A 72,089-nucleotide genomic window follows, 5' to 3' on the forward strand; every position below is an offset into this window, starting at 1 on the left:
GGAAAAGGGGCAATATTGAAACAGATATAAGTCACTGTAGATTACTGATCCCTACATTTTTTCCTAAGCAGCTAGACAACACTGGACTTGGAATTAGGACGATCTGAGTTCAAATCCTACCTCAGATACTTACTGGTTTATTGTTTTTCTAGGTGATCCTGGAAAAGTCATTTAACCTCAGACTCAGTTTCCTCATCTTTAAAACCATGTGTTCCTCTCAGTAAGGTCCCTTCCAGCCCTGACTCTATGATCCATCTTCAGCCTATTCTTTGGCTTCATCATGAGCCCTATTTAGTATCTCCCCCCTTTAATACTTTCCCAGGCCATTACTCCTACTCCGGTGACATTTTCTTCCCTTCCCAAGATAATTAATATCCTGCATATATAACATTGCATAATTTACCATGTAATTAAACAAGTCATTTCTATATTATTCTCTATTCTCAAATCCCTTGCTCAGTTATATTACCCCTGCTCACACCTGGAATTTGCCCCAATTTGAACACCATCTGCCTCCTCACAAAGAGCTACAGGAAGGCAGGCAACCACCCTGATTGGCTCCAATACAAATTTATGTCCTCTGATCGTTTTTCTTTTTTTAAACCCTTCCCATCCCTCTTAGAATCAATGGTTTTGTTAGTTCTAAGGCAGAAGAGTGGTAAGGGCTAGGCAATGGGGGTTAAGTGACTTGCCCAGGGTCATATAGCTAGGAAGTGTCTGAGGCTAGATTTGAACCCAGGACCTCCCATCTCTGGGCCTGGCTTTCAATCCACTGAGCCACCCAACTGCCCCCCCTGTTGCCTTCTGGGATCTTTATTGCCTTCTGGGATCAACTCCTGACTGTCTCTAGACTTTCTCCATTGGGCCACAGCAGCCTTCTCACTCTGTAAATTCACTAGCCTTGTAGGCCTTTCCTCTGATGCCCCAAAATTCCATTTTAAGGAACAAGCCCAGTCAGGCCATGACTTCTCCTATGCAGGCTCCACTTTTGTTTCTCCATCCTTTCTCCATTATGCCATAGTAGCCTTCTGCCTGACCCTGGAAGTTTGCTTTGCCCCTGGTCTTCTCACTTTGATATTTTATTTCTTCTCTATGCATGATGTCAAGGCCAACCATATTTTCATTTCTTCCCAGACTCCACTCCTAACTCTCTAGACTTTTTTAAAATCATATTTCTATGTAAGTACCCTCTCCTCCTCCCAGTCACCCCACCTTTACGGCTTTCTTCTACTTTCTTCTAAGGCTCAAAAAAATTGTAATATGCACAATGGCCACACTCTGATAAAACCATCTCAGCAGAGAGGCTAAAGCAAGTTGAGGGAAACCAGCAGGTCTCAAACCCATCAGTGAATTGGGGGGATGTCTACCCCAAGCATGTGAAGACTTCCCCCAGCAGAAATGGGAGGGGGATGAGAACAATTTTTTCAATAGCCATGAAGGTCAGCCACTGTATCCTGGGTCCAGTTATCCTAACTTTTGTCTTGCCCTTAGACTTTGATGACTTTAGAAGAGAGATTGATACCGAGGATTTGGTGCAATTGTGCCCTCACTATAATCCAGTTCACACACAAGTCAAGATATTATCCAGTGATGTCATTGGTCCTCTTCCAAAGGAGGGCCAAACAATATGTGGTCTTCTTCCATTAGAACGTAAGTTTTTGGAAGACAGGTATTTTTCTGCTTGCATGTGTATTCATAGCACTTAGTACCTGGCACATACTAAGTCCTTAATAAATGTTTGTTTACTTGACTTCCCTAATCTTAAGTGGGTTTCATAGCATCAAGGAAATCCTTTTACTCCTCCCTATTCTCTCACACACAGTAGCTTTTCCAAGCCTTCTCTTCTGTCCTCAAAACTCTGTGATTTCCCATGGGTCGTGCATGAGGATGGGTCTGTCCTCTGGCCCTTTCTTATAGGCCATATGTGCCCTGACCCTTTTCTAAAGGGCATGCACAAATAGTGGCCTATGGTTGTTCCTTGGTCTCTATGATAGAGTCAAAAGAAGTGAGGGTTCTGTCAAAGGTAGTTGACAGCTAAACCAAGAAGAGTTACCCATTAAGTAGGCTTTAAAGGAGAGGAAAAACTCTCTCTCTCTCTCTCTCTCTCTCTCTCTCTCTCTCTCTCTCTCTCTCCCTCCTTCCCTCCCTCTTCAGTGTAATGCTTGGTTTTATCAACTCTCTCTGAGTTTCACCAAAAGGAAAGAAATATTACTGTCTTCCCCATCAGAAGCAACAATGATGACTCCATGTATATGGTGAACATATTTTGCCCAAGAGTCTGAGAGAGTACTTCAAGTCCCCGAATGCCTCTTCTGTTTTGTGTTTCTTTCTTTGAGCATAGGTGATTAAACAATGATTCAAAGAAACGTACTTTTCTACCAATGGATGTTACCTTATGAATTTAGGTTAAGGATTTCCTAGGTACTTACTGGAAACCAGGAGGTGCTTTCTGAAACTATAGCTATCCTATACCTAATATCTACTATATAGTGCTGAGTAACTTTTCTAGAGGACACCCTATTTATCCTATTTGGGGAAACCCCAAACATGATCCACACCTCAGTTTTGTTTAAAAGATTTCCCCATGATTATGTGGTGGGACCTTCATGAACTAGAGAATTCCAGAAAAAAAGCCTGAATCCCTACTCCTTGAGGCCAAGCTCCCCCAGGACTGAACCCACCTAAGTGAATGCACATAAAAGTGCGCACACCCTAATACTGACTGTCCCCCAAGGCTCTTCTCTTTTTACAATTTTTTCCTTGGTGACCCTAACAGTTTCTATAAATTCAGCTGTCATCTCTATAAATGATGGCTCCTCCACTCACACAGCTGCCATTATGGGTTCTCACCACCTCTCCTGTAGACTATTGAAATAAACTTCTAGTCTCCTTGTCTCAAGGCTTTCCCCACTCCAATCCATCTTCCACACAACTGCCAAAGAAATTGTCCTAACACAGTGATGGGCAAACTTTTTAAAGAGGAGACCAAAGGAAAGGAAATGCTCATCTGTCAGTCTGTTTCTAAGGCAATTCTTTTGAAGTTTCATTGTATTGTATCCTACTCATTGTATTCGTCAGATTAGGAATAATGTCAGGGCCCCGATAGAACATTTCAGGGGGCCACATCTGGCCTGAGAGCCATAGTTTGCCCATCACTGGCCTAAAGTAACAAGCCCAACTGTATCATTTACCTGCTCAACAAACTCCAGTGACCCTCTATTATAATCTCTAGAATCAAAAGTAAATTTCTGTTTCACATTTAAAAGTTTTCACGATCTGGTCCCAACTTCATTTTCCTGCCTTATTTAATTAAGTACATCACTTCCACTGGCATATTCTATGATCTAGTCAAAATGGCATATTATACAGCCCCTCACACAAGAAATTGCCTAACTCCACACTTTTGTCCTCACTGTATCCCATGGCTTTCATGTGCTCTTTCTTTATCTCTGCCTCTTAGAATTCCTAGTTTCCTTAAAGAGTCACCTTGAGGACCGCCTTCCATATGAGGTTTTCCTTATCCCCCACAATTGCTAGCATCTTCCCCTCACCTCCCATAATTACCTTGTACTTATTTGTAGAGTAGGACCCCCATTGCCTTGTGGAGGGGGGACACATTCCAAAACCTACTATGAATGGCTGAGACCATAAATGAATCCCTTCTTGCTAGTTAGAGGTAACTGCATCAGCGGATAGAGGGACACAACTGTACTGTGGCCACCATCGCTCCTTTCACTCTGGATGCCATAATTGCAGTAAATGAGAGTTTTCTTTAACAAAGGTGCTTCAATGATGCTACAATGAATGCCATCCTTGAAATCTCTAGAGCAGTGGTTCCCAAACTTTTTTGGCCTACCACCCCCTTTCCAGAAAAAAATGTTACTTAGCCCCCCCCCCTGGAAATTATGAAACTATTTATTGAACTCAGAATAGAATGTAATACAAAAAAAAGTGTGGCCATCACCGCCTCCCTGGATCGCCGCAGCACCCACCAGGGGGCAGTGGTGCCCACTTTGGGAATCACTGCTCTAGAGGCTCTGAAGAAAGTTTCCCATGAGAGTGTGGGGATGGGGACAAAGAGGGATGAGTCATACACTGAGCTGGTGGACTTTACCATCAATCAACAAGCATTTAAAATATCAATAGCTAACATTTCTATACCATTTTAAGGTTTGCGAAGCATTCTACAAATGTTATCTCATTTTGAGGTCAGTGCTACTACTGCTTGATGGGCACTTTGAAACTTATAACCATTTACTTTTTAGTTTCTGAAATTTTTCAATTTTTCTGTTTGTTTCCCCACCCCCTGGTTAACCATAGGTAACTAAATCAGCTAGTATCAAATTTGTGGAATACAGGGCCACAACTGTATTTACATATAAACATTTTTTAATATCCCGATCAAATGTAAACTATTAGGGCAGATAAGGTTTTACTTTTCTTTGTGACATTAGCACCTACCATGGAACCTGGCAAGATAGTCACAAGCCAAGTTGTATATTGAATAGAACTGTGGACCTGGAGTCAGGAAGGATTGAGTTCAAATCCTACCTCTGATATTTATTTGCTTTCTGACCCTGAGAAACAGTCGTGATCTTTTTCTGCTTCAATTTCCTTATTTGTAAAATGGGTTAATAGTAGCCCCTACCTCCCAGGGTTGTTGTAAGGACAAAACATTCATAAAATGCTTCCCAAAATTTAAAATGTTATATAAATGTTAGCTATTGATATTTTAAATGCTTGTTGATTGATTGGTCCCTGATCTCTACTGCAAGATGCTAAAAAGTGACTCATTCAGGAAGATGAATTTTAAAGGGAATGGATTCCTGATAAAACGGAAGGAACAAGAACTTCATCTCAGAGCCCCCTGGCCCTAAATCCACTGACAGGGATGCAAATCCAGGGTCTGCTAATCTGTACTGGCAGTTTGGATATTATCTGCTCATTTGAAAATGGAAGCAATTCTCAACTTAACCAACAGCTTTTTTTTTCCAAAAGTGAATCTGTTTGGCACTCAGAATGAATTTTTTTCATAGAAATATTGTTGCACATGGTGGTTAGGTTCCTAGACTAGCCAACCTACTGAACCCACAATGTACCATCATAATTAGGCGCGTAATGTACCAAAATGTTCCAATTAATTTTTTTTAAAAAGCATTAAATGCCTAGTGTGGACAAATATGAGATAGCATAAGATAATGGATTAAGTATTGGGTTTGAAGTAAGAAAGAGCTATGTGCAAATAATACCACAGATACATATTAGATGAGTGACCTTAGGCAAGTCATCTAACTTCCATGTTCCTTGGGTAACTCCCTAGGACTTATCTACTAAGTCTTAGATACATTTTCTATGCTTTGGAGGAAGGAGTTCTCTTATAAGGAATTAGTCAGACTGAGGAAATCACAGATCTTTCTTAGATTTTGCAAATAGTAATTGAGGAGAGAAAGAGAGAGAGAGAGAGAGAGAGAGAGAGAGAGAGAGAGAGAATTTTGATAAGCATTGGTGAGCCAAATAATTAAATGAAAATGTCTGCTCTTGGAATTCCTACTTTCCTTAAAGAGTCACCTCAAGCACCACCTTCCATATGACATTTTCCTTATCCCTCCCAGATGCTAGGGTCTTCCCTTGAGCAGTTTTGATTCCCATTTCTGAGACCAAATAAATCACTGAGCCTCCATTTGCCCATCCATAAAACAGTTAGATTAGTACCTGTTATATCTACATCACAGAATTGTTATGAAATTCAAATGAAATATGTGAAAAATTCTTTTATTAAATGTCAATTATAGCTTTATAGACCCTAAGCAACAAGAAATAACAAGTTCCCTGTGGGAAGACTCATTCAAAATTCCAACATGGAATGCTCAGAATTCATTTCTTTTCCACTAAAGAAGGAAAAGGGACTTTTGCTTCCCTCACCTCTCCAACCTGTGAAATTCCCTCAGCTCCAAGCCACCAGTGTTGGCACCCCATGACCTGGGATAGAGATTCTAATAGGATAAGGCCTGAAACAGAATTTCAAGGAGAAAGAGTTACATAATAGGTACAGAGAAAGATATGGGTTCAAGACCCCATAGTGGAATGGGAAAGAAAGAGGATATTAGGAGATAAGTTTCTCCTAGCATAAACTTAGGATAAAAGGGTGGACTGCTACATTTTGGTCCAGGCCAGCCTTTTTTTTTCCCCTTCCTCAGTACTCAGGAGTGGACCTTGGGTTTTTAGTTCTAGGTGTCACAATTGATAGAGTACTAGCCTGGAGTCAGAACAGAGTTCAAGTCTGAGCTCAGACACTTCCTAGTTATGTGACCCTGGACAAGTCATAACTTCTGTGTGCCTCAGTCCCCTCAGCTGGAAATAATAATCGAATATTAATGGGGGCAATAATAGAACTGACATCTCAAGAGTTGTTATGAGACTTGAATGAGATATTTGAAAAGCACTAGGCACAGTGCCTGGTACATAGTAAGTACTTATTAAATGTTTGTTTTCTCCTTTCCTTCCTTGCTTTCTTTCTAGCCTGCCTCTTTCTTTCCTTCTTTTAGTCCTTTCTTCCTCCTGTCCTTCTTTCCTTCCATCCATCGCTAGTTGTTTCTGACCAGGAATACTCTCCTTCCTTGTGCCATTATGGAACAGAACCCACATACATTCTACATGGTACATATAGAATCATTCTGAGGTTTTCTAGGGGCTTTTATTACTATACGTAACAAGGGAAAACAATGAATTAAAATAATTTACTCTCTCTCCTCCCCAGCCTTCTTTTTTATCACTTAGACTCAGCCCAAATCCCACCTTTGTCAGGTATTTTCTGCTCCCCCCCCCCAAGCTGGTAGAGTCTTTCCCTTTCAGACTGCTAACAAATATTCCATATATCCTACATTATCTAAATATTTACATGTCTCACCCATTAGAATATGAGCTCCTTGAAAACTGAATAAAGTAACAGAAATATTATACAATGATCAACTGTAAAGGGCTAAACTATTATCAGCAAAAGAAGTTTCTAAGATATCCAAAAGGGATCCATGATATAAAATGCTATCTACAGTCAAAGAAGTAATCGTTGGAGTCTAGTTGCAGAACAAAGCATGCAGTCTTCCACTTTACTTACTTCATGAGTTTTTTTTTAATTTTATATATGATATGTGTCTTCTGTCATGGAATGAGCAATATGGAAATATATATTGCATGAAAGCCCTGGGAAAACCTATATTGGGCTAGTTATACCCTGGGAGGTGGAGGGGAGAAAGAGAATCCGAATCATAAAATGTCAGAAAACGATGGTCAAAAAATGTTTTTACATGTAATTGAAAAATAAAAAGAATGTGAGCTCCTTGGGGAAAAGGAATGATTTTTGCCTTTCCCAAAAAAAAGTATTTCCTTTCATAAAACAAACCTTTAATAAATGTGTATTGATTGAGGGAAAGGATAGAGGAGTATGGGTAGTAAGGCCAAGGTAAAAAGACCAGTGGTGAGTCACTGTTCTAAAAAGACTAAAGTACAATTTTTCTTTGAACCAGAGAGAAGTAATCCTGGATATTTTTGTTGCATGAAGTGGAAGAACCCATCTGTGGTGAGTAATAAGAATTGGCCTCTAAGGAATAAGGAGTTGGATTGGTGAGTGCTTCTGTTGGCCAGGCTTGGGCTAAAGTGAAAAATTTATCTAGGATTTATTTTCCCCCCATTGTGCCAGGAAGACAAAGATCCTTAAATTTGGCCAACCAATTGTACCTAACACATTGCCTCTTAGGACCTACCTCTTGGTTCAAATCCCTACCATTACGGGTTGTTTGTTCTGGGAGGGATTTTCCTCCCTTGAGTAGCTCCAGAGGGAGTCAGTTAAGCTTTGCTTTCTGAGCCAAGTTTTGCAAGCCTCACCTCCTCAGCAGTCCTCTAAGCTAAATGGTCCAGTAGGTAGAACACTAGACTTGGAGTCAGGAAGACCTGAATTCAAATGTCATTCCAGGCACTAGCTCTGGGACTTGGAGCAAGTCACAATCTCTCTGTACCTTAGTTTCTTTATCTGCAAAAGGAAGGACTTGAAATCCATATTGTCTAAGGTCCCTTCTATGTATAAAGTTACGATTCTTTGACCCTTCAAGGCAGATGCTAGTAGGAACCAGGCCAAGCAGGAATTTATTTGGTAGGTGGCCACTTTGAGAAGGAAGCTGGCCATCTGGTAGCTTCCTAGTTTAACTAAATATTCTTGCTAACTCGATTCTATGCTGGTAAAGAAATGTAAGTGCTGTCACAATATAAATATAACAAAATTTTAAGTTGCAAAGTCTTTAAACAACATTATTTTAAATTTCTATACTCATAAATTTTGCTGCCCTGGGACAAAGTTCTGTTCACCCAGCCCTAGTTAAGACTCTGGTAGGGAGCCTGTCTCAGGAAATAACCTTGGGAAAAGGAACAGAAGGCAGGGGGAGGGGTAGATAGATGGACTATAAATCCAATAGGAAGTAAACTCCTGGAGATCAAGGATTCTCATTTTTGTTTTTGGGTCTCCATTGCCTTGCATAGTACCTTACATATTGTAAGCACTTAATAAATGTTCACTGATTGATTAAGGGAAGATAAATTCCTGCGACTTCTGGTTATAGCCTGTGATATAAGTAGAAAACTAACTGTTTTCAAACAGATGGACACAAATAGTTTTCTCTTCCTTTAAATTCCATAAATGACTGTAGTACAGCAGAGATTAAAGCCTGATTTTGTATGTCTAGTGATGATTCTTTCCAACCAGTAAACAGAAGAATCACCAACAACCAGAGTGAAGCTGGGTGATTTATTATTGATAATTAATGACACTGAGAACCTTTAAATATTCATATTCTTTATTCTTAGCTCTGCCTGCCTGCCTGTACAGGAGATAATGGTTTGTTGTTAATGAGATCTGGAATATTTTTAAATCAACTTAATTGACACTTTTACAGTGTTCAACATGCCAGAGACATTGGGTTTTCCACTCAGGAGTTGAGTAAGGACTACATTAAGGGAGAAGAGACTGTAGTATTCCCTGGGATGAGGAGTGGGAGTCAAGGTCACCAAAAAGAAGCAATAAACCCAAGACATTTGGAATTGAAGGAAAGCTTCTTTTCCATTCTGCCTCTCCTCAAAAGCAAACCAAGTCATGATTTTTGGTAGGCATCAAAGTACAAGAGTGTGGATGGGAAATTTATCTAATCAGAAACCAATAGCGGCTTCCAGATCATAAGATCTTGGGATTGGGAGATAAAAGAGGACTGAGAGATCATTTTGTATAATCTTCTCATTTTATAGATGAGGAAAAATTTAAAAAGCAAGTAACTTAGCCTAAGTCACACACAGACGATTTCCAGGGGGTAGAGTTAGGATTCAAACTCAGGTCTTTTGACTTGTAAATGTACACAGCTTCACTCTGATTGCTGGTGGTTCTTCTCTTTACTGGGTTGAAAGATCATTATGAGACACACAAAATCAGACTTTAATCCCTGCTACACTAAAGTCATTTATAGAATTTAAAGGTAAAAAAACAGCCACAAGAATTCACCTTCCCTCATTTTCCCTCCCCTTCTATGAAATAACCCTCTTCTTTTAGACCAGCTTCACTGGAAACATAATTTGGGGGTTGGCAAACATAGTCCAGAAGAGCTAAGCTGTCCCAGACCTACTCCCATATGCTCCCAGGCTCCTAAAGGGAGAATAAATATTTATACTTCAAATATGGAGAAAAGTGAAGAAAGGCCCCCAAAGACAAACTTTCTAATTTTTCCTAAAGCCTCCAGCTGTAGAGATGCTTCTTGATCTGGGCTATGGAGTTTGCTCCAGACTTCCCAGATTATATCCAGTGATCTCTCCTTCTTTGGACACCTTAATGTTTCTGCTACTCATTGGCTCTTTGATATTATTATCGTGGTTGGTTAAATATATAGTTGGTGTTCTAAAGACACTTGTTGGATTGGGTTTAGTTTATCTTCTTTCCTCTAAGATTCCTCTTGTCTTATATTTTCTTAAAAAAAAAGACAAATAAAATCAGCTGTTCAAGATAAAATTCTTCCCAGAGAGGCAACTAGGAAGATAGGGTAATAGATAGAGTAAGTAGATAGAAGATTGGGGCTGAAATCAGAAAGAGAATTCAAATCCTGCCTCAGACACTTAGAAGTTCTGTGATCTTTGGCAAATCACTTATCCTCTGTCGTCTCAGTTTCCTAAACTGTAAAAATGGGATCATAATCATAGCATCTAAGAGGCAGCTAGGTGGCTTAGTGGGTAGAGAGCCAGACCTGAAGATGGGAGGTCCTAGTTTCAAATCTGGCCAGACACTTCCTAATGGTGTGACCCTGGGCAAGTCATTTAAACCCCATTGCCTAGTCTTTACACTCTTTTGCCTTGGAACCAATATATAGTATTGATTTTAAGACAGAAGGTAAGGATTTAAAAAAATAATAATAATATAATATAATAGCCACCTATCTCCCAGGGTTGTTGTGAGGTTCAAATGAAATACTATTTTATGAATCATTTAGCATAGTACCTGGCACATAACGAGGAACTCTGCTAAGCATAAATAAGCATTTTAAAATGTTTGTTTCCATCCTTCCTTCTTATCTCTTTGGAAAATGTCCAAGATGGATATGTGTAGGAAGAATCTGGTTTAAGATCAAAATTCCACTGGCCAAGGAATCTGTGGGTAATTTTAATATTTACACTTATGGATGTCACATAATGGAAAGAAGGATAGATTTGGAATCAAAGAACCCCAAATTTAGACCTAAAGGGAGCTGGATTAGTGGACTCGCCCCCTACAAACTCTTAGGAGGTTAGAGGGAAAGAAGTTCCTGACTCAGTGACAGAGGTCAAGGTATGTGAAGAACAATTTCTATGAGGCACTTAGGAAGTGGCAAAAACTTGAGGAAATGGGTCAAGGCAGCAGTTTTATTTACCACTGACTTATGACCCTAAACAGCTCGTTCAAGGGAGGAGATACCACTAGCCTGGGTTACCCTCAAGTGGCACCAGAGTTTAGCCATAAGAAAATGCTCACACAGGAGGCAGAATGGGTTTCAAGTAATCTTTTCTTTTCCAGATCTTTAGTCAAAGGAGTTAGGCATTGGCTGTGGCTTGATATCAAACTAACCTACAACTAAGACACAGATAGAGCAGATAAAATTGGTTCATGGAAAGGGTTTTCAGATCCTGATATGCTAATTAGGCAACCCTAAAATGTCTAGCCCATAGTAGGTGAGCCAAAGATCTCTACAGAGCTCATTTAATGCAATTCCCTCATTTTACAAATGTAATAACAGTAATTGGGGGATCCCTGATTGCCCCCATTATACAGATGGGGAAAATGAGACTGGCAAGGCAAAATAATGTACCATACCTCACACAGGTAGTAAATAGCAGAACTGCGATTTAAACTCAGGTCCCAACTCCAAATCTAATTTTTTTTTTTTTTTGCATTTTATCACATTGCTTCTCAGAACCTGTGTTTGAATCCCTATAATTCTAAATGATTGAATCTTCTCTATTGGGCAATCCCAGGAGGTATAGCACTTAAATGTTGCTCTCTGAAGCCAACAGGATTCATTTCCTTAGTGACTCCCTAAAGCCTTCCCAACTTCTCATCATCAAACTCCTTCTGTAATTCCATTCAATAGAACTCTATTCAGAATTCGGAAAATGTTAGTGTTGGAAGAGACCTTAAAGATCATAGCTAGAACCCCTCTTATATAGGTTTCTGTTGTTGTTGCGTCATTTCAGTCCAGTCCAACTCTCTCTTTTTATATAATATTTAAACATTTAGTTACATGTAGAAACAATTTTTGTCAATTGTTTTCTGGCATACTATGATTCTGGTTTTCTCCCTCCTTCCCTTCCCCACCTCCCTGAGATGGTAAATAGTCTGATATAGGATATCAGTATTTTCATGATATAATATATATTTCCATATTTTTCATTCTATGATGGAAGACTCACATCACACATACAAAAAAAGTCTCATGAAGGGAATAAAGTAGAAGCTGGCATGCTTTGATCTGCAATCAGATTCCAACAATTCTGTCTTTGGCTATGGATGGTATTTTTATCACGAATCAAATAATGAATAAAAACATGAATGTTTTGGAAACTTGCTTTGATGATAATAGTTTAGTCCTTCACAGTTGATCGTCATACAATATTTCTGTTACTATATATATATATTATTCTCCTGGCTCTGCTCATTTCACTTTGTATCAGTTCAAATGAGTCCTTCCAGGTTTTTCTGAACTCATTCTGTTCATCATTTCTTATAGCACAATGCTATTCCATTACAACCATATGCCACAACTTATTCATCCATTCCCCAAGTGATGGGCCATCCCTCGGTTTCCAATTCTTTGCCACTATAAAAAAGAGCTGCTAAAAATATGATGATACAGATAGATCCTTTTTCCTTATCTTTGATCTCTTTGGGATACAGATAAGTAATGGTATTACTGGGTCAAAGGGCACACACATAGTTTTATGGATCTTTGAGCCTGGTTCCATATTGCTCTCCAAATTGGTTGTACGAGTTCATAGTTCCACCGATATTATATTAATGTCCCAATTTTCCCACATCCCCTCCAACATATATCATTTTTCTTTTTGATCATATTAGTCAATTTGATAGGTGTGAGGTGGTATCTCAGTGTTACTTCAATTTACATTTCTTTAATCAATAGTGACTTGAAGCATTTTTTTCATATGACTGGATAATTTTTTTAAAACCCTTACCTTCCATCTTAGAATCAATACTATGTATTGGTTTTAAGGCAGAAGAGTGGTAAGGGCTAGGCAATGGGATGACTGGATAATTTTAACTTCTTCCTCTGAGAACTGCCTGTTTGTATCCTTTGACCATTTTTCAATTGGGCAAAGCTTTGTAATGAATTTGACTCAGTTCTCTATATATTTATAAAATGAGGCTTGTCTCAGAGACACTGGCTATAATTTTTCCCAAAAATTTATTATTGCCCTTCTAATCCTGGTTGCATTGTCTTTGTACAAAAAAATTTAATTTAAAGTGATTAAAATTATCCATTTAATTTTTATAATGTCCTGTTTTGTCATAAATTCTTCCCATATCTATAAGTCTAACAGTCCACTTTTTTTATGTTCCCCTAATTTGTTTATGGTGATGTCCAACTCTTCCTAACCTCATTTGGGGTTCTCTTGGCAAGGACACTGGCATTGTTTAACATTTCCTTCTCCAGAACATTTTGTAGAAAAAGAAATTGAGGAAAATAGGGTAAAGTAAAGTGTCTTTGCTGGGGTCACACAACTAGCTAGTATCTGAGGCCTGATTTTAATTCAGGGAGATATCTTTGGACTCCAAGCCTAGCACTCTGTCCACTGCATAGTTGACAGCTATGAACTGGAGTAACAGGGAGAGACAAGTAGGGAAAAAACCAGAGGCTGGATATCAAAAATCAATATTTCAAATTGGGAAGCATGGATGATACCAAGAAAGTTTGGCCTACATCAAGAAGGAAAAGGGATTATAGCTAAAATCTATCCAGAAGTTCTATTATTTAGTTAGCTACATAGTAATAAGTAACATTTAAATAGCTTACAATACATTTTACATGTTATTTCATTTGATCCTTATAACAATTCCATGACATGAGTACTAGTAATAATGCCATTTTACAGATGAGGAAACTTCAGACTAAGAAACGTTAAGTGGCTAAGGTCACAAAAGTTAAAAGTTAAATTACTAAGAAGTTTCTGAGACAGGAATTTGAACCAAGGTTTTCAAGATTCCAAGTCCAATGTTTTATCTCCACTGCATCAGGTAGTAATATGTTTTTGGGCTGGGGGTATTGCTAAACTAGGAGATATATTTTCCACAATTACTATCTTTCTCCTAGGAATAGTCATATAAAAGATAATAGTAACTAAAGCCCCAGTCAGAAGCATTAGCCATTGAAAAGCTGAGTTAACCTTGGGCACAAACCATTTTCAAGCACTCGTTGTAGATATGAGAATAGTACTCATACATTTTTCTTTGAAACTTTGCATGCAGATGCTTTGGTTTCATTGCCTTGAGTGTGTATTGGATTCTTCCCTGTCCTCATAGTAACTTTCTATGGTCAGGTTCTTTTCTGTTTTTTGCTTGTTTTTTTCCCCTCTATTTTTAAATGTTAAATTTTATGTTAAATTGGGTTCTATTCTTGGGGTAGAGAAACATTGTCCCAAACTTCAGAGTTTTCGAGGTGCTGTTTTCAAAGCTAGTTTTTTTGGTCTATAAGTTTTCAATTCTTCCAATGTGATACGATCTAAAGAGAAGTGTGCTCACTGTCCTCCTGGCCTGTGAGAGGCTATAATCACTCTTTTCTACCCTAGCACTATAACCAGGGTTTCCACTCTTGCTAGTGCTTCTCCTTGTCCCAGGAGTGAACCCAGAACTTCATTTGGGCAATGCAACAGAGTTCTGTTCCCAGTGCCAACAAAGGGTCCCCTGTAATTTCCTTCTGACTAGTTCAGTCTCCTTACTTTCTGTCATATATGTCATAATATGAGATGAAAGCTCCAGAAACAACAATCACTGATTCAGTTATCCCCAAGACCTGCTACTGGTTTGTGAGAGTATTACCTGTGCTGAACTGCACTCCTCTCTCGCCCCTAGGAGACAGACCTTTCCTCCCAACTTTCTAAGTTGTTTTGGAATAAGAAATTGTTTCATCTCATCATTTTGTTGGTTCTGCTGCTGCAGAATTCATTTTGAAGCATTATTCTAATGGGTTTTTTTTAGAATAAAATTGGGGAGAAGTCGAGTAAGTCCCTTGCCTCTACCCTGTTATCTTGACTTCTCCCTCTATTTAATCTCTCAAAGCATCACTTTCCTGATCTGGAAAATGAGGGGTTGGAACTAAATAGCCTCTTTGTCCCCTGTGGTCCTAAAACAATAATCTGTGTAGGTTGATGGCAAATTGTGGACTATTTCATTCTCTCAGAGTTAGAATAAACCTGAGAAGTCTTCTCAGCCCTTCCATGATATGAGGAATACTTTTACCACATCAGTTCCATGGAGTCACCCAGTTTCTGCATGAACACTTCAATAGACATGGAAATCACTCTCATAAGGCTGGCCATTCTGCAACAGCTGAGCTCTCTGCTCCCTGCCTACCCCTTTGTCACTTAAATCCATTGGTCCTAGCTACATCTTCCATTTACTTATCATGCCAAATCTCCAAGTGTTTCAACCAGATAAGTAGAAAAGAGGAACTCTGCAGATGTGGCTTGTATCTTTTACCAAAAAGACCAAAAGACCCTCAAGGGCTCCAAAATTTCTGCATAGGTAATTAAGCTGGAGAGCAGATATACAAGAGGTTAATAGATAGATTTCAGGGAGTCCATGAACTTGACTGGAGAGAAAAATACAACTTTATTTGCAATAACCTCTAACTGAAATTTAGCATTTCCTTCCATTATAATTTTTTTTGGATACACATTATTCTGAATAGTGGTCCATAGGCTTTACACATTGCCAAAGAGGACTATGACAAAAAAGAAGAAAGAAAGAAAGAAAGAAAGAAAGAAAGAAAGAAAGAAAGAAAGAAAGAAAGAAAGAAAGAAAGAAAGAAAGAAAGAGAAAGAGAGAGAGAGGGAGGGAGGGAGGGAGGGAGGGAGAGAGAATAAATATGTCTGCTCTAGGGAAGGACAACTCCACCAATCTCAAATTCTGGGTGGCTAATCTGATCACTAGCTCTCCCCTCCCTTTCCCTCTCCTATGCCCCCAAGGACTTTGCTCCAAGATTGTCCCGCATGTATTTAGATTCCCCACCACCCTCACTGGCTCTGAGCACCATGTGAGGGAAGGCCCCAGGCTCGCCCCCAGAAGGTAAGTGGGTGGGAGCTGGGTGGGAGCTCATTGCCTGCTCAAACCCAGTTCCCAGAGTAGGAACTGCTGGGCTGCTCAGCCTGAGGCGCGAACCTTCCAAGATTATAATTAGCCCATTTGCCCCACCCACGGCTTTGCTTCTCCTAGGAGCTGAGGTTCGGAGACAGGTTTCTCTGTAATGACAGATTAGGCATGAGACTTGAGGCTCTGCAAAAGGGAAGGGGGTGGCATGGGGGCTGGTAGGAAGTTGAGGGAGACCATGGAAGTTCAAATTAGTCACTGAGCTGAGTTTAACTCTGAGGAATAAAAGGAGGAGGACAGTGGCCCCAGCGTGGCCCAGATAAGTGAGGGGACATAGGGGGAGGTCCGTAATGAACTATCAGAGGAGTGGCTCAGTCACCACGTTCACCTGCAATCTGCCCCAGCAGTCCTTAAGTGACACAAGCAAGCTATGTACCAAGGACAGTGGTATGGAAAGGAGACTGGGAGGAACCAGTGAAAAGAACCAGTTGATTGGTCTGAATTAGGGGATTCAGCGTCTGATACCAGTTTGCTGGGAACAGAAAGGAGAACTGAGCATTAGAAAAAATGGAAGAGAGAGAACAGTCGTAGGAAGGATTTTTATTTTATTTTATTTTATTTTTTTTTTTTTTTTTTGCTGTAGGAAGGATTCCATGAGAAGGTCGTGTTACCAAGATTTGACTCAGTTTCCTTCTGGCATATGGACCAGCTATTCTGTATAAAACCAGAAATACACTAAAATATGGGAAACAGATGAAACACAAGGGGATACACTTCCTTGCTACAGTGGAAGAATTCTATATTGCTTTAATGAGTCACTCAGGAGCTTTGTGGCACCTCCTTTCCTGGAGACCTTTAGGAAACTTTAAGTCTCCAAGGAGATCTTGGAGTAGTTCTCAAAGCAGAGTTATATTCAGTACTACTGTGCATGGAGGCAGCAGACTAGATCTGCTAGCCAGAAAACCATGTTTCTAAGGTCATTCACATTAAAGGCATAGTTATTCCAGAGGCAGCTAGTTGACGAAAGGTCCTGAGTTCAAATCTGACCTCAGATACTTCCTAACTGTGTGACCCTGGACAAGTCACAACCCCAGTTGCCTAGCCTTTCCCAATCTTTTGCCTTAGAATTGATATTTGTAAGAGTTGGAAGGGAGCAAATCAAGGATTCAATCAAGCACACATCTGGGATTTGGAGCTGAAGCTGGCTTTCTGAATCAGGATTTATTCTAAGACAAAAGATAAGGGTTTTTTTAATAACTAAAAAATAGTTATTCCTGTTTCTCTTCCCCTCCCCACCACACCAACTCATGTTTTTCCCTACTAGTGGTGTGGCAAGGGATGGCACAGAGATAGCCTGAGTACTCCACTGGTAACCTCCTAATGTCAGGAGATATGAAGGAATGCCTCCAGCACTTTTGTGAATCTTCATGGTGAGCTTAGGAGAGAGACAACAGTAGCACAGCGTGGACAGGCAGGGATGGATTTAACCTACATGTAAAAGCTGCAAATCAGTTCTCGATTTATTACTTTGTTGATTGTCTAGACAAGAAAGCAATGGAGAAACTGTTGATAATGCAGATGAAACTTAACAGTGTGTCCTGTACTTTTTTGTTTTCAGAGTACCAATTGTTAAATATTTGCCATCATACCCCTGCCATAGCTCTTAGAGTTAGAAGGAATCTTAGATATAATTGCAACTCTTTATTTTATAGATCTGGAAACTGAGTCACAGCTTAGAGAAATGGTTTTCCCAGAGAGGCATAGGTAGTTAGCCACAGAATCAGGAGCTGAGCCCAGGACTTCTTACTCCAAATTCAGGGTTCTTTTAACTTACACCTAATTACCTCCCAAAAAAATTTACTGGAAATTAGAGCTAAGTGTAAGATTAAAAATCAATATCCAAATACTCCAAGTATTATATTTTATAGAGTTTATTAATAATAACTTGAAGTAAGGGAAGCAAAACTTCAGTAAAGAAAGATATTTCCCCAGACTATACATGCAGAAGAGAAGAGCTCAGAGCCTCCAGAGAAGAGAGAGTCAGGGCAGGCTTACACACAACTACATACAAACAACATAAGCATGTAACTTGGGGATAAAAAGGAAAGGAATTCTGGGAAATACTGGAGGAATTCTGGGGAACGTAGTCCTCAGGTACAACATTCTGACTACACAGGAGGGACATTAGGGACCCTAGAGATCGCGTATTTCAACTTCTGAATCTTACAGCTAAGGAAACAGAGCCTCAGACAAAATAGGATCCTAAGTTTAGACCCAGAAGAGAATTTGAGGGCCACTTCTGGGGCCATTTAGTCAAATCACTTTCCAGGTAAGGAACCTAAAGCCCAGAAAAGTTAAATGACCAATCCAAGGTGACAAAGATAATGTATAGTGTGTGGATTAAATATCTAGAGGACCTCCCCCAGCCCAAGTCCTGGAAGACTCACCCCAGTAGATGGGCAGAGGAGTCACAGAGTCACGTGTCAGAGGCTAGGAAGCCAAGAAATATGACATACAAAGGCCATGGGACAATCAAAGGATCTGAAAGAATGTGGGGAAGGGGCTAAGAGGGAGGTTTGAAATGCCAGCATGGGAAGCTCTCCAAGGCACTATCTCTCTCTTTGGGCTTGCTCTTTCTCTGAGTCGTCCAGTTGGCGCTTATTTTATCTTGCCATCTCTGGCAAATGTGGGGGAGAGGGAGGGTTGGCTAGGGAACTGTGCTAGGCTGGAATCCAGGAAAGTATTTTACCTTAAGTTAGAAAGACTGGAAACCTTATTTCTAGCTTTCTTTCTCTTTACTAATTTATTAATTTAGTTTCAAGTATCCAAGATTAATTTTTATTTATGACAATAGCAAGTCTAGTATTCAAACTCAAAAGTTTTGGCTCCAAATTCAGGACCCACTACACTACTCAGGAATTCTTAACCTGGGATCTGAACCATGTTATTTAGATAGGTAGATGATAGCTAGATAGATAAGTAGACAGGCAGATACATAAATACATACATAGATGGTAGATACATAGAGATACATATGTAGGTAATATTAATTAAATCCACCACATATTTAATATTTAGCATAGATTTTATAGAGATACAGATAACTGTTTTTCAATATAATTGGCTTCCTTCATAATCCTGTGTATTTGATTTTATGCAATTAAGAACATTATTCTAAAAAGGGGCCCATAAATTTCACCAGATTATACAAGTCCATGTCACACAAAAAAGATTAAGAATTCTTGCTTGATTGTATCATTTGCTCATTTGCTTTGGGGTCTCTCTTTAGTTTCAGATTCCAGCACAGCATAGTAGAAAAGGTACTGAATTAAGAAGCAAAAGACCTGGGTTCTAGTCCTGGCTCTGCCATAATCCGTCTTTGGGTAAGATCTTCTCAGTGGCCTCACTTCCCTCATATGTAAAATGAGGTCATTGGTCTCTATGATCTCTAAGAGGTCTTTCAGATCTGAAATTCTAAGTTTTAAAAGATTAGGTAATGAGGATAAAAAAAAATGAACTGACGTGATCCAGAACACAGCAAGGGTGAGAAATGAATGCCCAAAAGATCCAGACTTGACTGACACTAGAGCATTAATGAGCAACAAACCCTTCCCCAACAAGAAAGCTACAAGTGAAGCTAGAGAGTCTGACACCCAGGAATTTACCAAAGACAGTACAGTTTGAGCAACAGTCACTTGAAAAGTCTGCTAAGAATAGTGGGGAGTCAGTACACTCTGAGTAATATTTCTTCTTTGAGTCCTTAGCCAAATACCATACACCTTTGTGAAATTCTTGTGGAGAAGGAGGAGGTAAACTTTGCCTTTCAGCTTTTGCCCTAGACTGCAAGATCCCTTTCTTGTCAATTTAGGTCCCTTTTTCCCCAAAAGCTAATATAATGAGATTGCCCCTACATGTAGCATGGATCTATTGTTGTATGTGTGGTTCACAGGGAGACAAGAATAGAGAGATCTCTAGCATTCCCTCCCTCCACTTTTCTTCAAGGGACTCTAATTCCTGTCAAGAGAGAAATCATGAGGTTGGGAGTCAGAGGCTGGCTCAGAGAGAAGAGGTATAAGGGCTATAATGATTTCTATCTGCTTACTTAAATGTTGTTACTTTAGAGGATGTCATTTTCAGGTTCAGGCTCAACTCCTGATTGCTATTTCTTAACCAGAAAAGGCTCGACTCCCTTCTCACCAAATACTAGTTTCACAATGAAGACACACAGAGCAAATAGCAAAGAAACCCATTTTATCCAAGTCGATAAAAAATCAGGGAAAGTATTTATAGGAGGATTTACACCAGACAATACAGGAGAAGCTCTCCCATTGGGAGCAAGATAACTCAGCTCAACCAAGAGAGTCTCAGATTTCACCCAAGGGGGAAATTCTCTGAAATTTCTAATGCAGCAAGCTGAGAATAGGAGCATGATGGAGATTGCCAGCTCCTCTTATGTTGGCCCTTTTCTAGCCTTTTTCTCCATTCAGCAATCTGAAGGGAGGTTGGCATTATCCATCTTTTCTCTCAGAACTAGGATCCAGAAAAGACTGGAAAGCTTAAAATGACTCAAAAAAATCCAAGAACCTAAAAAAACTCAATCTCTTCTCTTTCCCAACTCCACCTTGACCTTCATGTAGGTGTGGAGCATTGATTTCTACCAATGAAGAGAAATCACATGCCAATGGGCTTTGGGGCTCTGATTATATTCATTCATCATCTCTTCTTCAAAATGTATTTCATAAATTTAAAGGATGTAATGGAAAGGCATTGTGGTACAATAGATAGAGAGCTAGCACAGAAGACACAATGATCTAGGTTTAAGACTCATCTTTGTTCTTAACTGACTGTATGACCCTGGACAAGTCAATTTGACTGCTTAGAACTCTAGACAACTCTTTAAAACTGTAGACGCTAGAACAGATAGGTCATAATGGATAGAGTGCTAGATTTGGACTCAGGAGATATGACGTCAAATCTGACCTCAGATGGTAGATTTGTGACCCTGGGCAAATCACTTAACTTCTATCTGTCTTAGTTACCTCTTTAATAATATGGGATTAATCACACCTACCTTCCATCATTGTTCTGAGTTTCAAATAAGATAATATTGGTAAAGTGCTTTGTAAACCTTGAGATGCTATATAAATACTAGCTAGAAGATACCTATTTGCATTCAATGAAGGAATTTCCTCATCCAGGAGACCACCATGCCCATGAAATCACAGGTCGAGTCTAAGATGCTAGAATGGGAAGGGACTATGTAGATTGGTGATGGTGAGCCTTTTTGAGATGGAGTGCCAGGCCCTGCCCCCCCAATCCCCTGGACCATGTGTTGTGCCCACACTGCCCCCAGAGACTGTGAGTAGTGTTCCTCCCCTTCACTGAGTGTTGGGCATGTCTTGCCCCACCTTACCCTACACAGGGGTGGGAGGAAGCACTCCCATTGGGCTGCTGGGCAGAGGGATGGGTGAAGTGAGTAATGTCCTCAGCTAGTACAGAGAAGAGAAGGGGATGACCCAAGAATTCCACTCCTCTTCAGCTCTGTCACCTGTGAGGCACCCACCTTACCCCGTGTGCACTCCCATTGAGCTTCTGGGCAGAGGAGTGGGTGATGTGAAAAAATGTCATCAGGCATGGTGGAGAGGGGAAAGGGAGCAACTCTGCCACAGTCCCTCTGCCTTTCTAGTAAGGAACTCTTGGAGGGGGAGGCGGCTATGTGCCCACAGAGAGCTCTCTGAATGCCATCTTTGGCACCCATGCCATAGGTTTGCCATCACTGGTGTCAATCATCTATCCCAACTCCCTCATTTGATAGATGAGGAAATGGAACTGCAGAGAGTTGTCTGAAGTTACTGGGTTTCCTCATTTCCAGTCTAATACTTCTGTCTACCATAACATTTCACTTATCCAGCACTTTTTTTTATCACAGCACCCTGAGTTAGACAGAGAGCATTCCACAGATGGTCCCTGACCTCTAGAAACTTAGTACCCTGAATTGGCAACATTGATGTAATTGGATCTACATAGAGAATAATGTTGGGCAGCTACATGGTACAGTGTAGAGTGCTGAGACTGGAGTCAGGAAGACTCATTTTCCTGAACTGAAATTTGTCTTCAGGAACTTCAGGTATGACCTTAGGCAAGTCACTTAACCCTATTTGCCTTAGTTTCCTCATCTGTAAAATGATCTAGAGAAGGAAATGGCAAACCACTCCAGTATCTTTGCTAAGAAAATGCCAAATGGAGTCATAAAGAGTTGGATAACCAAAAAACAGCTGAAAGGAAATAATGTTAAGAGAATAAAATCATTAAACTAAGACATCCAAATTTTCCATCTCCAGGAAGCTTTTTCATATTAATTCTTCTTCTCTCTGATTCCATCTTTACTGAGAATCTCCTTTACATCCAAGTGCCATTAAATTGTACATGTCTGGGAAGTTATTGGGAATGAATAAAAAAATTATAATCTAATAATGTAACCAAATATTACTATGCCATTAGAAGTAACAAATCTGAAGAATTCAGAGAAGCATAGGAAGACATACAGATGCAGAGTGACAATGGGGTATATTGGACAGGGTCACTGAGCCAGGAAGATCTGGGTTATAATCTTTCCTTAGTACTTATTTAAAGACCAAATGTTGTGTGACCCAGAGCAAGTCATTGTGTCTCAATTTTCTCACTTGTAAAATGAGGAAGGTTACTTTGAGCCCTAAATCTATTGACCTCTAATCCTATGTAGTACTGAGATAATAATGCAATAATTACAATGTTGTAAAAACAATTATAAGGAAACAATGACCAAGCTTGGATCTGGAAAAAAAGTTAAAGAAATGTGATTCTCTCCTTCTTTGTAGAGAGGAAGGCTGTAGGTATGGAATATTACATATGCTGTTAGACATATTCTTTTCCTCTTTCTTTTTAAAGTTTTTTGTCATAAGAAATCTCTTTATGGGTAGGAGAGATATATTTGGAAATGAAGATTATGTAAAAAAAGATGTCAATAAAAATCTATTGAAATATGCATTGTGCTTGCACTTATAAATTTTCTTAAGTCTTCATAAGATATACTTTTGTTATGGTCTCTCCCCCTACACTTCAAGTAAATTCTGTGATAGCAGGTACTCAGTTTTCTATTTGATTCCTACAGTTCTTTGATTTGCAGAGAGCAGGGGACATAATTCCTGCCCTCAGACATACTTACCCAGATACCTCCACGAACACATATATTCAAGGATGAATATCTACTAGGTACTTGGTACCAAAGAGACTACCTAAACCTGTGATTTTATTGATATAGATAACTCCCATATGAGGAAACTTCCTCTGGCAATACATATCCACATTCTCTTTGCAACTAATAGAATTACAGGATTGCCTGGAACACCAAAAGGTACAATGACTCACCCTGGATCAGTTGGTGTTTAAGTGTGAGAGGCAAGACTTGAATCTAGCATCTTTTAGCTTTCTCTAATAAAGTACAATAGGACTTTAAGGTTTACAAAGCAGTTTACAAATACTACCCTTCTTTGATCTTCACAATAATCTTGGAAGGGAAGTGCTATTATTCTCCCCATTTTACATATGAGGAAACTGAGATTAAGTGACTTACCCTGGTTCCCCCAGCTAGTTAAGTATCTGAGACAGGATTTGAACTCAAGACTTGTCTGACTCCAGATCTAGTACTTTGTCCTCTGCCCCACCTTGCTACTGTCACAAGAAATGTCTTTGATAAAAAGAAACTGAGGCAAAGTGGTCCAAATATGATCAATTTGTTAGTATTGTAAGAATTTAAATTTAGGTTTTTATGTTAATATGAAAGTTCTAAAGTAACATTGTGATCACCAATTTAAAAATATTACAGCTTAAGTTTTATTTACAAAGAGGTGGAAAGAGTGAAAGTGAAAAAATGTAGATAAAGAGACGGATTCTAATAAGCCTATCAGTCCTTCTCCTGAGAAGCCAGGCTCAGCCCCAGCAGGGCTTCCCCAAGACTCTGTCTCCACAAGAATTTTCCTGGTAATCTTCAGCCAGAAGTCCAGGTGGTGTCTCAGCCACAGTTCCACCAATGCAGCCTCCTCCAAAGCCAAGGAAGGAATCGCCAGAACCAATCTCTCCAAAAGTCAAGAAAGGAAGGCCAGCTACTTGCCCAGAAAACCAATGCAGGATGCAGGAAAAAAGTCTCCTCCTCCAGTTCAGCTCACCAACACAGCAAGAATCCAAAAACAAACTCCAGAGGAGAAGAAGTTCAAAGGAGAAGTCCCTTAGACAGGAAGTTCAGGACTTTTTATAGTCCTTTTCCCATATCACTTCCTGTCCCTTTCCCCACTTTATAGTAACCAATCGCAGTCTTTCAATTTGCCTAGCGCTGCCCAGGAGAGGGGCAGTGGCCTCTGGAGTTGTCACCCACTCTAGCAAGTGACTTGTGAACTCTCATACTTAGTGACTGGTAAGGTACTAAGTAAGAGTATTTAAGTTTTTATTGATTAACTTAAAAGTTGCTGATTGGTAGACAAAGAGAATTTGGTTCACTCTCCAGTATGGCTACCAGATGTTGCTATTGTTTGTCCTTTATTTTCAAAGTAAAGTCTGACTCAAGCATGACTTAGATTTAACTGAAACAGAGTCGCACAAAGTCATCTGCCTCACTGTCTTTTCTAGTGGCATCAAAGTCCAGTGGCAAGACAAAAGTCAGGATGACTGACAATGGCCCAGGATACAATGGATAACCATGGTACCTTCAATGTCTGACCAAGCTTTAAAGGTTCCACAGTACCTGCTTCAGTTGCCTTCATGATTATTAGAACAAATTGTTCTCTCTGCCCATTCTACGAGAGGAAGCCACATGCTTGGGGTAGATATCCTCCTACGTCACTGATGAGACTGAAACCTATTGGTTACCCTTCATCTGGTTTATCCTGACTGATAAGATGGTTTTACCTATAGCTTCTTGGAGCCACAAGTAAGAACATAGTTAGCAGATACCAATCAAAAAAAATCCAAGATTCCTCAGTCATTAAGGATGTATTTGACAATCATAATAGCTCTTTTATACAGTAGAACAAGTAGCAGATTATATAGGAAAAATAGCCCATTGATGCAAATTACATCTGCAACTGTGATTGGTCTGACTGAAAAATGGAGGGTGAGCCATGCTTGGCTTGATTCATAATGAGGATTTCTATAACCCTTCCATAACCTAAGGCAACTGGAAAAAACACAGGGTTGATTAAAATCCTCTGGAACATCCTATGATAAACATAGCTCATCACCAAATTGACTCACATTCCTGGGCAAACATCCTTTAACCAGACTGACTCATCTCCCTTCTTGGTCAACCAAATTCACAGATTAGAAGTTTTTTGGTTGGACTATAGCCCATAAGAATAGGGAAGTCAGACACAAATTTACCTAGTAGAAGCTCATTTGAATCTATTTATCAAAGTCTCTACTATCAAGTATAAATTTGATTCACACATCGATTCTGATAAGCTACACTGATTAGATATCATTCTCAATCAATAATTAACCAGTTCTAGTTTAAATTTTACACTGGCCATCTACACCCCATTACTTCTCAGACACTAGATTTGAGGAAAAAAAATCAGTAAGTAGACAAAAATTTGTCTACTTTGTTCTCTCTTTTCCACATCATTTGTATATCCTGCTTTCTTAACTTTCTGACATGCTTGATTCCCTTACTTCCTACTCTTCCCTACTGTGGAAAATTTAACACTAGCCTGTACCCCTTTCTTTGACACCCCAAGACATCCTTTGGATTTTAAAGGAAAAATCTTAAGATTGAAGCTACAGCTAGCTTCTTCCCTCCCCCCACTCTCTTATTGAATAAAAATGGAGATTCAGCTTTCTTAAGATAGTGGGGAAGAGAAAAGCTAGTGGAATGGAGAGGGGTGGACATCACCACTATGCAGCCATTCTAAAGGTCTCCTGACTTCTGGGGTCCTGAAGTCCTTTGTTTCTTGATCAGAGTGAGGTCAGAGACCTCCAATCAAAGGGGCTTTGGGAAGGGATGTTGCAAAGAGCATAAATTGGAATGCCAAGAAGAAATGGGAGGCTTTTTTTCCTGGGAATCTAGAGTGAGTGGGTATGTATAGGCCTGCTCTCTGAAGGAGAAGGAAGGCAGCAGGCCACACATGGCTGGTACCTTTGTTTCCTCTGGACAACTTTTTATTATTTAATAAATAATTAAAAATTAAGATAAAGCCTCCAGAGAATGTTAATTTTAATACTACTCAGTGATCAAACTCTGCTTCAGATCTATAGGAACCATCTGAAATTTATTCATACTAAATGCTGTCAATAGTTTGCTTCTCCCAAAGGGATTTGCGTATGAATTAAGATCAAAGCTTTAGGTCTCAAATATGAATTTGTAATCATGGGATTGCAGGCATCAGCCAGTATAGATACCATGTGGCAGAAGAAAGATCATTAGAACATAGAATCAGAAGATCTGGGTTCAAATTCCTGTTTACTATTTCTCTCATGGCCCTTCCCAAAGTCAGAAATCATACCAAGTGATCAAGTGAGTTGGCACATCACCCATGTCTAATACCCATCTTAATTGTTTTTTAACTTTGAGGTAGGGTGAAATGATGGAAAAAATCCACAGGGCTAAGAGTAAGACTTGGGTTATCTTTTCAATTTTGCTACTAATTACCTGTGTAATTTAGAGCAAGTCACATTAACTCTCTGGATCTCAGTTTCATCTGCAAAATGAAGAATTTAGGTTAGATCAGAGGTTCTCAGACTTTTTGGTTTCAGAAAAACTTTATATTCTTTAAAATGTATGACCCCAAAGAGCTTTTGTTTGTATGGTTTCTATTTATATTTACTGAATAAAAATTAAAATACCTTAATTTAATAAGATACTTTGTGTTAAAAATATCTTTTAAAAAATATTTTGAGTGGGCAGGTAGGTGACAGTGTATAGAGTCCTGGGCTTGGAGTCAAGAAAACTCATCTTCCTGAATTCAAATCTGATTTCAGGCACTTAGCTGTGTGATCCTGGACAAATCATTTAATACTGTTTGCCTCAGTTTCCTCATCTATAAAATGAGCTGGAGAAGGAAATAATAAGTCACTTCAATATCTTTGCCAAGAAAATCCCAAATGAAGTCACAAAGAGCTGGGCATGATTGAAATGACTGAACAGCAATGTATTATATATATTTGAGGGAGCTAGAGTGGCACCATGGATAGAGCACTGAGCCTGGGGAAAGGAAGACAAGGGTTCAAGTCTGTCTTCAGACTTCCTGCGTGGCCCTAGGCAAGTCACTTAACCCTATTTGCCTAACCCTTGCCTTTCTATCTTAGAGTTGTTACTAAGACAGAAAGTAAAAGTTCAAAAATATATATTTTGACATCTGAAATCCTTGAAAACATCTCAGGTACCCATAGTAGTACCCAAACTATACTGAGAACTACTGTATGAAATAATGTTTAAGCACCTTCCAGTTCTAAAAGTATCTAACAAATAATAATAATGATAATGATAATACCAATTTACTTTTATATAGCTTTATAATTAAATTGATTGATTGATTGATTTAGAATGTTTTCCCCATGGTTATATGATTTGTGTTGTCCCCCTTCCCTTTTCTCTCCCCACTCCCAGAGCTGATGAGCAATTCCACTGGGTTATTCATGTATTATTGCTCAAAACCTATTTCCATACTATTCATTTTTGTAATAGAGTGATTTTTATAGCCAAAACGCCAATCATATACCCAAGTAACCATGTGATGTCATATGTTTTTCTTCTGCATTTCTACTTCCACAGTTCTTTCTCTGGATGTGGATAGCATTCTTTCTCACAAGCCCCTCTGGATTGTCCTGGATCACTGCATTGCTATTAGTAGCAAAATCTATTACATTTGATCATGCCACAATGTTTCCGTTTCTGTGCACAATTTTCTCCTGGTCCTACTCATTTCACTCTATTTTATATAGCCTGAATGTTTTCTAGGCACTATCTCCAGAATAAGCCAATGAGTTCAGTAGCCTTTGTTGAGCAGCATGATACTGTAAAAAAATTCCTGAGTTTGGGCTTGAAAGGCATGGCTTTAAATCCTGTTTCTTCTACTTACTATTTGGGTGATTGTGGACAAATCATTTCCCTTCTCTGGACAACAGTTTCCTTATCCATAAAAAAGAGAGCACTGGAAGAGATCTAAGATCCTTTCCAGCTCTAAATCCTATGATCATTGTAGAAGATGGTCTTGTAGGACAGACAGCTTAGGGAAGGTAAAACTGGTAAAAACTATCTAGCATTTCACATTTCTGAGAAACATGGTCTTCAGTCTATCAGAGGTTTCCATAGACCATCTAATCTAGTAATTGACTACTTAATCCGTTTTAGACAGATTCTTTTTCTTTTTTTTTAAACCCTTACATTCTGTCTTAAAAATTGATACTAAGAATCAGTTCTAAGGCAGAAGTGATAAGAGGTAGGCCATGGGGATTAAGAGACTTGCCACATAGCTAGGAAGCATCTGAGGCCAGATTTGAATCCAGAATCTTCTACCTCCAGGCCTAGCACTCTTTTCCACCTTACCTTCCTAACTAACTGCCCTGCCAGATTCTTTTTTCTTTTCTTTTTTTTATTTTTTGAAAATGCCTATTTATGGACACTAATAGCAGCGATAACATCTTAGACTAGAAAGAGTCTTCTTTCTACAGATAAGAAAACCAGAAAGGGGAATTATCTCACAGATAGTTAATGGCAAAAAAATGAGAAATGTCCTTTTCTTTTATCTTTGAACTGTATCCTGCTACTTCCTACAAATCCTTTCATTTGACCAAAGTAGATAGACCCTCTAATCTACACAAAGGTGTCTTAAGTATAAGCAAGGAAGAGAAGGCATAGATTCCCTAACAAAAGCAGCAGATCCCTTTTCTAAGGAATTGTCCAGCATTTAGATGCATGAACGAAAATGTGCTGCTGGTTCCCTTTCACAAAACAGCTAATATCAGGCTGCCTCTCCCTGTTCATCTCCACTTCTCAGCTTCTTGACTTCCTTCAAGTTCCAACTCCATTTTTACCTTCTGTGGGCATCTCTTCTTTATCTCCTTAAAATTAATGCCTTCTCTCTGCTGATTATTTTAACTTATCTATTCTACGTTCTATTTGTATATAATTGTGTGCATGTTTTCTTCCCCATTAGATTATGAGCTCCTTGAGAGCCGTGTCAGTCTTTTGACTTATTTTTTTTGGTATTTCCAGTGCTTGGCACAGTGCCAGCAATAGAGTAAATATTTAATAAATGCTTAAGTGACTGACTGACTGACTCAGAAATGGACCACGGGTTCCCAGCTATTGAAAAGAAATGCATGTTCCTCTCCCTTGGGAAATGTAAGCTCTTGGCTCTCTCTTTGGAACTGTGATTGGTTGCCCTCCCAAGGGGCAGATGGATGGCACAGTGGAAAGAATGCCAGGCCTGCAGTTGGGAAGCCCCAGGTTTGGATCTATGTGACCCTGGGCAATTCACTGAACTCCATTTACCCAGTCCTAGCCTGCCTTAGAGTTGTTACTAGACAAAAGGTAAGGGTTTAAAAAATGAATAAATAAATAACAATTGCCCTTCCAAACCTGACCCTTCCAGGTCATTAGGAGAAGTCACTTCTCAGACACCTGTTTACAAACCCAGAGTGCACTTCTATTTGACTCCCTACCACCTGCCAATGTTTTCATCCTCCACACCAAGAAATATGTTGATACTAAAGCTAATTATAAATGCATGATATTTATAGAGAGCCTCTCTACACAGAACTTCAAGCTCCTTGCAACTATTTAAAGAATCCTCCCAGCACTTCAGAGGGATAACAAGAGACAAGGGGGAAACTGAGGCACAGAGCAGTACAAGGACAAATGATTCAAAGAGTACAGCGTCCTGATAGAGATGGCATTCTCAAGTAGATCCTCTGAGTCAAGGTTGGATTCTACTCACTTTAGACAAGAAGAGAAATGTTTTCACTAAGGCAGATTAGTTCAATATACACTAGGATGCAAAACCAAAAAAGTTTAAGGTCTTGGGTTCAAACTTATCTAACTAGTTATATTTATTCTGTCTCATGCCCATAGGCATTACTGCTAACCTTACCATGTCAGAGAATGAGAGAATGGCAGAACTGAGGCGGCTTATCAAATTCACCGGTCTTACTTTACAGTTGAGTAAACTAAATGACTTTTCCAAGGTCACACAATCAAAGGCAGAAGTTTCACTAGAAGCCAAATGTTCCACCTCCTAGACTGGGGCCATTTCCAAAATCTCATTGTAGTTATGTGAGTCATTTGTCACCATGAGAACCAGGAGTGAGAGTTCTGTGCAAACCCACTCCCATGACTGGAATCAGCCAAAAGCAGATCCCCTTCGGCTATTGCCTCATTTCTTTCATTTTACATAGGAAAGGTAAAATATTATTGTGCATAACTGATTGAACATTATTATGGCTGATTAGTTGAACAGTGTTATAGATGATTGAGAAAGAGGCAGCATGTTGTACTAGGAAGAACAATGGACCTATATAGCCAGAGTTAATGAATTTGAAACTCAGTTTTGGCTTTAGATGCATGACCATAGACAAGTCAATTTATTTCTCAGAGCCTCAATTTCCTCATCTGTGAAATGGGGACAGTAACACTTAAAAGATCTACCTGTGAGAAAAGCACTTGGTAAGGCTTAAAGTGCTATAAAATTTGTCAAGAAGGGGAAAGCATCCCACAAGAGAAGAATCAAGGTAGAAAAAAATCCAAGAAGAAGACAGGATGGTGTAGTGAAAAGTGTGCTGCACCTGAAGCTTAAAGCATGGGAACTCCAATCCTGACTCTTCTACCTATCATCTATTTGAACTTGGTTAAATTAATTAACCATCCTATACCTCAGTTTTATCAGATATAAAATGAGGAGGTTGGGGTAGATGACCCCTAATGTTTTTTTCCAGCTCAAAATTTCCGTCCTTATGAATTGACCTAGGATAATAGTAGTGTTGGGCTCTGTTAAGAAGTTGCAATTCAGAAAAAGTTCCTCAAGGAAAGGAATTGTTGTTTTTCCTTTTTTCTCCCCAATACTAGGTGGCACCATGGATAGAGCAATGAGCCTGGAGTCAGAAAGACCTAACATCAAATCCCACTTCAGATACTTACTGTGTGACCCCGAGCAAGTCACTTAACCACTGTATACCTCAGTTTCTTCTGTGACAAAATGAGGACAATAGTAACACCCACTTCCCAGGGTTGCCATATTATATTATAAAGTACTAAGCACAGTGTCTGGCATCTAGTAGGCAATTAATAAATACTTATTCCCTCTCCCTCTTCTCAATTCTTAACACAGTACCTTATACATTTGTCCAGTCATTTTTAATTATGTCTGACTCTTTGTGTCCCAATTCGGGGTTTTCTGGCAAAGTGGTTTGCCATTTCCTTCTCCATCTCATTTTACAGATGAGGAAACTGAGGTAAACAGAGTTAAGTGACTTTTCTAGAGACTGTAGTTAGCAAGGGTCTAAGGTCAGATTTAAATTCAGAAAGATGACTCTAGACTCAGCACTCTACCCACCGTGTCACCTACCTGCCCCCATATACAAAACAGATACTCAGTAAATGATTACTGAATTATTGATGAATTACACTGGATTGACTACATCAGTGCATCTTGGTGAGACATACCTGTGATGACTACACAGTCTTGAATGGAGGTGTCCAGTATCCCTCTCACTGAATGACAAATAAACCAACTTTAGATTTCTGAGCCCACGTGAAACAGAATAAGGGAAAACTCTCCAGTTTTTCACCAGATGACCTGATTCTTCAGGTCCAATCTCCAGGTCCTGAGGCAAGAGCTAGGAGCTCCTGACTCAGCAGGTTTGCTGTCCCTTTATTAAAGAGCTCTGGGAAACTCGATGGCCATGCCAAATGTATCTTTATTGAGGGTTTGGATTTCATTTCCCTGCTTCATTTAATAGTAACCTGTCAAACAAAATGATATTAGAGCATTGATTTTTGTTCTCTTCTTGGAGGCCTCCCTGCCACACTCTCTCTAATTATAGGGTCATGGACACTTAGGAATGTCTTTCCCTTGAAGATTCAAGATTTACAAGCCAGAGACTAAGTGCCATTAAGATGGGATTTATGCTGTGAAACAACAAGTAGGAGCTCCAGGCTGTGGGCACCGGCACCACTCACACTTGGGTTTCAAGAAATCCATTCTGCTGTAATGGAAGCATCAAGCTGACCAGAAATGAAAACAAACAAATGTTAGCTCAATGTATGGTCTTTGAGCCATGTTTTGGAAAAACTATAAATTTCCTCCTTTCTGGAAGTATGAAGACAGCTTCTGAGCTTCCCAGAAGAGTCAGGTAACAGCTAATATCATGTGTCTGGTAAGTCTTGTAACCACAACTAGAAAATCACCTCTTCTCCCAATCCAGGGCTCTGCCCACTAAATCGTGTTGTTCTCTAGACAACCTGCTCTGGAGAAAACACAGTAAATTGAAAAGGGATGTCCAGTTTGAAGCTGCCTCCCATGCTGACCACTTCTGTGACCATGAACAAGTCACTCACCCTCCTGGGGTCTCAGTTTCCTTATCTGTAAAACGAGATCCCATTCAATGCTAAAATTCCATGTGAATTATCCTCAGCTCCTCTAGGATTGAATCCTATGAAGCCAACCTGGGGAAATCTCTCTTCAGACATTTACTGGTAAAGGCAATCAGTCAAAGCAGAAACACTATTCGTTAGGAAATGCAGCCAGGTGGAGCCAATACAAGCAGCCCTTGACAGGTAGCCAGCCCAATGTATTCCCTTGGTTAGCTACCTCAGGAAGAGTGTTAGAGGGTGAGTAAAGGGTGTTCAGACAGATAATGCAGAGCATTGGCAGTTACCCAGTTAATTTTTCCAAGTATATTTGAGAGTCTAGTTTGTCCTATTTGATTATCCACATCGATCAGGGGAGGGGAAAAATGCCAGATTTCTACTTCATTTTGTGCTGCATATTCAATGCATAGCATCTGGGTTCTAGCATATTCTCCCAATAGTTCACCAGCAGAGCTGCCACTAGGATTGGACCATTGGGACTTGCTTTAAAGGATCTGACAATGCTTCCTCCCCTGTTTTCCCCATCCTCCAATAGTGGTCTCACTCCAGATCCTGCTTCTTCACCAGCTTTCCCTGCCCCTGTTCTGGTTGTGGCTTCAGCCTCAACCACCAATCTTTCTTTCCCCATTAGCAGTATCTCACACAAGCCCCACTGCTTCAGGGTCAGAGATTGCTAGTTATTTATATCCCTGTTCACCAAATCTCCAAGAGAAATAACTTTGCAGAAGTAAAATGCCAAGTTGCATGCTCCAGAAAGCCATACGCAGACGTTAGGTACCAGTGGGGACACTGAAGCAAGGTCAAGTAGGGCTGCTTGTTAAATGTTTCAGTGTCAGCATTTATACCTTGGAAAGCTTCAGCTCAGGGCTTGATTTATTGTTGTGTGGATTATCTAGGCTTAAGGCAATGTTAATAAGGAAGATTACATTTAAAAGCATGTCTAGCTTCCAGAGAGATGGTAGTTAAACATTTACCAGCATATTCCTGCTGAGTGACTAGTGACAAATATTCCTTACTTTGTCATTTTGCTTAGAGTCTTGCTAATTGCTATCCTTTCGGAGCCACTAACAATTGTAAAGAGTGGAGACAAATCCAATGGACAATAATAGCACTGTAGAAAAGAAGCAGGCCCAGGAGTGAAAATATTTAGGTTCTAGTTCAAACTCTACCACTTACAAGCGGGGGTGACCCAAGGCAAATCACCTAAATCTCTCACTTATAAAATACAGGGGTTAGATGATCTCAAAATCCATTTCCAGTCGTGATAGAAGTAAAAAATTACAATGGTCCCCTATTATGTAGGTACATGGAGTTAGGTGGCAAATTGGGTTAGAATGCTTGGCCTGGAATAAAAAAGATTCATCTTCCTCAGTTCAAATCTGACCTCAGACATTTGCTGTGTGACTCTCAGCAAGCCATTCAACCTTGTTTGCCTCAGTTCCCTCATTTGTAAAATGAACTGGAAAAGGAAATGGCAAAAGAAAACTCAAAATTGGTTCCCAAAGAGTCAGACATGACTGGGAAAAAGCAAATGAACACAGTTTTTTTTAGTTCTTTTTCATAAAAGGTATTGAACTCATCCTCAAAACTTCATTGACTCAGGTTACTACAGCTATGGGCCTTATTGATAAGGCTTCTGACTAGCAAGTGAACAGCATGGCCAACACTTTTCTGGGGAAAGCTGGGCTCTACAGAATCAACACTGTTCCCTCACTGAAGATCTTTCCCCCGCTATTAAGAATTCTTTCCGCTAACTTTTGTTAACTGCTAAATGAATTTTGTCTCATTCATTGGTGTGAATCTTATATACTAAATGGTTCTCAGTCAGGCCCAGCCCATTCAACATTTCTACTATCCTAGCCTGACCAATTATCCCTTAGGTTGTAGAGAAGATTCAGAATCAGCCATCAAGATTATCATCATAGTCAACTAGCCAAGATGGAGTCAGCAAGCAAAACTAGCAAAGTCAGTTTTTTTTATTACTAAATTTTTAAAAATTAATAGACACTTATTTTTTCTCCTTCCCACTGTTCTCTACCCTACTGAGGAATGGGGGGAGGAATGAACCAAAAACAACACCCTTAGGACAAATATTCATAGTCGAGGAAAACAAATTTCCCACATTGACCATGTCTAAAAAATTATGTATCAAGTGATGGACTAGAGAAAGTTAGTCCTCTTTGACTTTCAGCCTGATATTTGTCCATCCTCATATCCCATAGATTAGCTCAAGCCCAAGAATTTATTATAGTCTAGACTAGTGATGGCAAACCTTTTAGAACAGTGTCCAAACTGTACCCTCATGCTGTGTGTGAACCACCCTCTTGCCCCAGACAGGGTGGGGAGGAAATGCTCCCTTTGGGCTGCTGGGCAGAGGGGCAAGTGATGGGAGAAATGTCCTCAGGGGCCCATGGAGAGGGAAAGGAGAGCAGCCCCCTCTGGCACAAGTGCCAAAGGTTCACCAACATGGGTCTACACAAAAGCTCTACCACTATTACTAGAGGATCAGGAGAGGGGCAGGGAAGAAGGCTAGAGAAGGGCAAAACATAAGGAGAAACATAGTTTGATCTAGTGCCATTCTTGTTTAAAGGGTACAGCAACTTCAGTGAAAAGGTAAAATAATTAGCAACACCAAAAACAATATCTGCTTAGCAACTTAAGGTTTGCAAAACACATGCATATGTGCACATGCATGTATATGCCTATACGTATATACACATGTGTACACATGTACACTCTCATAAATGTACATACACACACACGTGTATATGCACATACAGGGGTATATTTAAAATGTATATGTGCACACACATATATATATGAATGTTTTGTAAAATTTAAGGTGATGTATAGATGTTAGTTACATATATACATATATACTGTGTATAAGAGAGTGTGAGGATATTTTGTGTGTATTTGTGTGTATTCAGTTTTTTTCACCTGCCTCAGGAAAATAGTCTCAATAAGCAATATACGCTCCAGCCCCTTTCCTATTTGTCTCTACTCCCCTCAGGCAGTTCCCAGTTCCCGCTCATGACTGACTTTGGAGGAATTTTCTTCCCTGCCCTTACATAAGCCCTTAGCCAGCAGTTACTCTCTTTCATCTCAACCTTCCTGGACATTGTCTTTCCACACTGGCCTTTGTCACTTTCCATTTGGCACAGAACTCTAGCTAGCAAGGGAAGATTCCTCTTCACTGCTATCCCCAGTACCAGGAGGCTTTGAGAGGGCCACCTGAGGTCTGTAGCTGCCTGGGGAGACAGCAGAAGTCCCACTGGGAGCAGAACTGCTCCCTTTTACACAAAGGGGCTTCTCCTTCTCTCTTTTCCCCATTGGTGACCTACATCTCCTAATACTGATCAAAACAACAACAACAGGCTGAAATACCAAGCAATCTTGGTGAAAATCATTACTGAAATATGATATTTTATGAGAGCCCATCATCTACGTTTTTCATATGTGGAAGAAGAACAGAATATCATAGGAACCTCCACCCCATCACCACTTCCCTCCCATCTCCAGCTTCACAGCTTTAAGGTTCTTGATTTTTAATTATTCATTATGCATCCCCAAAATTCATAAGGGATTCAATTGCTTCCTGCTCCCTGGTGGTACCTCAGCCATCAATATCAAAAGGCTGGGAGTGTGTGTGGGCTATGGAAGAAGACTGACCTGAGGTTAAGAATCCACCAAAACTAAGACATGTACAAATAATAGAGAAGCAATCATGAAAACCCTAGAATCTCACCTTCTATGGACCAAGGTAGGAGTAAACTAATCAAGCTTTAGACCAAAGTGAGTCAGTGGGAACAAAGAATCAGGGGAAAAGGAGAAACCAGTTTTGGGAAAATCACTGGGTAAAATGGAAAACATGGCTCCCCTGATGCTCCCTCAGCTTTTAGCTTCTCTAAAAATGTAGACTATAAAAATAAGCCCTGTTTGCCCTGGGGCTATTTTTAATTAAAATCATTTCAAGGGTGGGGTAAGGGAATGGGTATAGCAACTGGATCTTCAATATAATGAAGGGAAGTGTACTCAAAATATTATGCAACTTGTGTGACCCTGGGCAAGTCACTTGACCCCCATTGCCCACCCTTACCACTCTTCCACCTATGAGCCAATACACAGAAGTTAAGGGTTTAAAAAAATATTATGCAACCAATTCATGATTCATCAATATACCTGACTGTAAAAAATGAAGGAATTAGAGCTACCAGGTCACAAGTTAAAGAGAATAAGTTGTTCCATTGATTGACATGAAAGTCATTCCTCAAACTGAAAAGTGTCAGGCTCTTGTTCTAATGCTCCAGCACACTAATAAATGGATTGGATCCAAGAATGGTTACCAAACAGATGGAAAACAAAGCGAAAATAATCATTCTGCTCAAACTTACTTAGTTCAGTGGGGATTTTAGAAGATCTGAATGCAACCAGTATGATTAATCTTGTCAACTTTGCCTAGATTTTATGATTTTGAGATGATGCTGGCTTAAAACTTAATTACAAATAAGAAGTACATTAGGCTTCTGAAATGTATGTAAAAAGAACAAATTGTGTTCTTAAAACAAGTAACATGCCACTTTTGGTAATCATTTAAGCCCAAAGTTGCGTGAGAATAATTGAGGAAGAAAAGTTAACTAATGACTAAAAGATGCAAAAGAACTGTGCACACTGCAAACATTCATCACAAAGAAAATCAAAACACTTCCCACTTCTCATATTGTAAATGCCCAATGGAGTGGAAAGCTCCAGAATTGAACAAACGGCAGAGCCAGGTGAGGATCCCATTGAGGTATAGATTCAAGAACAGCTGGGGCTCACAGAATCAGAGAAAGACAAGAAGTAACCAGTGGGAGATTCCAACCAAATAAAGCAGAGAGGAGTGGGCAGCAGATGCCCCCTTTGGAGGGATTATTGTGGAGGGGTTATTTTGGAGCTAAGGTGAAAAACACTTGTGGGAGAGAAAGGTTTTGTCCTTGGGTTAACAGCAATAATTCGTAGCAAAATGAGAGGTGGGGGAAAGGGAAAGAGAGGAAAGAAGAGAGAAGAGAAGAGAAGAGAAAGAAGAGAAGAGAAGAGAAGAGAAGAGAAGAGAAGAGAAGAGAAGAGAAGAGAAGAGAAGAGAAGAGAATCCTCAATCAACCTCAAGGTTCAGGACTTCAGCTTTGATAAGACCAGAAAAGAATAGAATGGAGGAGAAATTCAGAAGGGATCAACTTTCCTTTGTCCCCATATATAAAATAGTCATGATTATGCCTCCATAATGTTAGAAATATCATTCTCTTGCATCTGTCCTTTCCTTCCTATACACATTGCCACCAACCTAACTCAGACTCCCATTATCTCAATTCTAGATCAGTGTAATGTCTTCTAACTTGCTTTTATGTCACAAGATGCTTCTTCCTTCCACCATTCTGTATATCCCCACCAAAACATTCTTCCTACAGCATAGTTCTCATCAGAGCATTCTCAAGATTCCACAGTGGCTCCCCATAGTTTACTCAACAGAAACCAGATGATTCAACTTGATATTCAGTACCCTCCATGTTCTGCTGCCAATCCATTTTCTTCCTTATTTCACACTCTTCTTCTTCTTCTAAGCTATGATCTAGCCAAACAGGATTACGTGACATGCTTTTCTTTTTCTACCTTCATTATTTCTATAGAGTTAGGACATGTACCCCATACCTTATTATTTTTTCTACCGACAAGTTCATATCTCATTTCATTGGTACTCTCAGATTTCAAATGGCTTTTGCTTCTCCTTATTCAATGGAATTCTCAAAGTCTGGATTCCCTATAAGGAAAAGACAATATAATCTTCCCTACTTATCTCTTTTCCTGCTCCATAATTATGGTACATAGGATTTTGCTTTTGTTTTTGGTACGAGTTTATCATTTCTTCAGTGTAGGAAATACTTGCTATGGAAGCTTTCTTTGCCATTTTGATCACCAACAAATATGTAACTTTAGTCCTAGAGAGTTGTCTAGGGTAGAGACAGTGTAAATGTTAGGGGTAATTCTTTTTTTTAACCCTTACCATCTGTCTTAGAATCATTAGCATATATTTGTTCCAAGGCAGAAGAGTAGTAAGGACTAGGCAATGGGGATTAAGTGACTTGCCCCAGGTCACATAGCTAAGAAAAATCTGAGGCCAGATTTGAACCCCAAGACCTCTCATTCCTGGCTTTCAATCTACTGAACCACCTATCTGCCCCTCAATGGCAGTTCTTGAGCCCAAACCTTCTGTACTCTAAGGTAAGCTTTCTATCTGCTTTTCCATGTTGCCTTTTTATAGGGTATTAAAGGGGATCTATTAAGAAATATTATAAGGGGGCACTGGGTAGCTCAGTGGAATGAGAGTCAGGCCTAGAGACGGGAGGTCCTAGGTTCAAATCTGGCCTCAGCCACTTCTCAGCTGTGTGACCCTGGGCAAGTCACTTGACCCCCATTGCCTACCCTTACCGCTCTTCTGCCTTGGAGCCAATACACAGTATTGACTCCAAGACGGAAGGTAAGGGTTTAAAAAAAAAAAAGAAATATTATAAAGAAACATATCATGAAGAGGTCAGTTGTTGATGAATCATTTCAATCATGCCAGATTCTTCATGACCCCATTTTGAGATTTCCTTGGCAGAGATATTGAAATAGTTTGCCATTTTCTTGCCAGCTCATTATACAAATGAGGAACTGAGGCAAATAGGATAGGGTTCAGTGACTTGCCCAGTGTCACACAGGTATAAGTGTCTGTGGCCAGATTTAAACTCATGAAGATAAGTCTTCCTGACTCTGGACCCAGTACTCTGCCCCAGAGAAGTCAGTAAAGAATACCAATAAAACAAAAAGATTAGCACTTTGCAGTTATCAAAGGTTCATTTTTTTTAAAACCCTTACCTTCCATCTTGGAGTCAATGCTGTGTATTGGCTCCAAGGCAAAATAATGGTAAGGGTAGGCAATGGGGGTCAAGTGACTTGCCCAGGGTCACACAGCTGGGAAGTGTCTGAGGTCAGATTTGAACCTAAGACCTCCTGTCTCTAGGCCTGACTCTCAATCCAGTGAGCTACCCAGTTGCCCCCCAAAGGTTAACTTTTTTTTTTAACCCTTGTACTTCGGTGTATTGTCTCATAGGTGGAAGAGTGGTAAGGGTGGGCAATGGGGGTCAAGTGACTTGCCCAGGGTCACGCAGCTGGGAAGTGGCTGAGGCCGGGTTTGAACCTAGGACCTCCTGTCTCTAGGCCTGACTCTCACTCCACTGAGCTACCCAGCTGCCCCCCAAAGGTTAACTTTTGATGTTTCCAATAGCTCCATATTCTAGTCCAACCCTTCTTTCCAGATTGATCCTATGTCACCTCCTAACATGTCAGACCAGCCCACTTACTACTTACCAGGGTACCCTAAGATGGACTGCCCCCCATCCTTGAAATGATCTCCCTCCTTATCTCCTGCTAGTAGAGTCACCAGTTTCCTTCAAAGCACAGCTCAGGTTCTCAGAGGCAACATGGATAGTGCTGGTCCTAGAGTCAGCAAGATATGAGTCTGAATTCCAACCTCAGACACTTACTAGCTGCATGTCTTTAAACAAATCATTTAATCTTTTTTTGCCTCAGTTTTCTTAACTGTAAAATAGAGATGATAATAAGGATTGTTGTGAGGACAGAAAAAAAGAGATAATAAGAGCACTTAGCTCAGGGACAAGCACACAGCTGAGTGAAAGGTGGACATCAAAGATGACCCTAAAAAGGGTTGGTCAAGCCCACTACCAGAGGTGCTCGCTCTCCCTAAGCACCCCATTTCCCCCTTTCCAGGGCTGCTCACCCACCTTTAGTGTCCACCTATCGCCCAACTCTCACTCATGGCTCCAAGAAGCCAGAGCATGTGTAGCAGACATCCTGATGAAACTACCTCAGCAGACAGGCTAAACCAGGTTGAGGGCAACTCACAGTACTGAAACCCATCAGTGAATTAAGGAAATGTCAGTGAAATAAGGAAACCCACGCACGTGAAGACTTTCCCGGGCTTGAATGGGAGGATGAGAACACTTTGTTCCAACGGTCACTAAAGCAGCTAAAGCAGGTGCTGTGAAGTGCTTGGAGCGTGGTCAGTCATCAAAGATGCCACAGTCATCCACTGCATTCTGGGCTATCAGCAGTGGATGGCTGTGGCTTGATCTTTGTCTTGCCATTGGACTACAATGACTTTGAAGAGAGAGTGAGGCTAATAACTTTATGCAACTGTCTCATTTAAATCCAATTCACATTCAAGCCAAAATATCATCCTCTTCAAAAATGAAGGATGAACAACCATAACCCATAGCAGGCAGTATATAAATACTGGCTATTAGTTACCATCTCCTGAGGCCTTTCCTGATTCTCTCACTTGTCAGAAATTATTTCATATTTACTCACTAAATATATATCATATATAGGAATCTGAGTTGAGGGTATCCTTATTTTATTTCTCTCTCTTGATATTCCCAGAGCCTAGGACTATCCCTAATTATTTTTTAATTTGAATTGAATGGCATTTTTCACTTTTCTAAGATCCCTCCTCACATATTCTTCTTCTTTCTCAGTCTGGATCTTGCCATTATCCCAAATCTTCTTCCAAAGCTGTGGACCTGACTGGTGCAAGGTATTCTTTGCAATCTCCCAAGATCTGTCTCTCCAGCCCTCAATGTTAGCAGGTAACAGGATCAACCTGGAAAGAGACATTAGACTAGAATATGACAATATTAGAGGTGTTGGAAATATCAAAAGTGAACCTTTGAAAACTGCGAAGTGCTAATTTTTTTTGTTTTATTGCAACTCTCAACTGACTTCTCTGGGGCAGCGAAGTGGTACAGTTGTTAGAGTGCTGGACCCAGAGTCAGGAAGATTTATCTTCATAAGTTTAAATCTGGCCTCAGACACTTGTAGCCGTGTGACACTGGGCAAGTCATGTAACCTTGTTTGCCTCAGTTTCCTCATCTGTAAAATGAACTGGAGAAGAAAATGATAAGCCATTGGGAATCTGAGCCTGAGCTTGGATTTTCTTTCTACTCCCCACTAGATCAATTATTTTAGGTCAATTCACCCTCAGTCAGCTAGCTGATGAATGAAAATGTATCTTGGTAAAACTCTGTCTTTGAGAACTTTGCGTTATGACCTTATCAGAAGCCATTCATTGCATTACCTGTTTTGGACATGTTCTCTGAAGCAGATTCTGCAACATAAATCTCTGTTGTTCAGTTCAGCCCTTGGCTAACTAATTTCCTCTTCTACTTTTCCATGTGAATCCATATCTCTCCCCACTAGTCTCTCACCACTTTATTCTTTGGCTGCACTTTCTAATCTTATTTTTTTCATTCTGAACACAAACTCCTATGTCCCATTTCTTTTTCTTGTATAGTCATTTTCAGTTGTATCTAACTTTTTGTGACTCCATTTGGGGTTGTCTTGGCAAAGATACTGGAGTGGTTTGCCATTCCTTTTTCCATCTCATTTTCCAGATGAGGAAACTGAGGCAAACAGGGTTAAGTGACTTGTGCAGGATCACTCATCTAGTGTCTGAGGCCAGATTTGAACTCAAGAAGAAGAGTCTCCCTGACTCCAGACCCAGAACTCTATCCACTGTACTACCTATCTGTCCTATGTCTCACTTCTAGCTTCATGGTACTGGCCACCTAAATTGGCACATACATTTGAGAGCCAATGGTAACCTTCCCTTTGTTCTCAGTTAAGACTGTATTTTTGTGATCTGGAACAATTCTGAAGGACTTATGACAAAGAATGCTCTCCATCTCCAGAGAAAGAATTACTGGAGTCAGATGTAGGTCAAAGTATACTATTTTTTAATTTAATTTTATTTGTGTTTTTATAGTTTCAGTTTTGTATGAGTATTCTCTCACAACAATGATCAATATGAAAATATATTTTTCATGATAATACAAGTATAACCCAGATCAAATTGCTTGCCATCTCCAAGAGGGGAAGAAAGAGAAGGCAGAAGATAATTTAGATTTCATGATTTTAGAAAATATATATTAAAAATTATTACATGTAATTGGGAAAAAATTTTATAAAGAATCTATTCTGACTATCTCAGGACCATGTGTCTGAGAATTAGTTGCATTACCAAAAATATATAGCATCCCTTGCAGAGCGAAAGGAGCAGAACCACATACAAAGAGACAGATACACTGTGGTGCAATCAAATGTAATGGACTTCTCTACTAGAAGTAATGCAATGATCCAGGACAATTCAGAGGGACTTATGAGAAAGAATGTTATCCACATCCAGAGAAAGAACTATGGGAGCAGAAACACAGAAGAAAAACAACTGCTTGATCACATGGGTCAATTACATGGCGATATGATTGGGGATGTAGACTCTAAGCAATCACCCTAATGCAAATATTAATAATATGGAAATAGATCTTGATCAATGATAAAACCAGTGGAATTACTCGTTGGCTACGGTAGGGATGGGGGAGGAGAGGAGGGAAAGAACATGAATCATGTAACCATGGGAAAATAGTTAAATAAAATTTTCTTTCAAAAAATATATATATAGCTTCCTTAAGTGAACACATGCCTATTGAGTGCCTTTCTTTAGTGCCACAAATTTTTGTTACTACTACAGTGGACTCAAAGGAAGCACAGAATAACTCTAAATTTGGATTTAGAGGACCCCAGTTCAAAACCTGGTCATTCTTCAATGCCTGTATGATGCTAAGCAAATCACTCCATTTCCCTTGGCCCGTTTCCTTATCTATAAAGGAAAAGTTTGCTTTAAATTATTTCTAAGTTCTCTTTTAGTTTTTTATCTTTATTTTATTTTAATGATAACTATCCACATAAGCTTTCCAAAGTTATATGATTCATGTTGTCTCCCTCTCTTCTTCCCCTCCTCCCTCCTGGAGCTGACAAGCCATTCAATCTGGGTTATACATATATTATCATGCAAAACTTATTTCCATATTATTCATTTTTCTAAGTGAATAATAGGATCTCTTTTAATTATAAACCCATGCCTATGCCCTGTTCTTTGCAGCTTTCCACATAGTAGGCACTCAATAATAATCAGACATCTATGTTCTCTCCTCAGGAACAAATCCAGGAGAATGTCAGGATATAGACATAAGATCCAGAGGCTTCGTCTACCATTGCCCTTTGTTTTTTTTCCTATGGTACTCAGCAAGAATAATATTAAAAGCTTCATCAGAAGCATTAACCTTCTCTCTCCCTTTTGGGCCCTTGGATGCCAGTAATTCATCATTCCTCAAACCTCAGGCAAAATAATGTTTCCCCAGAGATTGCCCTGGCCAACCTCATTACCTGTCCAGTGGCAGAGCTGCTCAGTGGTACTAGATGTTTCATCTTGCATGATTTTTACACTTGTAGTTTTCAAAACTCAAAGCATGCATCTCCTTCTAGTCACACTGGTATTTATCAGCCTTTGCCTTTAGGTATACTTCTGGAAGTGATGGGTCAGTCTAAAAATAGGCCCAATTTCTTTGCTAGAACTCAGTCCTCATTGTGAGATGTAATGATGATGATATGTAGCTTTCCGAGCTATTGGTCTCAGCAATTATGTGAGCTGCCCAGGAGGCATCCATCATGTGTTCTTTTTGAGAGAGAATGAATCCCCTAATAAACCTTAGGAAGAATATTGAATTTGGAATAAGAAGGCCTGGGATCAAATTCAGCGAGTCTACTTACTTTTTGTGTGACTTTGGGCAAGTTGCCATAGTCTTTTGGGCCCCAGTTTCTTCATTTGTAAAAAGAATGGCTTGGATTAGATGCTCGCTATGGTTCCTTCCAATTCCAAAATCCTATGATCCTGTGACTTACCAAATAGCCAGGAGACAAGGCTGTATTCAGGGATTTGTACTAGCGAAATCCTAGAAAGAATGGGGCAGGTAGGTGGGGCTGGTGGGCAGAGAGAGCTTGGCCTGGAGTCAGGAAGACTCATTTTCCTGAGTTCAAATCTGGTTTCAGATACTGCTAGCTGCATGACTGGGCAAGTAATTTAACCCAGCTTGCCTCAGTTTGTGGCACTCTAGTATTTTTGCCAAGAAAACCCCAAATGAGGTCATGAAAAGCCAAACATGACTGAAAATGACTAAACAGCAATAAAAGAAAGAAGTAGATGGAAATTCTTTTAGGGTGTGAGAGAACAACTCTCTCTCCTTCCTTTATGAATGCCTTTGACCTAACTGTTTATCAGCATCAAACCAGCCAGTGATTGTAGCAAAAATAAGATGGAGAAGTCAAAGTTACTAAACATGAGAAAGTACGTGGATTTTATGGCCTCTTGAAAAAAAAATTAATATGAAGAGAGGCTATAAGAACATTTTTAAAGCAAAATGGTTGCAGGAAAAATAGTCATCCATATTCTGGTGAGGTCTATTTAGATTTACTACTTCGGGAAATCACTCCATAGAATGCCAAAGTAATTGGTTAAAAATGAAAAATTCAATCACACCAATTATTAAGCACAATATAAAAAAATAATCATTTAAATTCAATGTCCTCGCCACCTCCTCCCAAAAAAGGAATTGATTTGGATGTTAAATTGGCAAAACTGGAACCGAAGAATCAAAACTAAAAAATAGCTTTGGGGATGAGGGAGCCAAATCATTGCTTATTTAAAGGGCGCCCTACTCAAAGCCCAGTGACTGTGTTTTCCTGTATGCCTCTGGTTTGGGAAGGAATTTTAACATGTGGTTGGATGATAAATATCCTTCCTCAACCTCCTCATTGCATTTACTTGAGATGATGATTAAAAATGAACCAATTTATCTTGATCAATGATACATGTAAAACCCAGTGGAATTGTGCGTCAGCTAAGGGGAGTTAGGGGAGCTTGGGGGAAGAGGGAAAGAACATGAAATATGTAACTAGGGGAAGATATTCAAAATTTAAAATTTAAAAATAAAAATTACAAAAAATAACAAAAAAATGAACCAATTTAGCCCTAGGGGGAGAGAAGAAGAAACTCACCTTCCTTTTTCTGGTGGGGTCTATGAGTGTGGAAGGTTGCATGTCCTAACATAGCCAGACACTATCATTATGTTGATCATTTAATTGTTTTTATTTGTTGGAGGTAGAGGCAGAAGTCAGGATGCGATCTTGAAATGAGTATGATTTAAAAACATAAGATGTCAATAAACAGAAATTAAACTAAAGTAAAATAAGCAAGCTTTACTGATGATTTTTACTCTTAATCTAAAGCAGTGGCTTTGACTTCAGAGTTCAAAAAGAGAGACAGACACAGACATAGACTAGACACAGATCAAGAGAGATGGATGGATGGATGAATTTATTAAAAACTGACCATTTGGGGGAAGCTAGCTATTACAGTTTATAAAGTACCAGATCTAGAGTCCAGAGAACCTGTATTCAAATCTGTCCTCAGATACTTTCCAGTTGTGTGTCCACTTAATCTAATTGACTAATCCTTACCATACTTTTACTTAGAATAGATGCTATCAATGCTTAATATTGATTCTAAGACAGAAAGTAAGGGTTTATTTTTTTTAAAGAATTTACTATATGCCAGATACCATACTAAATACTGAAAATACAAATATGGGCAAAAAGAAAGACATTCTCTGACCTCTAGGAACTTCCGTTCTAATGGGGAAGCACAACACATAAATAAAACCAAAAAGCAAGAGAGAAAGCAAACTTTCTGACATTAAATCCAAGCCTTTCCACTAAGCTAAACTTCTTGAGTTTCTATAGCATTTGTAGCCTGGTATAAAGTTTGGGGCTCCTAGAACACTTTTTACAAACTAATCAATATGGTTCCCTATCTTGGGGAACTTCACTCTGGTAATATTGATGGGGTTCAAGTTTGCCATGCACAAAAGCATTACTAGAACTATTTGAATTTGACATTTTTAGCTCTTCCCACTACAGGCAACAAGTTCTTAATAAATATTTGAACATGAAGTATATTTATTACAACATGTAATAGAAGAAAAAGTTGTCTCTGAGTAACTAGGTATAGTTAGTGCTTCTCCATTCATAGAGATTCAGCACTCCTCCTGTCTGTATATTAAAAAAACAATTATGCTACCACCAAGGGAAGTCCCAGGAGCATAAAGCCATACATAGGCTGTTTCCCTTTTACTTCTGTGTCCCTAGCACTTAGTTGGGTGCCAAGCACATTTGTTGTTGTTCAGTCCTTTTAAGTCATATCTATTCTTTGTGACTCCATTTGGAGTTTTCTTGGCACAGATACTGAAATAGTTTACCATTTCCTTCTCCAGCTCATTTTCCAGATGAGGAAACTGAGGCAAATAGAGTTATTGGGAAAGACAACATCTCATTAGGGAACCATAGGGCTGATGTAACAACAAAATTTGGAGCTAGATTTGGTCCTGTTAACATTCTGAACTTTACCCTGAGGGATGAAGACAATTTGAAACAAGCTTATAACCACAGGGAAGTTCAGGAATAGGAACAAAATCTAGGAGCCAAACAAGTGGGAGGACTTGAAAAAGGTCACCCAGCAAATAAGTATCTGGGGCCAGATTTGAACTCAAATCCTCATGACTACCAGGTTCAGTACACTATCCACTGAGCCACCTTGCTGTCCCAGCCAGGCACATAGCAAGTGCTTAATAGATGTTTGTTAAATGATTGGAATTAGAAACTTTGAAGAATGCAACATCCATGAGTCTCTCAGGCTTATTTCCCTGTTGATGGATGTCTACTCAGTCAGTTGCTCCACCAGGGATATATATGATCCCTATGTATCTCAGACCCAATTTCTACAGCGTAGGTTCATCACAAATCTTCTTGATCCAGTACAAGTTTCTCCTTGACCTGTTGGTCTTCCTCAGCTGGCTCCCCATTGTAAGTAGGCTCCTAGGCATCAACACCATCTCCTTACATGGCTTGTCTTCTCCCCAGCAATCCCTGTTTTCCTCCAATCAGCACTTTGGGGTTCATTATATTATAGGAAAATGAGTGCTTTCCTATTATATTCAATCAAAAAGCATTTATTGGGGACAGCTGGGTGGTTCAATAGCTTGACAGAGCCAGGCCTAGAGACAGGAGGACCTGGATTCAAATTTGACCTCAGATACTTCCTACCTGTGTTATTCCAGGCAAGTCACTATTGCACCATTGCCTAGTCCTTGTCACTCTTCTGTCTTAAAACCAATACAGAGTATTGGAAGGTAAGGGTTTACCAAAAATTACATTCTAGTCCCTGTGCTAAACTCTAGAGATTAAAAGAAGGTAAAAAGAATCCTGTCCTCAAGGAACTTGCATTCTAATGGTAGAGATAGCATGTCACACACAATTTTTAAATGCAAGATATTTTTAAAAATTATCTCCCTAGTTCATTTAGCAATTAATTAGGCAAAGATATGGGATATCTCTTTCTCTCATTGTCTTGAACTTACTCCATTGTTATTTAATTTTTCATGTGTTTATGCCTGTCTCCTAGATGAGATCTTCAGACTCCTGAGATCATGCCTATGTCTTATTAGATTGTCTCCAACTTATTACGATTGTCTTATGTTGGTGGAACCATGAATGAATATAACCATTCTGAAGAGATATTTGGAGCCACATCCAAAGAGCCATAAAACTGCATCCTTTGATTCTGCAATACCATGACTTGGTCTGTATCAAAGATAGAGAAAAAGGACCTACCTGTACAAAAACATTTATAGCCACCTTTTTTATAGTGGTAAAGAATTGGAAACCAAGGGGATGTGCATCAATTGGGGAATGGATAAATAGACTGTGCGATATGGTTGTAATGGAATATTATTGCACCATAAGAAATTACAAACATGATGAGTTCAGAAAAACCTGAAAACACTTATATGAACTGATGTAAAGTGAAGTGAGCAGAACCAGGAGAATATAAAGTGACAGAAATATTATTTAATGATCAACTGTAACGTACTAAACTATTGTCAGTAATGCAACATTCTAAGATAAACTCAAGGGACTCATGCTGAAAAACGCTATCCACCACCAAAGAAGGATCTGCTGGAGTCTTGCAGATCAAAGCACGCCATTTTCCCCTTTATTTCCTCTTTTTTACATTTTTTCTTGATTTTTTTCTTGTATGTGTGATATGTGTCATCTTTCATGGCATGAGGATTATAGAAATATATATGTTGCATGACAGCACTGGTATATACTCTATCAGACTATTTTCTGACTTGGGGAGGGGAGGAAGAGAGAATCTGAATAGAAAAATGTCAAATGACAATTGTTAAAAATTATTTCAAGGAATCTCATAGACTTCCGGTTAAGATAGCGGCAGAGTAAGGAGCTCGATCTCTCCTAACCGATGCATACAAGACTCCTCAAGGGGACATAAAAACGAATCCAGACGAACGAAGGAACCCCACAACAGGGCCCAGCATTGAAGGTACGCAGAATCGGGGCATTTCCACGCTATAAAGGGGTGAAACAGCTCTCACTAAAATGCGAGAGGAAGAAGCCCCACCACACCACCCCCCACACCACGCACAGCACCAAGGCCAATGCACAAGAGTGAAAACAGGAGTGGGGCAACCGGTAAATCACTAGTAGCCCCAGGGCTCGTACCTGTGAGTTGCCAGACTGGGACCCCAGGTGGCTGGGGGGACACACGGACTTTCCCCAGCATCTACGGGGGTGAAGGCTCTGCCCCGGGAGGAATAAAGATTTCCAGCACAGGCTAGGACATCCAGTGAGGACCCGGGGCAGACGGGAGCGAGGCTGTGGAAGCAGCCCCAGAGACCGCTGAAGGAGCATTGGACAGAGGGGCAGACCGGGGACTACCAGGAGACCTGACCCCGAGGACAAGAAGACCGGAGCCATCGGAAGCTTAGAAAGCGCAAGTAGACCCTGAGTGTGAAGACAAAGCTGAAAAGGGGCGGGGCTAACAATGACAAGCAATAAGGAAGCCCAGAAGAAAAAGATTACCAAGAAAAACTCTGGAACACTCGACAACTTCTACACAGAGAAAATCCAGACAACAGAGGAGGGAAAACAAAAATCCAAACCTCCCCCAAAAAATGAAAGCTGATCACAAGATATTGAAGAGTTCAAAAATGAAATGTTGAGGAAGATGGAAGAAATCTGGCAAGAAAATAACAGTTTAAAAGGCAGAATCTCGCAATTGGAAAGTGAGGCAAGTCTACAGAAGCCCAGAAATGACCAGATTGAAAAGGAAAACCAAAAGATTATAGCCGAAAACCAGTCCTTAAAGGCTAGAATAGAACAATTAGAAACCAATGATCTCTCAAGACAACAAGAACAAATAAAACAAAGTCAAAAGACTGATAAAATAGAAGGAAACATGAAATATCTCAATGAGAAAGTGACAGACCAAGAAAACCGGTCTAGAAGAGACAATTTGAGAATCATTGGTCTTCCAGAAAAGGCAGAAATTAATAGAAACTTGGACTCCATACTCAAAGAAATTATTCAGCAAAATTGCCCTGAAGTTCTACAACAAGAGGGCAATATAGACATTGAAAGGATCCATAGATCACCTTCAACACTGGACCCAGAAAAGTCAACACCCAGGAATATAATAGCGAAATTGAAGAGCTTTCAAGTAAAAGAAAAAATTTTACAAGAAGCCAGAAAGAGACAATTCAAATATCAAGGAGCACCAATAAGGATCACACAGGATCTGGCAGCCTCCACGCTAAAAGACCATAAGGCGTGGAATACAATATTCAGAAAGGCAAGAGAGCTGGGCCTTCAGCCACGGATCAACTACCCATTGAAACTGACTATATACTTGAGGGGAAAGTATGGGCATTCAACAAAATTGAAGATTTCCAAGTTTTTGTACAAAAGAGGCCAGGACTAAATGGAAAGTTTGATACCCAACCACAAAAATCAGGAGAAACATGAAAAGGTAAATAAGAAACAGAGGGAAAAGAAAGAAAACTCATAATCTTTTAAACTTGACTCTTTAAGGGTGTAATATGATCTAATTATCTGTATCACTAGGTGGAGAAATGCTATGTATAATTCTCTGTAGTGAACTCTATTCACTATTATAATATTCACTATTATAGCAACCAGAAGAATAATTCATGGGGAGAGGACAGGATACTAAATGGTCTAAGATGACATGGGGGGAAAAGGGGGGGAAATAGTAGGGGACACCAAGAAAAATCTGAGTAAATAAGAAAAATAGGATATTCTATTACACACAAAGAGGGCATGGGAAGGGGAGGGGATAAATACTACCATAAGAAGGAGAGGAAGAGAGCATTAAGAGGTAATAATCAAACCTTACTCTCAGTGTAATCAACCTGGAGAGGGAAGAGTAGCTTTATTATCCATTCAGATAAAAAACTCTATCTAACCCTACTGAGAAAGTCAGAAGGGTTAAAACAAAGGGAGCAGGGGAGTGGGGAGGTCAAAAAAGGGAGGGGAGAAGAAGGGGGAGGGAATTCATTAGGTCCTTTAAAAAACAAAAAGAGAGGAATAACAAGGGAGGGGGCAGAAAGGGAAGTCAATCAAGGGAGGGGATAAGGGATACTGGCTCAAAGCAAACCACTGGTTTAAAAGGAAATAGTGTAAGAAGAAGGGGTGGGTCTAGGGGAGGATACAAAAAATGTCAGTGAATGCACAACTAACAATTGTAACTCTGAATGTGAACGGGATGAACTCGCTCATAAAATGGAAGCAAATAGCAGAGTGGATCAGAAACCAAAATCCTACCATATGTTGTCTACAAGAAACACATATGAGGTGGGTAGACACACACAAGTTCAAGGTTAAGGGCATGAGCAAAATCTTTTGGGCATCAAATGAGAAAAAGAAGGCAGGAGTGGCTATTATGATCTCTGACAAAGCCAAAGTAAAAATAGATAGGATTAAAAAAGACAGGGAAGGTCATTACATCCTGATTAAAGGCAGTATAAACAATGAGGAAATAACACTGCTCAATATATATGCACCAAGTGGTATAGCATCCAAATTCATAAAGGAGAAACTGACAGAGCACAAGAAGGAAATAGATAGTAAAATCATAATAGTGGGAGATCTAAATATTCCTCTTTCAGATCTAGATAAATCAAACCAAAAAATAAATAAGAAAGAGGTAAGAGAGGTGAATGAAGTCCTAGAAAAATTAGATTTAATTGATATGTGGAGAAAAATAAATAAGGACAAAAAGGAATACACCTTCTTTTCAGCTGCACATGGCACATTCACAAAGATTGACCATGTAATAGGGCATAGAATCATGGCAAACAAATGCAAAAGAGCAGATATAATAAATGTAAGCTTCTCAGATCATAATGCAATAAAAATAATAATTAGTGAGGGCACCTGGACAGGCAAATCAAAAACCAATTGGAAATTAAACAATATGATTCTCCAAAACCAATTTGTCAAAGAAGAAATCATACAAACAATCAACAATTTCATTGAAGAGAATGACAATGATGAGACATCCTACCAAACTCTGTGGGATGCAGCCAAGGCAGTACTCAGGGGGAAATTTATATCCTTGAGTGCATATATTAACAAATTAAGGAGGGCAGAGATTAATGAATTGGGTATGCAACTCAAAAAATTAGAAAGCGAACAAATAAAAAACCCCCAGATGAAAACTAAATTAGAAATACTAAAAATTAAGGGAGAAATTAATAAAATCAAAAGTAAAAGAACTATTGAATTAATAAATAAGACTAGAAGCTGGTATTTTGAAAAAACAGATGAAATAGACAAAGTACTGGTCAATCTAATAAGAAAAAGGAAAGAAGAAAACCAAATTGACAGTATTAAAGATGAAAAGGGAGACCTCACCTCTAATGAAGGGGAAATTAAGGCAATCATTAAAAACTATTTCGCCCAATTATATAGCAACAAATATAACAATTTAGGAGATATGGATGAATATTTACAAAAATATAAATTGCCTAGATTAACAGCAGAAGAAATAGAATACCTAAATAATCTCATATCAGAAAAAGAAATTGAACAAGCCATCAAAGAACTCCCTAAGAAAAAATTGCCAGGGCCTGATGGATTCACAAGTGAATTCTATCAGACATTCAAAGAGGAAGTAATCCCAATACTATACAAATTATTTGATATGATAAGCAAAGAAGGAGTCCTTCCAAATTCCTTTTATGACACAAATATGGTACTCATCCCAAAGCCAGGTAGACCAAAAACAGAGAAAGAAAACTATAGACCAATCTCCCTAATGAACATAGATGCAAAAATCTTAAATAGAATATTAGCAAAGAGACTCCAGCAAGTAATTAAGAAGATCATCCACCATGATCAGGTGGGATTTATACCAGGAATGCAAGGATGGTTCAACATTAGGAAAACTATCCACATAATTGACCATATCAACAGTCTAACAAACAAAAATCACATGATTATCTCAATAGATGCTGAAAAAGCCTTTGACAAAATACAGCATCCATTCATATTGAAAACACTGAAAAGTATAGGAATAGAAGGACCTTTCCTAAAAATAATAAACAATATATACCTAAAACCATCAATAAGCATTGTATGCAATGGGGATAAATTAGAAGCCTTCCCAATAAGATCAGGAGTGAAACAAGTATGCCCATTATCACCTCTATTATTCAACATAGTACTAGAAACACTAGCAATAGCAATTAGAGAAGAAAAAGAAATTGAAGGTATCAAAATAGGCAAGGAGGAGACTAAGCTATCACTCTTTGCAGATGATATGATGGTATACTTAAAAAATCCTAGAGAATCAACTAAGAGGCTAATAGAAATAATCAACAACTTTAGCAAAGTTGCAGGATACAAAATAAATGCACATAAATCATCAGCATTTCTATATATTTCCAACACATTAGAGCAGCAAGAGGAAAAAGAGAAACACCATTTAAAATGACCCTAGACAATATAAAATACCTGGGAATCTATCTACCAAAACAAACACAGCTATTATACGAAAACAACTACAAAACACTTTCCAAACAAATAAAACTGGATCTCAACAATTGGAAAGCCATTAATTGTTCATGGGTAGGATGAGCTAACATAATAAAAATGAACATTCTACCCAAATTAATTTACCTTTTTAGCGCCATACCTATCAAATTACCAAAAAACTTCTTTACTAAACTAGGAAAAACTATAACAAATTTCATTTGGAATAACAAAAGATCAAGAATATCAAGGGAAATAATGAAAAAAAATGTGAAGGAAGGGGGCCTAGCAGTACCAGATATTAAACTATACTATAAAGCAGCAGTCATCAAAACAATATGGTACTGGCTAAGAGATAGAAGGGAGGATCAGTGGAATAGACTTGGGGTTAATGATGTCAGCAAGACAGTGTATGATAAACCCAAAGAGCCCAACTTTTGGGACATGAATCCACTATTTGACAAAAACTGCTGGGAAATATGGAAAACAATATGGGAAAGATTAGATTTAGATCAACATCTCACACCCTACACCAAGATAAATTCAGAATGGGTGAATGACCTGAATATAAAGAGGGAAACTATAAATAAGCTAAGTGAACACAAAATAGTATACCTATCAGATCTCTGGGAAAGGAAAGATTTTAAAACCAAGCAAGAGTTAGAGAAAATTACAAAATGTAAATTAAATGATTTTGATTATATCAAGCTAAAAAGCTTTTGTACAAACAAAAGCAATGTAGTCAAAATCAGAAGGGAAACAACAAATTGGGAAAAAATCTTTATAACAAAAAACTCTGACAGGGGTCTAATCACTCAAATATACAAGGAGTTAAAGCCATTGTATAAAAAATCAAGCCACTCCCCAATTGAAAAATGGGCAAGAGACATGAATAGGCAATTCTCAGGTAAAGAAATCAAAAGTATCAATAAGCACATGAGAAAGGGTTCTAAATCTCTAATAATTAGAGAAATGCAAATCAAAACAACTCTGAGGTACCACCTCACACCTAGCAGATTGGCTAAAATGAAAGAAGGGGAGACTAATGAATGTTGGAGGGGATGTGGCAAAATTGGGACATTAATGCATTGCTGGTGGAGTTGTGAAATGATCCAACCATTCTGGCTGGCAATTTGGAATCATGCTCAAAGGGCTATAAAAGAATGCCTGCCCTTTGATCCAGCCATACCATTGCTGGGTTCGTACCCCAAAGAGATCATAGATAAACAGACTTGTACGAAAATATTTATAGCTGCGCTTTTTGTGGTGGCAAAGAACTGGAAAAGGAGGGTTTGCCCTTCAATTGGGGAATGGCTGAACAAATTGTGGTATATGCTGGTGATGGAATACTATTGTGCTAAAAGGAATAATAAACTGGAGGAGTTCCAGGCGAACTGGAGAGACCTCCAGGAACTGATGCAGAGTGAAAGGAGCAGAGCCAAAAGAACACTGTACACAGAGACTGATATACTGTGGTAAAATCGAATGTAATGGACTTCTGCACCAGCAGCAATGCAATGACACAAGACAGCTATGAGGGATTTATGGTAAAGAATGCTACCCACATTCAGAGGAAGATCTGCAGGAGAGGAAACATAGAAGATAATCAATTGCTTGAATGCATGGGTTGAGAGGGACATGATTGGGGATGTAGACTCAAAACAACCACACCAATGCAACTAACAACAATATGGAAATAGGCCCTAAACAAGGACACATGTTACAACCAGTGGAAATGTGCGTCGGCCATGGGTGGGGGGAGAGTGCGGGGGGGGGTGAAAGGGAAAGTAAGGGTATGAAGCATGTAAACAGGTTAAAAATGAATATTAATAAATGTTTAAAAAAATTATTTCAACATGTAATTTAAAAAATTTTTTAATTAATAAAGAAGACTATTATACAAGTTTGTTTGTAAATTAGGTATTAGAGAGTCATTTCCTCACAAAAACTATCTTATAAATGATTCCCAAACCCACCCATAGAAATCAGTTTAACTCCTGATTTAACTGAACTCTAGCACTGGCCAGAGTCCTGGCTTTTGGGAATAAATCTATGCTTGAAGTCATGAGGCAGACAAATTAGCTGTAGGCTAATTGAGACAGTTTTGATAGCCCAAGGAAAAGGAAGAGAGCTTTGTTGCAACAAAGACTTTCTTGAGGGAGATCACAGCCTTGCCTCCAGAATTGTTAGGTCCTTGTAGGTTTTTCCTTTCAACTCTTTCTAGAGTGTAAACATATTCAAGTTCAAGCTTTGGGAATTTTACTCCAAAATTTACTGTTCAGTGAACATTTTCCAGGCTGAATTGAGTAGATTATTCTCCGGTAGTCTGTCAGACACCAAGAAAGCAATAATGGTTCTCTGTCATTATAAAAACCACATTATCTCAAAATTAGAAGAAACCACAAAGGTCAATCCATACCATAAGCATGAATCCTTTCTAAAATGTCCCCAATTAATAGTCATCCTGGCTCCACTTCAAGTCTTTTACCAGTGGGGAACTCACTATCTCAATCCCATTTTTAGACATCTAATTATCTGGAGATTTTCCCTTCTATACAGTGGAAATCTGCATCCCTGCTATTTCCAACCATTACTAGTTCTTTTTAATTTTTTTTCTTAATGGGACCTATGATTTCTCAGTATAAGGAATTACTGGTAAGAACACCCTCTGTCAATGAGATTAGAGCCTTCTCTGTAACTTCTAGTATTAAAGAGTTGCCTTGGGACCTGAAAAGGGCATTATTCCCAGTTCTATTCTCTGGGGCCAAACATAACAAATGTAATCTTTCTTCCATGTGACAGCCCTTTAAATGCTTGAGGAGAGCTATTTTGTCCTCTCTAAGTTTTTTCTTCTACCATACATAAACCCTAGTTGAATTCAAAGCAAACAGTTAAGTGCCTACTCTCTACAAGGTTCATAGTAGGAACACAAAGTGGATATTCAATGTGAGGATACAAAGATAAAACTATAACAGCCCCTGATTTCAAGGAGCGTGTATCACACTGGGGAGGTAGAACATAAATGCACATAAATAAATAGTAATTTATTTGAGGAGAGAGAGAGATCCCTAACAGCCCTAATAATCAGAAGGGTTTCATTGAGGAGGTTCTCCATGGTCTAGTTTGGCTGGAATGTAGAATACATGAAGGGGAATGATAGGAAATCTGGAAAGGTAAATAGGAGCCTAATTAGGAAGGATTATCCCAGCTTAACAAATTTTTGTTATCCTAAAGAACATAGGAAACCACTGAAGATTTTTGAACAGGAGGGTTATATACTCTGGGTTGTGCCTTTGGAAAACAATTTTTATAGCTATTTGAATTATGGATTGAAGAAAAAAAGAGACTGAAGGCAGAGAGACCAAATGGGAATTTATTTTATGTGGTAGCAAAAAAAGTAGAAATAAAATAGTTACCCATCAATTGGGAAATGTCTTAGATAAATTACAGTTCATAAGTTCTGCAGAATATTATTGTGTGATAAGAAAGAAGGAATTCAGATAAATATTGGAAAACTTATATGAACTGATGCACAGTAATATTAGCAAAACCAGGAAAACAATATACACAATGACTAAAATAATTTTAAAAGCAAAAAACACAATTATATGAAAATAAGCAGCATTTATATAACAACTAAATGCTATAATTATAATAACCAAAGTTTTGTTGGAAGATAGGGCAGCTAAGTAGTACAGGGGATAAAGAGGTGGGCCTGGAGTCCAGGAGATTCATATTCCCAAGTTCAAGTCTGGCTTCAGGCATTTACTAGCTGTGTAACCCTGACAAGTCACTTAACTCTGACTGTTTCCTCATTCATAAAATGAGCTGGAAAAAAAATGGCAAGCCATCCCAAAATCTTTGCCAAGAAAACCCCAAATGGGGTCATGAAGAGTCAGACATAACTGAAACAACTGAACAAAAACAAAATTTTGGGGAGAGTAGGAGAGGGAAGAGTTTTTATATATATATAACTGAATTAGTAAACCTGGGCAACTAGAAAAATGGTGCCTCTGAGAGAAAAAGGAAAAGTCAATAAGAAGGGAATCCAAAAAGAATTTATTGGCAGAGATGGGACTGAAGTTCTAATAAGAGTTTAGGGCTAGATATATTGATATGAAAATCCTCTTATAGTGATGATAATTGAATCCAGGGTGACTAAAATGTTCACTAAGAAAGTGTATATAGCGAAAAGAGAATAGAGAACAAAGTCTTGGAAGGCACTCATGATTAGAAGTCATGAGATAACTGATGATCTGGCAAAAGAGACTCAAGGAACTGTGAAAAAGGAGGAGAACCGGAAGAGAAAAGTCTCATAAAAGCCAAACCAGGAGAGAAAATAAAGGAAAAGAAGGTCAATTGACAGTGTCTAAAGCTGTAGAAGGCCAAGTAGCTTTAGATCTGATAAAAGGTCATCAGATATAACAGTTGAGATGGCTGGTAACTTTAGAGAAAGACATTTCCTTTTAGTGATGAGGTTAGCAGCCAGATAGTAAACGTCTTTGTGAATTGAAGGTCAGGAATTTTGCAGGCAATAAATGTAAATAACTTATTTTTAGGGATTTAACTATGAAAAGAAGAAGAGATACGGTTTCCCCCTAAGGAGTTGGGGGCAGCAGACTAAATAAAGGATTTATAAGAAAAAGGAAGAACTGGGCATATTAGGCAACTGAAAAAGAGATAGTATATGAAAAGAGATTGAAGATGACAGAAAACATGGCTGTGTTGGGAGGAAAAGAAATGATTGAATATGTTCTAAGAGGACTTTCTTCTGATTTTTGTACAGAGGCAACTGATGGTATAGTGGATAGAGAGCTGAACCTGGAGTCAGAAAGACCTGACTTTAAATGGAACCTTAGGCACTTAATAGCTCTATGACCTAGATGAGTCATATAACCTCTGTTTGTTTTACTTTCCTCAACTGTAAATGAGGATAATAGTTGAACCTACCTCACAGGGTTATTGTAAGGATCAAATAAGATAATATTTATAAAGTACTTAACACAGTGCTTGGCACATAGTGTCTATTATATGTGTGTGTATATATATATATGTATATATATATATGTATATATATATATATATNCTACCACAAATAATACCACTTATGGCTATTCTATTATATAGTCTAGTATTGCCATCCCTGGGTCAAGTGACACAAATGCTCGTGTGATTTTTCTCACACTGTTCCAAGTCATATTACAGAATGGATGGACTAATTCATAGCCCCAGCGACATTATATAATATACTCAAACTTGGGCAGATGCCTAGTATGTAGTATAACAGAAGACATAATAAGGGAGAGACACACTCAGATGTTTAAAAAATATAGGAAAAGAGGCAGCTAAGTAGCTCAGTGGATACTCAGGCCTAGAGACAGGAGGTCCTGGGTTGAAATCTGGCATATGATAAGCTAAGTGACTCTGGGCAAGTCACTTAACCCCAGTTGTCTAGCTCTTGCTGCTCTTCTGTCTTAGAATTGATGGTAAAACAGAATGTAAGGGTTTAAACACACACACACACACACACACACACACACACACACACACACACACACATAATGGAGTGGTTTCTTATATCTCATCTTTATAGATGCACACCAACCTGTCAATGTCTTCCCTAAAAATTGTTGCTCAGAGCTGAACACAATATTTCAGCCATGATCTGACCTGGCCAGAGTAGAGTGAGACAATAATTTCCTGTGTTCTGGTCCCTAAGCCTCTGTTACTGCAAGTTAAGGTCAAATTATCCCCAGGTCTTTTTTAAAGGAAATAGAATTTTAACCAAGTGTCCCTCCTCCTGATAATATGCAACTGATTGTCTTTACGTTTCCTCTCATTGAATTTTATCTTATTAGATTTGTACCATAATTCCAATCCATCAAGATGTTTTGGGATCCTAATTCTGTTTGTCCAACACATAGTCTATCCCAAATTCCACCAATATGACATGTTGAGTAGGCTGAAATTCTAGTCACTGACAAAAATACTGAAAGATCTAAACTCAAAGACAGATCCCTGGAAGTTATTCTTTAGAGACTACCCTCTATATTAAGATTAATTTGTTAAATCACTGTTTGACTCTAATCATTCAACTAGTTGTGAATTCACTTAACTATATTATTTTCTAGTCCATATTTCTCCATCTTGTCCATAAGGATCTCATTGACGATCTTAGTAAATTTTTTCCAGATTTCATGTTGATATAAGTTTTAATATTTGTTTTCTGACAATTTGTAATCCATGTTCTCTCCCTCTTTCCCACCTTTCCCATGAAAGAAGAGTATGATATAGGTTGTACATACATTATCATATAATACATATTTCCATGTTTGTTATGTTGTGAAACATAACATATATTGCTTACACTACAGAAAAATTCATGGAGGAAATAAAGTAGATAATCTTATGTTTCAATCTACATTCAGACTCCATCTGTTCCTTCTATGACAGTGGATATGCTTTTTCATTATCAATCCCTTGGAGTTGTCCTGGATCCTTGCCTTATTGAAAATAGATAGGTCATTCACAGTTGATCATCATACACTATTGCTGTTACTGTGTACAACATTCTCCTGGTTCTACTCACTTCACTTTGCATCAATTCATGTAAATCTTTTCAGTTTTTTCAATGATCATCTTGTTTGGATCGTGCCAAAATTTTGATAGTCTATTTTTACAGCATAAGAGGAATTCTGATATGACCTGTTCTTGATATAATGTTCATCTATTTACTTTCTAAGAACCTGTAAGTCAGCCTTTTGTGATATATTCTAGAATTTTGCCATGAAGGAAAATAAAGCTAACTAGTTTATAATTTGAAGACTACCCTCTTTCCAATCTCATACTGTAGCACTTTTTTTATACATGATTTTTCAAAGATCATAGACAAAGTTTCAGCAATCAGATGTATTAATTCTTTCTCTTTCCCTAGGATATAGTTCTTGGACACCTAGTGACTTAAATTCATTAAGGGTAGCTAGATCCTGTATCCCAGTGCTCAACTTCTCCCTATATATATATATTGACTTTTTATTGCCTATTAACTGTATTTATTCTCTCCTTCCAAGAGAGCAAGGGCAGGAAACTGAGGGTGAATACAAGAGAGTTCAAAAAGATTTTCCTTCACAGAGAAAACCAAGAATAAATTGAGTAATTTTTGAGTAATATGAGTAATTTGTGTTTTATCTTTGCTTTGTTTGCCATCTATTACCATTTGCCATGCAACTTGAGTAGAACTATCTCTTCAATTTTCCTCTTGCCCCTAGCATATATTTTTAAAAAAACCTTCTTATCCTTAGCATTCCTTACCAGTCTCATCTAATTCTGAGCTTTAGCACTCCTAATACTAATCTTTTTGAACTCTTTTGTATTCACCCTCAGTTTCCTGCCCTTGCTCCCTCTTCTGTACTTGTCTCATATATTGAAAAGTCAGAGGCAGCCTTGTTATGGAAAATACTTAAGATCTGGGTGCAAACACTCAACGGTTCCTGTAACTCTGACCTTGGGAGGTTGGATTTCCTTCCATTAAATCCTAATGAGAAAAGAATTAGCCCTGAGGGGTTGCCTTGCCAAGCTACCTCGTACTCTGAAATTAATGTGCTTTGGTCTCCTCAAAGCAACATTTTCCTTCCTTAGAGGAGTAAGCCAATTTAGAGCAGAGGCAGACTCTGAGAGCAGGCATCATTTAGGAATGTGGGACCACTGACTGGGCTATAGATGAATACAAAAATACGTTCACAGCAGAACACCCAGCAAGGTTCAATCAATAAGAATGGTCCTTGAACTTGATTGGTTTTCATTTATCTTCACCGAGAAGATTCAGGGTCCAAATCCCAAACATCATTTTATTCTCTCAAATATTAACTCCATTATAATCTGTAGGATTTGTTGCTCCAGAAATTCTATTGATGACAATAGCGTGATGGAGCCCGATGTGAGACATAGAGGGTTTTGAAAGTATTTTTCAAAAGGAAACAAATTGATCTCTGCCTTCTGGAAAAACTTGGATCTTTCTGACTTTCTCCAAAAGACATCAGTCAAATTGTTTAAAGAACACACTAAAAATTCTTCTGAGAAGGGAAGTCAGGATCATAGAAGGCTATGGTTTTTAAAGGCATATCCAGTGCAAGACCCTATTCCATAATGTGTCCTATTGCTTCCAAGAAGGGAAGAGTAGTAGAGATTAAGCAATTTCCATGAGACTTAGTCTAATTGAAGTGCAATATCTGATGGATGTAAGTTTAAGGAAGTTGGTCTCATATGAGAAAATGATTAACAAAATCTTACATTTATATAAAGGCTTACAAACATTTTCCCACAATAATCCTGTAAGATAAATAGCAAGTAAAAGTATTATTATTCCCAATTTTGAGATGAGGAAACTGAAACAGAGAGATGAAATTATTTATGCACAGTCATATGGCCTAGAAAGCGTTGGAGTCAACATCTGAATCAAATCTTTTGACTCCAAGTCTTATATTCTTTATTTTTAAATCTTTATCTTATGTCTTATTATTAGTTCTATAACAGAAGAGAGCCAACAGCTAGGCAATTGAGGTTAAGTGACTTCCAGAGCATTGTACAGTATCTAAGGTCAAATTTGAATTCAGGTCCTCCCAACTCTTGATCTGACAATCTATCTACTGGCTGCCCCTAGCGTACTCTTACTGGCTGTGTGAACTTAGGTAAATCACTTGTTACCTCTTCTGAAAAAGAAAGAAACTAATATTTGTACTCGCTACTTCTCAGTGGTTTTATGAAAAAAAGCAATCTGATAATAAAATTCTCTATAAATGTCAGGCACTACTATTAATAGAGATTTAAGGTTTGCAAAGTGCCTCGTATGCATACGTGATCTATCTTTGGAGTTAAGAAGACCTAGTTCAAATCCTGATTACTATTTGGGTAACTTTGACTTATCATTGGATTTCCCTGAGTTTCCTCATCTATAAAATGAAGAGGTTAGATTAGAAGGTCTCTAAATAATCTTTTAAATCTGTGAGTTCATTTGATCCTAAAGTGAATGGTGAAAATCTCACTTCCAATACTTACTAGTTGTGTGACCCTGAATATATTATTTAACTACTGTGACCTCAATTTCCTCATCTATAAAAAAAGGAAAATTTAATAGCCTTTAAGTCAGAGTTTGTTGTAAAGATCAAGTGAAATATTATATGCAATGTTTGTAAATCTTAAAGCATTATGTAAATGTTAGCTGTTATTACTCTAAGCATTATTTCCATTTTGCAGGTGAGAAAACTGAATATAAGAGAAGTTAAGTGACTGATCAATGATCACACCATAATCACACCAGAAAATGATTGATTAATGGGTCAATATCTATCAGCAAGTCACACAACCTCAGATTCAATTTTCTCACCTGAAGAAGATAGGTGGAACAGTGGCTAGAATGCTGACTTAGAGTCAGAAAGACCTGAGTTCAAATTCTACCTCAGACCCTTTCAAGCTATGTGCAAGTCATTTTAGTCTTCAAGCCTCCTTAATTTCCTCATCTCCAAATAAAAGTATTAAACTTTATGGTCTCTACAATTTCCTCTGGCTCTAACTCTACAATCCTGAGTTTCAAAGACCCATAAAATACAGCACAATCGGTAAGTATTAGAGATGGGATTCAAACCCAGTTTCTCCTGACTACAAATTCAATGCTCTTTCCACTACATTCTGCTTCTTCAATATAGTATTTCCATGGAGGGGGGGAACAGAACTATGATTTAGTATGGAATACTACTGATGCAATTCCCCATGTGAAAGAAGCTTGGGAGCCTGCTTCTGGGAGACTCATGATGACCTGTAATGGACGTGTCTTGGAGAGACTTTAAAAGGGAAAAAAATTATATGTTTTAAAATATGTATATTTTTAATTTAAATTAAATTTAAATATTTATAATTTTTAGCAGTGGCAAAGAACTGGAAATTGAAAGGATGCTCATCAGTTGGGGAACTGCTAAACAAGTTGTGGCACCTGATTATGATAAAATGCTACTACACCACAAGAAATAACAACAGGTCAATTTTTTTTGAAACATAGGAAGACCTACATGAAGTTATAAAGAGAGAAATGAGCAGAAGCAAGAGAATATTACACACAGCAACAGCAATATTGTTTAAAGAATGACATGTATGCCTAGAGAAAGAACTGATAAACAGAAATAAGCAAGACAGAATTATATATACACATATATTTTTTTTCTAAAATGATGACTTTTCTAATAGGAGGAGGGAAAGGAGGAAAGTAGTTATCTGAGTATTTTAATGTAGCAAATCAACAAATAAATTCAAATAAAATATGAAAACATTCTGAAACTGGTTCTAGTCAGCTAACCCATGGTATAAAGAAATAATTTTTTATCGATTAGTTTAGAATATTTTTCCATGGTTACATGATTCATATTCTTTCCTTCCTCTCCTCCCACCTGCCTCCCATAGCCAACAAGCAATTCCACTGAGTTTTACATGAGTCATTGATCAAGGCCTGTTTCCATATTATTGAATCACTAGGGTGATTGTTTAGAGTCTACATTCCCAATCATATCCCCATCAACCCATGTGATCAAGCAGTTGTTTTTCTTCTGTGTTTCTATTCCCACAGTTTTTCTTCTGGATGTGGATAGCATTCTTTCTCATAAGTCCCTTGGAATTGTTCTGAGACATTGCATTGCTGCTAGTAGAGAAGTCTATTATGTTCAATTGTGCCACAGTGTATCCCTCTCTGTGTATAATGTTCTCCTGGTTCTGCTCCTTTCACTCTGCATCAATTCCTGGAGGTTGTTCCAGTTCACATGGAATCCCTCCAGTTCATTATTCCATTTAGCACAATAGTATTCCATCATCCACAGATAGAAAAATTTGTTCAGCCATTCCTCAATCGAAGGGCATCTCCTCTTTTTCCAATTTTTTTGCTACCACAAAGAGCACGGCTATAAATATTTTTGTACGTCTTTTTCCTTATTATCTTAAAGAAATATTTTTGATTGGGTGGGGGAATGTTCTCAAAAACCACTGTTTGGGGACTTCTAGGTGGCTCAGTGGATTGAGATGAGGGGTCCTGCATTGAAATCTGGCCTTAGATACCTCATAGCTATGTGATCTTGGGCAAGTCACTTAACCTCCCTTGCCTAGTCCTTACCACTCAACTGCCCTGGAACCAATACACACTGTTGATCTAAGATAAAAAGTAAGGGTTCAAAAATAAACCCATTTCTTGGTTTAACTTCTTAGCTAATGTCTTTCTAACTGTCAGCTTTCCAGGGATAGTAGAGAGATAAGATCATAAGGGAAGAGACCTTGGGTCCACTTCATCTGAGAATGACATGTGGCCTGTGAATACAGAATTTGGTTCTTTGCTTCAGTGTTCATTCTTTTGTTTAGGGTGAAGGAATTAATCCAGAGGATATAATGCTATGAATTAAAGAAGGTCAACAAAGACTGAAAGCCAAGTCTATGATGGGTTTTCCAGTTATCATAGCATCAATGGTCTAAGGAGTAGCCTTTTACCTTCAGGATCTATCCCAATAGCAGCTGAAACAAGGACTCATCCAACAGTGAAGCCACATATAGACATTCCCTCAATGGAACCAATGCCTTATAGAAACTACAGTAGACCTGAGTCCATTCTCCTCCAAAGTCCAAAGTGGTAGAGGGAGGTACATATATTCAAAGTACTGGGAGAAAAATGTTTGTACTTCTACATCTTTATGAAACATCCCTTTGTAAAAGCTAATTGATATTAACTGGGTAGATGGAACTAGGGCACTAATCATTGGTGTCTAGCAATGGAAACACTGTAATTGGAATTTGAACCAATGGCTTTAGAAAAGAGACCCTACAATCCCACAGGAGTACTCCTAGGAATTTCAGGGAAATATGAAGCCAGTTTGGCTCAGAGATAGTGAGGCCAGAGAGATACTCACTACATATTCAAGAACGAACTAGTAGGAGGCAGCTAGTTTGCTCAATGAATAGGGAGTCAGTCAGTCCTAAATATGGCAGGTCCTGGGTTCAAATGTGACCTCAGACTCTTCCTAGCTGTGTGACCCTGGGCAAGTTACTTAACCCCATTGCCTAGACCTTCCTGCTCTTCTGCCTTGGGCCCAATATATAGTATTTATTTTAAGATGGAAGGTAAAAGTTTAAAAAGAAATAAAAGAACAAATCAGTGTGTATGTCCATGGGTAGGCTAGACTTTTCAGAGGTCCTGTTCTAGCTATTCTCCTCCATCAAATGAAAAAAATATATTACATGTCTACACTGTGTGGAGATAGGGAAGTATAAAATGGGTTCCTTTTCTTCAAGATGTTTACCTTGTTGGAATAATGGCAGCTCGCATGGACCTAGTGCTTTGAGGAAAGGCTTGAACCTAGGTCTTCTTTACCTGCCTGAACACCTGCTAGGTATGTGATTCTGTACAATTCAATTAACCTCCCTGGGCCTCAGTTACTCATCTGCAAAATGAGGGAAGTTAGACTTGATGACCTCTTAGGTCCCTTCCAGTTATGAACGTATGATCCTATGAGCCAGGACTCAAGCCACTTCATCAAGTAGTTTTTCTCAGTAATTAGGGTTCAGGACTGATGGTATGTCTGAATATACATTTCTCAAGATAAGAAGTGAGGAAAGTGTGTAAAGAAAGAGTAAATTTTTTAAACCTTTGCCTTCTGTCTTAGTATCAATTCTAAGAAAGAAAAGCAGCCAAAGCTAGACAACTGGAGTTAAGTGACTTGTCCAGAGTCACCCAGCTGAGGGCAGATTTGAACCCAGGTTCTCCTGCTGACTCCAAACCTGGCACTCTGTCCACTGTGCTCCCTAGCTTCTGTCAGCAGTAATTTTTAATATAAAAAACCTTAGACTCCAATTCTTAGACCCAAGAGTCTTCCCAATAGGAACCATGTTCATTGGTGGACCAGTGAGTGTGTTTGCTCTTTAATATTTTCCTTCTCTCTTCTGAGGAAGGGCAGTTATTCTATTAAGAGCTGGACATCCCACTCAGCCTCAGGAGAGCTCGGGAATCTCTTCTCCTCCTGAACTCTGTTCTTCAAGACCTCTGAAGCCAGATCATGCTCTCTGCGACCTCCAAAAGCAGCCAGCGAGGCTGACGCCCTGTGCGGTGACTGCTTCCTCTCCACCATCCAGCCCGCTTCCTTCCTTCCGCCCGGGAGCTGAAGATAAAACTGTGTTCTTGCTGCCACTTACCTCATCCCCAGCACTAAGGGCTCCGCGTTGTCAGGGTATTTGTGGGGCGCGGGAAGCAGCCGGGGATACAGCTTGTTCTGCCATCCATGGAATACCAACCACAAGTGAGGGGGAAAGGTTTATCAACAAAGCAGATGCGCCTCAAACACTCTGGGAAGCAGACACAGAGTGAAATGGTGTCGCTCTTACCCACTCACTCCTCTGAAAATAACTGCATGAGACACCTGCCAAGTTTCGGGAGAGAAGCAAGTGCTGAGGAGCAGGGTGAGGCTGGATAAAATGAGGCTTAGTGCAGGAGGAAGTAAGTTAGAGCTTGTTGCCCGACAACTGGTGTCTAAAATAATCCTTTCCATTTGGAGAGCACGCTTTACTCTCAAAGCACTCTTACCTTTCTTACCTCTTTTCAAACCCAGCAAAACTCTCTGAAGTAGAGATGACAGATGGAGAAGCCAAAGCCCAGAGAAATCCAAACACAGCAAGTGAGTGGAAAAGCCAGGCTTCAGATCCGGGGCTCCTTTGATCCTCACAATAACCCGGGGATGGAGGTACTATTATTATCCCCATTTTACATATGAGGAAGAGATAAAATACATCCTTTCCCATAGGAGAGGAGGAGAGATTCTACCAAGGGCAGCAGGGAGGTGGTAGAGTGGAGAGAGCATTGGTCCTGAAGTTAGGAATATGTGAGTTCAGATCCAGCCTCCAACACATATTAGCTGGGTGACTCTGGGCAAGTCTCTTCACCCTGTTTGCCTCAGTTTCATCATCTGTAAAATGAGTTGGAGAAGAGAGTGGAAAACCACTCCAGTATTTTTGCCAAGAAATTCCCAAATAGGGTCAGAGCTGAACAACAAAATGTTAGCTGGAGAGGGAAATGGCGAACCATTCCAGTATCTTTACCAAGAAAACTCCAAATGGGGTCACAAAGAGTCAGATGTGACTAAAAGAACTGAACCTGAAAACCAGGGTGACAAAACCTGGATTTCTTGACTAAGTCTTCAATTACTTTAAGATATACAAAAAGGAGATAAAAGATTTTCTGAACTGCATAGTTTGGACCTTATGTAGGAAATAGTTGTCTCTCCAAAGTCCTATGGGGGGAAATTTCAAATTAGTTTTTAAAAAATTATTTTTTAATTCACCGAAAGAAATAATAATGGTTAACTTTTATAGTACTCCACATTATTTTGGAAGTATAAAGGAGTCATAGGATCAAAACTCTGGAGCTAGAAAGGCCTTCCAAGGACACTTTGCCAAACTCCCTTCATTTTTATAGATAAGGAGATTAAGGCCCAGAGAAGTTCATTTACAAAGATACAGTTTGAACTCAGGCCCTCAGACTCAATATATCACTCTTCACTGTTCTACATAGTTTCCCATATGAAAAGGGTCAAGAAAATGTTTAATAGTCCTGATCCCTGCCTCCACCCACTCCCAACTCATTAATGACCATCTCCCCTTTGAACATCATAGAACAGACACATTTATGCAATGCTCTCTAATGAGTCTGCATTGCAATGATTTGGGTAGGTGTTCTACCTTCCCCCCACTAGACCCTAAATTCCATTAGAGTAAAGGCTATATCTTAATTCTCTTCTGCGTCTTCCCCAGTTCCTCAGCACAGTTCTTCTTACCAGGCAATGCTTAATAAACTGTTGTTGGAATACAAAGCTTGGCCATGAAAGAGAATGAGATAAATGCTCATTTTTATCTGGGAACATCAGAAGGGTTGCTTATAACCAGCACACTCGACCTCCTCAGGCATCTGTGAGCTACTCACTCTCCCGAGCCCAAGCACAGGGGAGCCACACTTACCAACAAGTTAGAGGAATGGAGAGCTCTTGAGTTCAGGGAATAGAAGGCTAAGGAGTAATTTGAAATTTGCCTTTAAAGTTAGGAGGAAGCTAAGCAGTTCTCTCTGTCCGCAGAGACCCAACTCAGGGAAAATGAATTCAGTTAAAGCTGGAGAAATTTCAGGTGAACAGTGTGAAGAACTTTGGGCCATATGTATGACAAAACTCATCATTAGACTCAAGAGAGATTTGGAGTCCTCATACTTTAAGATATACAAAAAAAGAATAAAAGGTCTTCTGAATGACACAGCTTAGACCTTACATGGGAAATAGCTTTCTCTCCAAAACCCCTTGGAGGGAAATTGCAATTTAGTTTAAATTTTTTTTTAAATTTCACTGAGAGAAATAATGATAGTTAACCTTTATATAGCATTTACAACTTTCAAAGTATTTTATAGGAGTTATTTTCAGGTAATATTGTCAATTTCATTTTACAGGACAAGAAACCTTGAGAGGCCAAGTTACTTAGCCAGATTTAAAGAGCTCCATAAGTTTTTGAAGAGGGATTTGAACTCAAGTCTTATTGACTCTTATGCCACCTAGAGGCCTGAGTTGAAATGTAAAATCTTCTACTCATCCTGACATCAAAGGTAGAATTTCCTTCACCTCTTGGCACAGAAGGACTAGAGGTACAGAGTGATGTTTGCTTTATCAGACAGTCAGTTTGTTAAATTCTTTTGCATAACCATATTTGTCACAAGAGAGGACTTCTATGGATGATAAGAGAGGACTTCTATGGCTGGTAATTCATGGATAATAAATGAAAAAAAGAAATGAAAGAAAATAGCAACAGTAAAACATTTAAAAATACATAAAAGACAAAACCTTTTAAAAAAAAAGGACACAAGCATGGAGCAATTTTGTTACCACCATGTTAAATTTAATATGCATTTTTTTAAATTCCAGAACAGTTCAGAGTTCCATATACAATACCCTTGTTTTCTTCCTTGTGCACCAAAACATCCCCTTATATACACTAGTGATTGTTAAATTCAGACCAAATTTTTTTAAAGAAGAGCAAATAATATACGAGTTAATTCAATCATTTCTTTTTAAAAACCTAGTATACTTCATATCTGTTATGGTCAATTAAAGAGGAGGAAGGCAAGGACAGAGAATGTATCAAGAGGCAAGAGGAAAGCAAGAGACACTGAGAGGAAGTTAAATTGCATCAGAAAAAAAAAACTGAGAGAAAGAAAAGTTAATAGAGATCTAGGATCAGAGACCCTGGATAGAACAAGGATTGGAAAAAGAGCACAGAGACTGCTGTTGCCGTGTATTAGAAGCCCCCTCTTGTGGTCTCTTTGACTATTGCTTTGAAAGTCTTTGAAAGTTGTGTTTGGTTTCTGTAGCTATAGGTATGTATGTATGTGTATATATATATATATATATATATATATATATATATATATATATAATATGACCTCCAGATAATTTCTCACAAGGCTGGACCAAAGTTGCTGACAGCAAAAGAGAAGGGGTAGAAAGGAATCATGCCCTTTAAAGATGGATGGATGATATTTTCTCCATTCTAGGCTAGAACATTTTCAAAACCATCTTTACTTAGTCCAAGAACCTGTCAAAATAAGCTTTTATGACCTTCGAGGTTCCTGGAAAAAAGAATCATATCCCAAGAAAGGAAGCTTAGGGAACAGTCACAGATGCCCACGTGAATGACACAACATCAATTCAATAGACATGTATTGAGTGCCTACTATATAGACAGAGCAATCAGTGTGATTACTGGAATTAATGTAAAAACTGATATTCTTCATCCCATCCCCACACACCACTTATGGAAATAGAACCTCACACTACACAGAAATCACTCAAGTTCTGTGTGTGAGTCTTTTCAAATCTTAGCCCGCTGATCAATAAGTTGGGACTACAAACTCCTCTGGCATCTGAAATCCTTCACAACCTGGTCCCAACCTATTCTTCCAAGCGTATTAAACATTACTCTCATGCACTCTCTCTATAGGAGAGCCGATTTGACCTTCTTATTGTTCATCATAAATGACAGTCCATTGCCAACTGCTATGACTTTGTGCTTGACTTTCCCCCACCCCATGCTTGAGATTCACTCCTTCCTCATTTTAGCCTCTTAGAATCCCCTTGTTTCCTTTGAAACTCAGCTCTAGTGTCTTACTCTACATTCTACAGCATTTCTTGACCCTCCCCCAATTAACCTGTATCAATTTTCCTTATATTTCGCACATAGTTATATATGTAAAAGTTGTCTCCGCTGGAAGAATGTAAGCTCCTTGAGGTCAAGGGCTGTTTCATTTTTGTATGTGAGATTCCCAGAACCTAGCATAGTGGTTGACACATAGTGGGTACTTAATAATTGTTTTTTGATTATTTGGTGGTTGTAGATGAATGACTCCCACATAATAACTGAATTCTCCATGGAACACAGAAGGTTGAATATGGGACCCTAAAACGAGTAAATTGAGCTTTCTGGGGAAAAAAGGCATGCCCAAAATCCACAGAGGGAAAGAAATGGATCTTCCAAAGCTTCAGAGACTATGTTCCAGAGATGTTAATATCTTACAAAAGTCCAATTCAATAGATCAATTCTTTTTAGGTTCTATTATTCGTCTTTTCTAAGTATGTGAGCCATGTAGTTGTCTGTGAAGTTCAACTCAATTTTTTAAAATTTATATTTCATATTATTTTTCAATTAATAAACATTTATTTTCTCTCCCTTCCAAATCCCCCTACCCATAGCAGTTGAATAAATAAATAAATAAATTCTCATAACAAAAATTCATAGTCAGACAAAATAATTTCCTATATTGGCCATTGTAATGATATATTGAACAGCCATGTTGAAGTCAAGATGATGGACAGTTACCTGCTTAGAATGTAGAATGAACCAAGCCTGGCAGGAGCTTGGCAGGTGCCAAGGGCAGTTAAGGCTCCGGTATAAAAGCCAGGATTTGGAATTGACAAAGATCTCAGACTTGAGATTGGGTTGGAAAGGGTGGTTTGGGATAGGCCTTCAGTGAGCTTGTTCAACCAGCAACCAGCAACCTATTTCAAACTACTTCATCAATCCCTGATCCTGAATTTACTCTCAAGAAGAAACATCAACACCTTAATCAGCAGAGTAACCTTGATTTAGGTTGAGCCTGTGTGGCCCAATCAGGATGGCATCTATCAAACCTGATTAACATTATTCCAAAGATTATCAATAACATCATTAGCCTTAATTAGTTAAGAACTTACTGTTCCCTTCTTCCCAGCCATTATCCTGCTTTTCCTTCCCTAAGCCTGTTAGTAGTAAATCTTCATAAACTTACATCAGACTTGGCTTCATCAAGAAACCTAGGGTGTTAGTGAATCATTTCCTTGGGATAATTGGAGGGGAGAGGACTATTACATCTTGGAGAAGCAGGGTTTAATTCTCAGTTGATCTAAGCGTTATCCTTTAATACAGAGCTTCAGTTAGACATAGATAACTGTATAATTCTACTGCAGATTCTTTGTGTGGCTGGTAACTCTGGGATACTGTTATACCTGGAGTTTGGGTTTAGCAGATTCATCATATTTAACCAACATCTACTGCAGTGGGTGATCCTTTGAGATTCACTAATTATAACTTAAGTGACTCACTTAGGATTTACATTCA

Source organism: Gracilinanus agilis, chromosome 1 (assembly GCF_016433145.1).
Source record: "Gracilinanus agilis isolate LMUSP501 chromosome 1, AgileGrace, whole genome shotgun sequence".
NCBI lineage: Eukaryota > Metazoa > Chordata > Mammalia > Didelphimorphia > Didelphidae > Gracilinanus > Gracilinanus agilis.